We start from the raw sequence: 72,089 nt of genomic DNA on the forward strand, positions 1-72,089 counted from the left end.
AGCGGCTGATCATATTCCCGAAGGAGACGAACGGGATGGTTTCCTTGCTATGGTTCAGGATGGCAAGGATGCTATGTGTGAGGCCGTTCAGTCGGGTTTGGACTTTCCGGATTGTGTCAGCCGGTCCATGGCGGCGAGCACCGTAATGCGCAGGTTTGCGTGGTTGCGGAAGTCTGGGTTCGCTCCTGATGTGCAGTCCCGGCACCTCAACATGCCTTTTGACGGTGAACACCTTTTTGGCAGCAAGGCTGACGAGAGCCTTGAGAGGTTGCAGACCTCCAAAGCTGCAGCGAAATCGTTGGGCGCTGCAGTTCGCCAACCTCCGCCTTTTCATCCTAGGGGACAGCAATGGAGGGGAGGTTCCTTTCGCTATTACTCGTCCTTCAGTAAAGCGAGAGGAGCTAGCAGTCAAAGAGGCCATCGTAAGAGTGCCAGAGGTGGAAACAAAGGTACTCGAGGTGCCAAGGCCGCTCGGGCAGATGCCTCTTTGCCCTCAGGCAACGCTGCAGCCGCTACCACTCAGTCATGAGGCCAGGTCCCATGATTCGCCGGTTGGGGGAAGGCTGGTGCAGCATCTTGTAGAGTGGCAAGCCATTACTTCGGATGTGTGGGTTCTGGAGATCATATCCCACGGCTACTGTCTTCCTTTTCGGCAGAGGCCTCACGACAATCCACCAGGGAACCTCTCTTTGAAGAGTCCGGATCCGCTCCTTGCGCAGGAAATTCAAGCCCTGCTGGAGAAAGGCGCCATAGAACTGGTGCCTGTAGCGGAGAGGAACAAGGGATGTGTAACGCTCACCTGATTCCCACAGATGCGCTGACCCGTTCAGGACTGCTACCAATTCTTCTACAGTAAAGCGCAGGGCCCGAAAGATGGACTGGACTGGCCCTCCCCCGAATCTCGTCTGTCTGGCTCGTAGGATAATTTTTCTGTAGGTGGGAAAGAGGGAGTTAATATCTGCTGGAAAGAGTATCTGCTCCTCCCTATCTCCCCCTTCTAAATCCCCTTGTCGCTAGTTCGGTTTTTGTGGGTTCTCACCTTATTTTCTGTAAGGATGAGCCCTCCATCCTGCTTCTGCTGCAGGGGCGCGTTGATTCCAGTTACTTCACTGGGGTATTTAGTGGGCGCGATTCCTCTGGCTGTTCGATCCCACTTCGGGATTGCCGTAAGTATGTAGTCTTTAGATTATATTAAATGTCTTTTCCCCTTCGGGGCCGGGGTCTAGAAAAGGCAGAAAGGCCCTTCTGACCCGAATGGAGGATTGAGTTCAACCAAAATCTGGTAAGTCCTTAGGTGAGTATTCCCTCCTGTATCAAGTCCGATGCTCACCTTCTCCCCTTTTGCAGGAGCCGATTAGCTGCCGGCGTCGAAACCGCTGTTGTTCGTGGTAAGGCCTCGTAAAGGTAAGTGGTATAGGTGTGGCACCGGTGAAGCGGAGTGCTTCTAATCGTGTCTTTCCCCTTTTTGCAGGTGCCGAGGTGCTGCAAGCCTTGTAGCCGTTTCTGCACGTGGTGCGGCCACGATAAGGTAAGAGAAAGCGGCGCTGCGGCGAGCGTTGTGGTGCGCTGCTAACCTTGTGCTTTTCTTTTGCAGGATTGTCGGAAGAAGGTTTCCCGAGTACAGGATTCCGGTGAGTAAAGCTTTGGATGCTTGTCTTTTCTCTCCTTTTGTCTTTCAGGTGTTCCAGGAGCTGCGGGCGTGTCAGGAGCCAGGATGCAGGAGCCGACTCGGTTAGCGTCCTGCTGCTGATGCAGAATAACGCGAAGCACGTGCATTCCTTCGGGCGTGGTTTAAATAGCAGAGGAGTGCTTCAGGTGAGTATCCTTCCTCCGGCCCCACCCAGGTAAGAAAGAGTTCCTGAAGAGGAAAAATAGTTCCTCCAAGCCTAAATGGCTGGAGACCTCAGCCAGACTGGATTGCTCTGGATGAGTAAGCAGCATGGTCTGCCTCAGGTAAGTCCACCCAAGCATTATGACATGTTTTGACCAAATGAGCCTGGCGCCTATGGCGCCAGGACTGAAGCCTTTTATGAGCCTGGCGCAAAGGTGCCAGGACGTGGTCCAAAGGGCCCCAGTAGCGGTCTGCTGGATCCGGTGATATGGGTGATAGGTCTGCTTCCGGGGACGCTGGGCCTGGCCTGGCTCCCCGGGAGCAGCCATCATGACAGCACTCCCCCTCAAGGCCCCTCCCAAGATTGTCTTCCCAGGGGGTTTTTGTTTATTTGGAAAGGTCTGATGAAATTTCTTATTCAGCCGAGGAGCATGGACGTGGTCAAAGGGTTCCCATGATCTCTCCTGAGGACCATAACCTTTCCAGTCAATTAGGTAGAACAGCTTTGACCTAATGACCTTAGAGTCCAAAATGTTCTTTACTTCGAATTCAGGTTCTCCATCCATTTGAATGGGTCCCGGAGGTTTAGTTAGTCTGGTTCCAGGTTGCATAGGTTTTAAAAGTGATACATGAAACACTGGATGTATTCGCATATGAGTTGGTAATTCTAGTTTAACAGCCAGCGGAATAATTATAGCAGTAATAGGATATGGCCCCAAATACTTCGGATTAAAAGTGCGAGGTCCTTTGAGTGATAAGTGTTTGGTGGACAACCAGACTTGGTCCCCAACCTGGTATTGAGGTGTCTCGCTCCTGTGTTAATCTGCACCTCTCTTGTATCTTTCCTTGGCTTGCTGTAAGTGTGCCGTTGCTTCCTTGAATGCTTGGTTAATAGTGTTCCGAGATCCTGAGGAGCATCGAGGTTGGAGCTTCGAGGGTGGGTTCCATATACTGTATAGAAGGGACTCTGCCCCGTTCCTGAGTGAACTGAATTGTTGTATGCATATTCAGCTATCCAAAGAATGTCTTTCCAGTTGCTTTCTGACTGTTGTAGCATGCATCGCAAATATTGTTTGAGAGTCTGGTTCGTTCTCTCAGTTTGACCATCGGTTTGGGGGTGGTGGCTGGTTGAGAGTCTTACATCAATTTGGGCCAACTGACAGCTACTACGCCAGAAGTGGGAAATAAATTGACTCCCTCTGTCGGAGATGAGCACCGACGGGAATCCGTGTAACCGGACAATATTTTCAAGGAATTCTCTGGCTAGTATTGAAGCTGAAGGTAAACCTTTTAACGGAATGAAATGTGCCATTTTGGAAAATAGATCTACAATAACGAGGATGGTGTTGTACCCGGAGCAGGGGGGTAAGTCAGTGATAAAATCCATAGAAAGGGTGTGCCAGGGAGATGGTGGAATGCCTAACGGTTGAAGAAGACCAGCCGGTCTTTTCTTTTGACCCTTGTTTTGTGTGCACAAACCACAGGACATCACAAATTCTTTTATATCTTTTCTCCACGAAGGCCACCAGAATTGTCTTTTCACTTTTTCTTCTGTTTTGGCTATGCCAGGATGTCCTTCTTTCAATGAGTCGTGATAGCAGGTAATAACTTGCTTTTGGAGTTCAGAGTGTGGAAGAAACAGTCGACCTCGGAAATAAGGTAGGCCATTGGTTAAGGTAAAATCAGTTCCTTTTTGTATCCAGTTCTGCAAATCAGTTGAATTTAAGAGTTGTTTAACTCTGTCCTGAATGTCTTCAAGTGATTGCGAAGAAGTCATGCCTAAGATTCTTTGCTCAGGAATTATTGGTACCGGTTCAGTGTTACCGATAACGTCCCCGATTCCAATTTGAGAAAGGGCATCTGCTTTACCATTCTTACCGCCAGGGCGGTAAGTGATTACAAAGTCGAATTCGGCAAAGAACAGGGCCCAACGGAGCTGTCGAGATGATTGTGCCTGTGATAGAGAACCTGTAGCAGCGGACAGGTTATCGGGAAATGATAAAGAACAAAATGGTACAAAGGGGCAGACCTCACACATCACAGCAGGCGGAATGATTGCTACAGTAACGACACGGACTACAACTCCCAGAATGCCTCAACAGATGCATTCTTTAAATAAAAGCCAACAACGGGGAAAAGAAAACAGGGAAAGAAGGCGAGAATCCACATTTCCTTATATGAATAGACTCTCCCAGTTAAGGGTGAAAACTAACGCTGATTCTGCGTGTATGAAGCAGGAAGGAGGGGAATTAGCATGGGCTGTACTGCGCCCAGAGGCAGCACCTGTGATTAATTGCTGGGGAGGAGGAGGAGGGGCACACGGGTTTAAAGCTGCACTAAACGCCTCAACGTGTGTCTCATTTTTCAGGAATGGCAGGCGTGGATTCCGAGTGGGAAGAGACCAGCTCACAACACCGGTGGGCTTATTAGAGGAAGAAGGGAACTCCGCAGGACGAACCCTTATCGAGACGGCAGGCAAACCTGTGCGCGGAGCAGAGCACAGGCACCACGAGAGGGACTGTTCACAAGGTGATAAAAATACTGGAGTTTTGAGTTTTTCCTTTCACTTCAAGGACGGCAAGAATACCGGAGGAACTTTACATGCTGGATCGCAATCAAAGGCTAGATCTCTCTCTACCGCGGGTGCTCAGACGAGCGTGTGAAGGAAACCGCTCAGCACGGCACTAACAAAGGTGCTAACAGAGGACTTTAACCCGTGAGGTCGCGGTATAAATAAAGGGGGGGGGGGGAGTGGAAATAGTTGAATGGCCGTGACAAACTGCCGGTTTAAACATACCGATCCACTGTATTCCTTCATGGTATGATACAGTTTTCTTGGAGGTAAACCTGAACCTATGATTACGGTCACATTCTGAAAAAGGAATTCTGAGAAGCCTGGTTGGCACTTTAATTTCGAATTGAGACTTTTTGCATAACCTCCCTTTTTGCAACTTAAAGTGCTATAAAAAAAAAAATCATTTGTCAAAATCCTCTGGTGTCTCCGGCTCACTACTTAACAGTGGTGGCAGCGGTGGGATGCTGTAGAGACACGTCTACTTTGACATAATGGAAGCAGTCATCAAAACATTGGCTGAAGGCCAACAATTACAACAGCTGGTACAGGTTCAAGGACATCAAGCCCAAGCAGATCGACAAGACCTGCAACAGGCTCTACAGGTACAAACAGCAGCCCAAGAGCAGGGCAGGGAAGCTCTGCGAATTCTGGGAGAATCAGTAGAGGCGCACAGGACACATCCAGCCATTCCACCCACAGTGCTTCAAAAATACCAAGCAGGAGATGATCCCAGTTTCTTCTTTGTGAATATTGAACACATAGCCCGAGCGGCACAATGGCCCCAGGACAGATGGTCTTTCTTTTTGGCGCCCCTGCTCATGGGAGTAATGCAAGGGGCATATCAGGCGGCCAATCCTAACGGGGACACCCCATATGTGGACATCAAGAAGTCAATACTGGAGAGGCTAGGTATGGATGAGGAATCCTATAGGCTCCAGTTTAGGGAAACCAGACTAAAACCTGGCGAGAGCCCAAGACAGTTGTTTTACAGAATACAAGATCTAACGGAGAAATGGTTGCAACCCAATACCGCCACGATCGGGCAAATAAAGGAGAAGATAATGCTCAAGCAATTTATTGAAGCACTGACGGGTCCTATCCAACGGTGGGTTAGGCAACATCACCGTTTAAAATTGTCCGAAGCCATAGACGTGGCCACAGCCTACCAAAAAGCTGGAATTCCTCGCAGTGTGGCAGCACAAAGCATTACTATGATCTTCCCGCCATACGCAGTAACCACCGGGGAAGTGCACCTGAGTCACGAGTCAGACAGGAACCTAAGGCAACCAACGGAACCAACATAACAAAAGGACAGGCACCCCAATGCTTTGAATGCGGGGAATGGGGTCACATCGCCCGGTTCTGTGCAAAGAGAAACAAAACCGAACCCGTGGAAATAGGCACCTTACAACCACAGGGGAATAGAAGACTTCCCTATGTGATAGAAGTTACTGTGGATGGTCATCCTCAACAAGCCATGAAGGATAGTGGAAGCCGGCAGACGGCCATACAACCCCATGTGAGTGAACAAGATCCAGGACAGGTGAGAACTATTGACATTAAATGTGTACATGGGGACGTTAAAGGGTATCCCACAAAAGGCGTTGTGTTAGGGTTACAGGGAGAAGAAATACCCGTTAAAGTGGCTATTATACCCACTCTACCCGCACCCGTACTAATAGGGACAGACGTTCCCGAATTTGATAAATGGTTAAAGGAAGCTCCCTTTTCACAAACCGAGATAAGAGGGAGGAATCCAAGGGGAAAACTCACCAAGAAACAGAAAAACAAAAATAAACAGGCTGGGCATCCGGGAAGAGATATTGCCCTTATAGATTGGAGGGTTGGCGACCATCTGCCATCCTTCAGGACCGAAGTCGGTCTTGATGAGACTCTAAAGCGAGCTCGCGAACAAGCATTAACCATAAAAGACTCACCAGTTATCACTCCCTACTTCAAAGAAAAACAAGGGCTTTATTACAGAATGACCCGAAGAACAGACAAGAGAAGGAGCAACTGTTGGTTCCTCAGTCATATCGGAAAACCTTGATCCAACTGGCACACGATCATACTACAGGGGGTCACTTAGCTGAAAATCTGACAGGAAAAAGGATGTTACAGAATTTCTACTGGCCTGGGATTTATGCTGAAATAGCTAAATATTGCCAAGAATGTGTCATATGTCAGAAAACGAGCAATCATATCCCGGCTCGGGTACCCCTGCAAAGAATGCCTTTGATCAAGGAGCCCTTTCAAAGGATAGGTATAGACATAGTCGGTCCGTTAGAACCCTTCAGTAGATAATTTCGCTTCCTCCTGGTCATAGTGGACTACGCCACCAGATATCCCAAGGCTTTTCCTCTAAGAGGTATCTCTGCCAGACAAGTGTGTGATGTACTATTACCATTCTTTGCTAGAGTGAGAATACCCCTTGAGATAGTGACAGACCAAGGGAGTCATTTCATGTCGGTAGCAATGAAAGAGGTGTGCAAAACCTTGGGTATACACCACTTGAGAACCTCAGTGTATCACCCCCAGACAGAGGGGCTAGTGGAGAGGTACAACAAGACTATCAAACAGATGATAAAGAGAGCCACCAGCCCTACCGGTTTGGGATGGGATTGGGTATTGCCATGGGTTTTAATGATACTCAGAGATACCCCTCAATCCTCTACAGGTTACTCCCCTTTCAAGCTGTTATTCGGAAGACAACCCAAATCGGTGTTACAGATCCTAAAAGATAAATGGGAGCAACAAGAAGAAACGTCCCTCACCGAATATGTTCAGGACCTAAGAGAACAGCTGGGAAAACTGAGGGATTTTGCTCAGGAAAACTTGGGCAGAGCACAAGAAAAACAAGAGAAGTACTATGATCAGGGGAGCAGACCTAGATCCCTGAAGATAGGGGACAAGGTCCTGGTGTTACTACCGACCCACACGAACAAAATGCTGGCTCAATGGCACGGGCCGTATCAGATAACAAAAATATTAGGACCCGTGAACTATGAGGTGGAACAACCAGAACGTAAAAACAAGTATCAGAATTATCACATCAATTTACTCAAGTTGTGGAAGTAAGGAACCCAAAGTGTACTGTTCAGCCTTATCAGACACGTCTGTCCCAGAACAATTAATCCCAAACCATCCTTGTGGTATACGAGAAGTGCAGTTGGGGGAGCAACTAAGTGAGTCCCAAAAAGCTGAGTTATTCTCTACTCTAAACCCGATATCCGAGACCTTTTCTAGCATACCAGGGCGGACCCATTTGGCTATGCATTCAATACCTACAGAAGAGGCGAAAACGGTACGCCTCAGACCATACCGGATTCCAGAAGCAAAAAGGGGAGAGATTGCCAAGGAGATAGAGAACATGTTAGAATTGGGAACCATTGTGCCTTCAAAAAGCGTCTGGTGTTCCCCTATAGTATTAGTCCCTAAACCGGATGGTACCACCCGGTTCTGCATGGACTTTAGGCAACTAAATGCTATTTCCCGGTATGAGGCGTATCCGATGCCCCGAATTGATGAGCTCATAGAAAAACTAGGTTCAGCCACATACCTAAGCACACTGGATTTCACAAAGGGATATTGGCAGATTCCCCTCAACCCAGTCGACCAAGAGAAAACCGCATTTGCCACACCACAGGGTTTATTCCAATTTACGGTTTTGTCTTTTGGGCTACATGGGGCACCAGCAACCTTCCAAACCCTAATGGACAAAATACTGAGGCCTCATGATCAGTATGCAGCTGCATACTTAGACGATATTGTAATATTCAGCAAAACATGGAAAGAACATTTGGCACACTTAACCCAAGTAATAATGGCATTGAAAGAAGCCGGGTTACACATTAACCCGAAAAAATCGAAATTGGCAGCCAACACCACAAAATATCTGGAGTATGAAGTAGGGGGCGGAATGGTAACCCCACTGTTAGATAAAATCCAAGCCTTGCAAAAGCTAAAAATGCCTGAAACCTGAAAAGAAATTAGAGCCTTCCTAGGATTTGTAGGGTACTACCGGAGATTCCTGCCTAATTTTTCTACCATAGCAGCCCCACTTACGGACTTACTAAAAACAAATAGACCCCTATATCCCATGAAGCAAAACAGGCATTCCAGACATTAATACGAATGATTTCCTCCAAACCAGTTATCCATTGTCCGGATTTCGGCCAAGAGTTTTACTTACAAACTGATGCCTCGGGATGTGGTCTAGGAGCGGTACTCTCACAGGGTACCAAACAAAACCTGTGTCCCATTGCATTCATCAGTAGGAAGCTCCTTCCACACCAGCTTCCGTATTCAACCCTTGAAAAAGAATCCCTGGCCATTAAATGGGCAGTAGAGTCCCTCAGATACTACCTATTGGGGAGGAGTTTTACCATCTTCACAGATCACGCACCACTGATTGGCAACACAAAAAGACTCCAATCACGGAGTACTACGGTGGTTCTTAACTCTACAACCATATCACTTCATAACAGTTCACAAACCTGGAAGGTATCAATGTGTGGCAGACTATTTATCCAGAGCAATGGACATGCCCGAACGGCATGGGTCTTCGGGGGGAGTATGTGATAGAGAACCTGTAGCAGCGGACAGGTTATCGGGAAATGATAAAGAACAAAACGGTACAAAGGGGCAGACCTCACACATCACAGCAGGCGGAATGATTGCTACAGTAACGACACAGACTACAACTCCCAGAATGCCTCAACAGGTGCATTATTTAAATAAAAGCCAACAACGGGGAAAAGAAAACAGGGAAAGAAGGTGAGAATCCACATTTCCTTATATGAATAGACTCTCCCAGTTAAGGGTGAAAACTAACGCTGATTCCGCGTGTATGAAGCAGGAAAGAGGGGAATTAGCATGGGCTGTACTGCGCCCAGAGGCAGCACCTGTGATTAATTGCTGGGGAGGAGGAGGAGGGGCACACGGGTTTAAAGCTGCACTAAACGCCTCAACGTGTGTCTCATTTTTCAGGAGTGGAAGGCGACGGCAGGCGTGGATTCCGAGTGCAAAGAGACCAGCTCACAACACCGGTGGGCTTATTGGAGGAAGAAGGGAACTCTGCAGGACGAACCCTTATCGAGACGGCAGGCAACACTGTGAGCGGAGCACAGGCACCACGAGAGGGACTGTTCACAAGGTGATAAAAATACTGGCGTTTTGAGTTTTTCCTTTCACTTCAAGGACGGCAAGAATACTGGAGGAACTTTACATGCCGGATCGCAATCAAAGGCTAGATCTCTCTCTACCGCGGGTGCTCAGACGAGCGTGTGAAGGAAACCGCTCAGCACGGCACGAACAAAGGTGCTAACAGAGGACTTTAACCCGTGAGGTCACGGTATAAACAAAGGGGGGGGGGGGGAAGTGGAAATAGTTGAATGGCCGTGACGAACTGCCGGTTTAAACATACCGATCCACTGTATTGCTTCATGATATGATACAGTTTTCTTGGAGGTAAACCTGAACCTATGATTACGGTCACATTCTGAAAAAGGAATTCTGAGAAGCCTGGTTGGCACTTTAATTTCGAATTGAGACTTTTTGCATAACCTCCCTTTTTGCAACTTAAAGTGCTATAAAAAAAAAATATATCATTTGTCAAAATCCTCTGGTGTCTCCGGCTCACTACTTAACAGTGCCCTGGCGGTTTTCAGATACTGTAAAAATTCCTATGATCAGTAATCACTGTGATGGTGTGTCTTGCTCCAAGGAGATAATGACGCCAGGCCTTAAAAGCGGATTTAATTGCCAGCAGTTCCTTGTCAGTGGGCGTTGTTTATCTCGGGAGCCGAGAATTTCCGGGACCAGAACGCAACGGGATGTAATTGGTTGGTTTCTGGGTCTCTTTGAGAGAGAACGGCTCCCATAGCTAAGCTGGACGCGTCAGTTTCGACGATGTAAGGGAGGTCCGGACGTGGGTGTTTCAATATAGGTGCAGAAGTAAACTTCTCTTTTAGTTCTTGGAAGGCTTGCTCAGCTTCTTTGGACCATTCAAAACGTTTATTCTTTCTTAAGAGTGCCGTGATGGGTTGCACCACTCGTGAAAACTCCGGAATGAATCGGCGATAAAAATTGGCGAAACCTAAAATGCTCTGAACACCTTTTACAGAACTGGGTGATGGCCATTTGAGGATAGCGTCCACTTTTCGTGAGTCCATTTGGACTCCTTTAGGTGGCAGGATAAAACCCAGAAATTCGACTTCGGTGGCATGGAAAACACATTTTTCAAGTTTTGCAAATAATTTGTGTTGACATAATTTTTTTAAGTACTGCTCTGACATGATTTCGATGATCAGCTTCCGAAGAGGAGTATACGAGAATGTCATCTATGTACACAACAACACAAACGTCAGAGCTCCCTGAGGACATCATTCATAAAATATTGGAAGGCAGCCGGTGCATTGCACAGTCCGAAAGGCATCACTTGGTACTCAAACAACCCATATTTGGTGCGGAACGCCGTCTTCCATTTGTCGCCTTCCTTGACCCGCACCAAATGGTAAGCCCCTCGGAGATCTAACTTGGTGTATATGCAGGCGTCCTTCACCTGGTCAAGAAGCTCTGGGATCAGAGGTAGTGGATATCTGTTTTTGACTGTTATCTGATTCAAAGCACGGTAATCTATGCAGGTTCTGAGGTCACCTTCTTTTTTTGGTACAAAGAATAATGCCGAGGATGCAGGGGACTTTGACGGGCGAATAAAACCATTGGCCAGGTACTGGTCCAGATACTGACGTAAATGAAGATTCTCGGGCTCTGTGATGGCATAAATCCTGCTGCAGGGAGGAGTTGCTCCGGGTATTAAATCTATCTGACAATCATATGACCTGTGGGGCTGTAGGGTATTGGCTTGCTCCTTTTGAAAAACGTCCTGAAATTCTCGGTATTCCGGCGGTAATTGCAAGCAGTCAGCCGTTACTGTAGCTAGGCCAGTGCCCGAAGCTCGTAGGTAGCAGGTTTGTGCACACTCTGGAAAAGTTATCGTCTTTGCTCGCCAATCAATTTGAGGATTGTGTGTTTCCAGCCAAGGAATTCCCAGAATAACTTGAAATTGTGGGGCCTTGATCACGTCAAACACTATTGCCTCCCGATACCCATCTTGACCTAACAATGTCACTTCGGTGGTTGAGTGGGTTACCGGCCCAGAGGCGATCTTGGTTCCATCCACTGTGGTGATGACATCCTTGATGGTTTTTGTGCAAGAGGCAGATTCATCCTGGAAGCCAACTCGTGATCCACGTAGTTTCCTATAGCCCCACTGTCGATGTACGCCTGAATTGCATGTAATCGTTCTGGCTGCTTTGAATTTACGAGAACCATTGGCATAATGAAGTGCGAGGTCAAAGAATTGGTTTTCAAGCTCGGCAAGCGGACCTCTACGCTTGTCGGGCGAGGTCGTTTCCCGGCTCAGACTCTACAGGATTTTTATCAGAGGCGCCTACTGTCTTCTTGGGAGGTTTCACCAGACTTTCTCGAAGAAAATGCCCCGACGACCCACAGTAGAGACACAGTTGCATTTGCCGTCTTCTGTCACGCTCCTTTTGGGTCAAGGGGCCTTTTACCATCCCAATTTGCATAGGTTCAGTGGCGTCGAGGCCTTTGGAGTTACTCTGGATTTTCGCGAAAACCCGAGTTTCAAACCTGGATCGATCTGCTTTCCTATTTTGAAGCCTGTGATCCAATTGGACCACCAAGTCGATATATTCCGAACAGTCCTGGGGTGGATTTACAACCTGGGCAAGGACGTCTTTAAGTTCACCACGAAGACCTCGATGGAATAGCGTGATTCTTTTGTCCTCGGACCATCTTGTTTCTACAACTAGCCTATTGAAGGTTGCAATGTAGGCCAAAAGGTCCAGATTACCTTGTCGTAGGGATAGGAGTTCATTGTCCAGGGCCTGCCCCTGGGAGTGTCTTGCAAACAGTCTTTCCATACTAGTCTGGAAGGCTTGAAAATTCCGAAGGATTGGATCATCTTGGGTAACCAATGGAATTGACCAGTCAGCTGCCCTGCCACTGAGGTATGAAAGTACAAAAGCTACCTTGGTCTGGTCATTCGGGAAGACCCCAGGCCTGCAGAGAAAGTGCAATGGACATTGATTCATAAATACTGCAAATCGTTTGGGATCTCCTGCAAAACGTTCAGGTGGTGCCAATGGCACATTTCCGGGTAGGTTGATTTGAACTGGATTAGTTGCAGGCACAGGGGTGAAATTCCCCCCTGAATTGGGTAAAGGTGTCTGCCCCGCTTGACTCTGTAACAGCTGTCTGGCAAGATCATCAGTTCGTTCCTTGGACACTATCAATTCCCTCCTGAGGGCGTTTCTCTCCTGACGGGCAGCATGAACTTCGGCCCGTAGCTCCCCTAATAGCTGAGCCAGGTGGTCTGTCTCAGAAGGTTCCATAGCGCCTCGGTAGGAGGTTATTGGTAGGCTTTGCGTTCTGTAACGCTCACCTGATTCCCACAGAGGCGCTGACCCGTTCAGGACTGCTACCAATTCTTCTACAGTAAAGCGCAGGCCCCGGAAGATGGAGTGGACTGGCCCTCCCCTGAATCTCGTCTGTCTGGCTCGTAGGATAATTTTTCTGTAGGTGGGAAAGAGGGAGTTAATATCTGCTGGAAAGAGTATCTGCTCCCCCTTATCTCCCCCTTCTAAATCCCCTTGTCGCTAGTTCGGTTTTTGTGGGCTCTCACCTTATTTTCTGTAAGGATGAGCCCTCCATCCTGCTTCTGGTGCAGGGGTGCGTTGATTCCAGTTACTTCACTGGGGTATTTAGTGGGCGCGATTCCTCTGGCTGTTCGATCCCACTTCGGGATTGCCGTAAGTATGTAGTCTTTATATTATATTAAATGTCTTTTCCCCTTCGGGGCCGGGGTCTAGAAAAGGCAGAAAGGCCCTTCTGACCCGAATGGAGGATTGAGTTCAACCAAAATCTGGTAAGTCCTTAGGTGAGTATTCCCTCCTGTATCAAGTCCGATGCTCACCTTCTCCCCTTTTGCAGGAGCCGATTAGCTGCCGGCGTCGAAACCGCTGTTGTTCGTGGTAAGGCCTCGTAAAGGTAAGTGGAATAGGTATGGCACCGGGTGAAGCGGAGCACTTCTAATCGTGTCTTTCCCCTTTTTGCAGGTGCCGAGGTGCTGCAAGCCTTGTAGCCGTTTCTGCACGTGGTGCGGCCACGATAAGGTAAGAGAAAGCGGCGCTGCAGCGAGCGTTGTGGTGCGCTGCTAACCTTGTGCTTTTCTTTTGCAGGATTATCGGAAGAAGGTTTCCCGAGTGCAGGATTCCGGTGAGTAAAGCTTTGGATGCTTGTCTTTTCTCTCCTTTTGTCTTTCAGGTGTTCCAGGAGCTGCAGGCGTGTCAGGAGCCAGGATGCAGGAGCCGACTCGGTGAGCGTCCTGCTGCTGATGCAGAATAACGCGAAGCACGTGAATTCCTTCGGGCGTGGTTTAAAAAGCAGAGGAGTGCTTCAGGTGGGTATCCTTCCTCCAGCCCCACCCAGGTAAGAAAAAAAGTTCCTGAAGAGGAAAAATAGTTCCTCCCAGCCTAAATGGCTGGAGACCTCAGCCAGACTGGATTGCTCTGGGTGGGTAAGCAGCATGGTCTGCCTCAGGTAAGTCCACCCAAGCATTATGACATGTTTTGACCAAATGAGCCTGGCGCCTATGGCGCCATGACTGAAGCCTTTTATGAGCCTGGCGCCAAAGGCGCCAGGACGTGGTCCAAAGGGCCCCAGTAGCGGTCTGCTGGATCCGGTGATATGGGTGATAGGTCTGCTTCCGGGGACGCTGGGCCTGGCCTGGCTCCCCGGGAGAAGCCATCATGTCAGGATGGTATTCCCCTTATTTTTTGATTTCAAAGAAAGACGGGGAATTGAGACCCATCATGGACTTGCGCGGTTTGAACAAACTCCTCAGGAAGGACAAGTTCAAGATGGTGACTCTTTCTCAAGTCCTCCAGGCTCTTCAACTTCAGGACTGGTTGGTGTCTCTCGACCTCAAGGATGCTTACTTCCATGTGCCGATTCATCCCAAGCACAAGAAGTACCTGAGGTTCGCGGTTGGCGACTCGCACTTTCAGTTTCGGGTCCTGCCGTTCGGATTGACCTCCGCCCCGAGGGTTTTCACCAAGCTCATGGTGGTGGTGGCAGCGCATCTCAGGAAAGAGGGGATTCACGTCTACCCCTACCTGGACGATTGGTTGATCAGGGGGAGCTCTCCCAAGCAAGTCCTGGATCATCTGTCCGTCACCTGCCACTCCCTTCACAAGCTGGGCTTCTCCCTCAATTTAAAGAAGTCCCATTTGACACCAACGCAGCGGCTCCAGTACATCGGAGCAGTGCTCGACAAGTCCCTGGGGCAGTGTTTTCCTCCTCGGGTGAGGGCTCTTCACATTCAGCAGATGGTGCACAAGTTTCAGTTTGTCCAGAATCTCCCAGTGTCCTAGTTCTTGAGACTGCTCGGCCTCATGGCATCCTGCATTCTTCTGGTGCCAGAGGCTTATCTGCGGATGAGATCTTTGCAGTGGGCACTCAAGCTCCAGTGGTCTCAGTCCTCCGGCAGGCTGTTGGACCCTGTTCCGGTGCCGCCCTCGGTAGCCCGGGACCTTCTGTGGTGGGCCGTCGAGGGCAATCTGATGAAGTGGGCCCCATTTTGGCTGCCCTGGCCGAAGGTGACGATCGCGGCGGACGCATCCCTCACGGGATGGGGAGCTCATGCCAACGAGTTGACAGTCAGCGGTGGTTGGTCTCCGTCGGAGTCCAGACTCCATATCAATCTGTTGGAGCTGAGGGCCGTCAGGCTAGCCCTGAAGGCTTTTCTGCCGACTGTGCGCGGAAAGAGTGTCCTCATTATAACGGGCAACACGGTGGCCATGCACTACCTCAACAAAAAGGGGGGGGGCAGGGTCACTTCCGCTGTGCAGGGAGGCGATGCAGCTCGAGTTCTGGGTCATCCAGCAGGAAGTTTCGATCTCGGCGGTTCATCTGGCCGGAGACAACGAGACGGTGGACGCTCTGAGCAGGCAGAACACGATCTCTCAAGAGTGGGAGCTGGCTCAGGAGATTCTCCTGGAGATCTTCGCCCTTTGGGTGACCCCTAAAGTGGATCTCTTCGCCTCCAGTGTCAACTGGAAGTGCGAAAGGTTTTGCTCGCGGGAATTTCCTCCAAAAGGAGCCTTAGGAGACGCGTTCGTGGTGGAGTGGTCATTCCCACTGCTGTACGCGTTTCCTCCAGTCATCCCGTAAGTGCTGCTGAGGTTACGGAGGTTCGGTTCCCGGATGATCCTCATTGCTCCGGCGTGGGCCCGGAGGACGTGGTACCCGGACCTTCTAGACTTGTCCATCTGCCCTCCACGTCGTCTTCCCTACTGAGACGATCTGCTCTCATGGGAGGGGGGTCAGGTTCTCCATCCAGAGGTTAGATCCCTCAATCTTCACGCTTGGCTTCTGAAAGGTTGAGGTATAAGGATTGGGACCTCCCTGAAGACGTGATGGAGGTGTTGCTCTCGGACAGGCGGCCGGCAACAAAGTCTCTGTAACGTTGCCGTTGGAGAAAGTTCTGCGACTGGTGCAGAGTTCAGAATGTGGATCATTTTGAATGTGACCTTCCCATGGTTTTGTCTTTTTTGCTTTCTTTGGCCCACAGGGGCTTGCAAGTGGGGACCATTACAGGTTACTTGGCGGCGCTGTCCATATTTAAGCGCTCGTCTGAAGAGTGTTCCTATTTTAAGATTCCTTTAATTTCACAGTTTTTGAAAGGGCCCACTAATGTGTTCCCTACGTCACCTTTTTTGGTGCCAGGTTGGGATTTGAACCTTGTTCTTCAGTTTCTTATGGGTGCTCCGTTTGAGCCTTTACATTCTTGCCCTTTGAGGCTGTTAACTCTGAAAACGGTGTTTTTGGTTGCGGTTACTTCCGCTCGCAGCGTGAGTGAGTTACAGGCACTTTCAGTTAAGCCACCCTTCACTGTGCTTCATAAGGACAGGGTTGTCCTTAGAGTTCGTCCTTCTTTTCTTCCGAAGGTGGTTTTGGAATTTCATTTGAGCCAGAAGGTTGTTCTTCCGGCGTTCTATCCTCCTCCACATCCTGGTAAGGAAGAGGAGAGGCTCCATAGGCTTGATCCTTGGAGAGAGTTGAGCTTTTATATTTCGCGCATGTCCCGGTCAGAGTGGACGATCAACTTTTCATTGGTTACGCTGGAAAGCGTTTGTGACAAGCTGTGACGAAACAGACTTTGTCTTGTTGGATTATTTTAGCTATCTCTGAGTGTTACCGCTTGGCGGGTAAGGACCCTCCGGCTGGCTTGCGGGCCCATTCTACCAGAGGAGTGGCTGAGTCTACTGCCCTGCAGAGGGGAGTTCCTATTCGTCACATCTGTGATGCAGCCACCTGGGCTTCAGTACATACTTTTGTACGTCACTATTCCCTTGATTCCATCAGGGGGCAAGATCTGGCCTTTGGCAAGGCAGTTCTCTATTCTGCAATTTGATTGGGCATGCTAAATTTGTATTCTGAATTCTTTCCCACCTCCTTGCTTGGTACTGCTTTGGGAGTCTGTCATAGATATGGAATATGTCGGAGGACCCAATCCCCTCGAAGAACAAGTTACTTTCTTACCTGGTAACGTTCTTTCGATGGGATGGTCCGACGACGTATTCCATATCGCTCCCTCCCTGCCTTCCCCACTGCAGAATTTCTTTTGCGATTGCAGCTTGCGGTCCGCAAGGCCTTGTGTGTCTGACTGGCAGAAAACTGGTGGCACACGTTCTGGGGAAAAAACTATAACTGAGGCTATGGGCGTCGTGCGTCCTACTTATCACATCGGGTGACGTCGGCCGTCGGAGGAGGTCCTCGGGGACGGCTCATCGACGCAGGACGCATACGCCAAAGATTTTCCGAAGCAGCACAACTGTGGACATTACCTGTCATAGATATGGAATACGTCGTCGGACCATCCCATCGAAAGAACGTTACCAGGTAAGAAAGTAACTTGTTCTTCCCAGTACTGATAGCCTTAAGGACGTGTCAGTTTCCACATAACATGTGAGCAAAGGCCGGTACAGTGAAGCTTAAAGCTTCACTGCACTGCAAAAAGTAAAGGTCAGATTGAAAAATAAAAGCAAAAATGTTGGGGGTTCCATAAAGATGGAAGGAATGGTGCAGTAAAGAGTATTCAATCACAGGGCACAGGTCCGGTCGCGCCTTCTGTTGAAGCCGGCCAGGATCGGTCTCGTACCGTGGCTCGCACGCCTTCCAGCTCAGGTCCACATTGCGACTCGCATCGGGAGCCTTTGAGGTCCCGTACGGACAAGGATTCAAAAAGTCACAAGAGACGTGTCTCTAGGTCTCGGTTCTCGTCCCCAGCGAGACCGCAGCTACCTGCTGAGGTGCCAGTGTCGACTCGGTCAGCGCCATGTCCGTCCGACTCAGATGTCGACGCTTTAAGCCTGTACCAGCCCACGGCGCTATCGGCACCTGTGTCGAAGCAGAAGCCTTCGGCTCTCACAATCTCACAATGTCACGGTTGTCGACTCTCTCGACATCGAAGCCTTGGGGGATTTTTTCTCGGAATTTGCCTTTTGAGTACTCCGATCTCGTGGATCCTCCAAGGAAGGCTACTGGGAAGTCTGTGCGCCCAGTTTTGGCCTCCAGGCCCTGTTCTGTCCCCAGGCCTGGGTTTCAACTCCCTCTGGATGACATTTATGAAGAGGAAGAAAGGTCCGAGGTTGAGGACCCTGGGGACCTTGATGAGGCTCCATTTTTTTCTGGAGACAGTCCGTTGCGGTAGACCCTCCTTGATGCCAGTGGGTTGAACACTGAGCCTGGGGCTCATGCAGAGTCTTTTTACAGAAGGCTCATGGCGAGGGTCTTGGATTATCTGGGCTGGTCCAGTACTCCTGAAGACTTTGTGCAGGATGATCTGACGGACATTTTAGATCGAGGTCCGTCCTCGCACCCTGTTTTGCCATTTCATCTTATCTTGCAGAAAAGGGTGGCAGCTGCTTAGCAGTCCCCGGAATCTCTTCCGGCTGTTAATATGTCTTTGACCAAGAAATACTGCCCTTCCGTTAGCGACCCCAGCTATTTATCTACTCGCCCCACTCCCGAGAGTTTGGTGGTTCAGGCGGCTACGGCCACCTCGAGGTAGGTGGCGTACCCTACCATCCCTCTGGATAGGGACAACAAGCGCATAGACGGTTGGGCCCGGAAGGTATTTTCTGCTGGGAGCACGGCCTTGAAATCGGCCAACTCCACGTGTGCCTTGGCAAGGTTTTCACACACTCTGCAGAATTATGTTTCTTTGGCAGCTGAGCACATTCCTGAGTGGGAAGACAGGGATGGGTTCCTTGCTCTCGTGCAGGACGGCAAGGATGCCATGTGCAAATCCCTTCAGTCAGGTTTGGATACGGCCGACAGTGTTAGCCATTCCATGGCTGCGAGCACTGTTATACACAGGTTTGCGTGGTTGCTGAAGTCGGGGTTTGCTCCGGATGTGCAGGCCCGTCTTCTGAACATGCCCTTTGATGGCGCACATTTGTTTGGCAGCAAGGCTAACTAGAGCCTTGAGAGGTTGCAGACCTCAAAAGCTGCGGTGAAAACTTTAAGCGCCACAGTGCGTCAACCTCTGCCTTTTTGTCCTAGGGGACAGCAGTGGATGGGAGGTTCTTTTCGTTAATACTCCTCCTTTGGTAAATCGAGAGGGGCCACCAGTTAAAGGGGCCAGCGAAAAAGTACTGTGGTGGTTGGGGAAATCGGGGTGCCAAAGCCACTCAGGCAGCTGCCTCTTTGCCTTTAGGCACTGCCGCATCCGCTTTCAAACAGTTATGATCCATTTCGCATGGTTTGCTGGTTGGGGGCAGACTGTCTCAGCATCTCGAAGAATGGCGGGCCATTACTTCAGATGCTTGGGTTCTGGATACCATAGCCCACGGCTACTGCCTTCCCTTCCTTCAGCGGCCTCACGACAGTCCACTGGGGAAACTCTCTTTGAAGCTTCCGGATCCGCTCCTTGCGCAGGGAATCTTGTCCCTGCTGGGGAAAGGTGCTATAGAACTATTGCCTGTAGCGGAGAGGAACAAGGGATGGTTGTAAGGCAGAATCCTGTGCAGTTCCCTTAGGGAGCACTACAGAAGATTAGGACTACAGGTGAGAGCAATAAATCCCCTTTGGTGTCAGTCTGTACCACAAAGATTTAGTTGGTATCTTTGGCTGAGCAGTCAGACTTATCTCAAGAGGGAGATGAGCAGTATTCAGGGTTTACACAATAGGCCTACAGCACTATGACCAAGGAAACACTGACCAAAGCTTTGTATTAAAAAGTAGAGCTATATTTATTTTATACACTTCTAGTAAAATACATTTATCACAGTCATCAAGCAAGTTAAAATGTCAAAGAAAAATATACACACTCCCTAGTTAAATTGTAGTCCAAGTGAACCGGAGTGAAAACTGAGCAAAACGGCACAGTGAGAATCACACACAAGGGATACAATTTCTCACAAGGGAGGGAAAGCACACGTTATATAGAAATAGCTTCTTACACACTCTAGCAACACTTCCCATAAGTTTGTGAACCAGTTTAAGCAAGACAGTGCATCAGTATAGGAAATACTTAAATGAAAACTGAGCAAAATGGCATTTCACAAGGTTTAGAAAGGGGAAGAAAAGGGTAGTTCTAAGAAGTAGGTGCATCAATACAGTTCTAGTTGAGAAGCAATCTAAAGAAGGCAGTTCTAACTGTAGCCAGAGTCAGTGGTACAGGGCAAGGGCCCAGGAGCAAAATGTTCTTGTAGCTGCACTCAAGTCTTTGGTTAATGATTTTGAAAAGGTGGATGCAGAAGTTGAAAGACAATGTTAAGAGAGAGGGGCTGCCAACCCAACAGGTAGGTAAAGGATTTAAAACACCTTTAAGGCTACCGCGAAGAAAGGGCGGCCTGGCAGAACAATGTACCTTTAAAATGAAGAAGTGGCTCCTGCGTGGCGGTTATTCCTGGTAGTTCCTGCAGTTCGGGGGACCCAGGAGAGGAAGAGAGGCTCTCGTCATGGAGGAAGGTTCGAGTTACTGCACTACCCAGGTTTGAAACCAGCCACGGTGCTGCCCGACAAATAAAAGGTACGCTCCTTTAAATCGTGGTCCGGGTGAACTGGTGCCTGGCTATCCGGCCTCTGAGTACAGGGTACGGGAGATTCGACCAAGGCAGGTCCGGGAAGGCGATTGGCAAACTGGTTGGCCCCACCAGCTCAAGGGAAGAAGGCTCTTGCAGATGAAGATCTTCTCTCGTCGTGTGGAGAAAAGTGGTGAGATGCTGCAGCAGGGCTTCACCGGTGGTTCAGTCGTTGCAGATGTCTTTGGCTTCTCTCCTCTTTGGCTTCTTAGTTCCAGTGGCAACGTCTTGCTCTTCCAGTCCTCGGGACCCTGCTTTTATGCAAAAAGATCCCCATTCATACAATCACACAGTGGAGTAGTCTTCTTGGCGGGAGACCCTCCAGCCTATCAAGATAGTGTGACATGCATTGCTGAGGCAACCCTGTCCAGGGGTCCTACTCCCCCACCCCCCCCCCCGCTACACAATGGACCCACCCCAGACTCAGTGGCGCCGAAAGGAGGGCTTCTCGGCAGAAGGCCGCCAAAAGGACGAACAAAGGATCCCCAACCTGGGTTAGGAGTTTAGAGAAAGACACGAGAAAGAAGTTCTATTAAAGTTCTGGCAAATAAAACCTACCGGAGTAAAGTTAATATTAAAATACACCTGCGGTATGTTAGAGGCTGTCAGAAAATGTGGTAGCCTCGAACAATGGGGATATTTCCATAGGAAAATATTTGCGGTCGAATATTTATGGTAGTAACCACTGCCACCAACAAGAAACTTTTGAGAAAGGGACTGTACGGTACCCTCTCGAAAATGAATATAAGGGAAAAACTATTAACCCTTCCCAGTACCTCCATAGTAAAATGGGTTGTACTGGTTTAGTTCACAAAAATTGACTAGTACAGTCAATGGGGACTTTACATACCCTAGGAGACAGTAGTCAGTCCCAGGGTATGGAGTCTGTTTGGGGTCGCTACGCCACCCCTGTGTCACTGCACGGAGGGTGCTGTGTAACACATGTGAATAAAGATGGTTCCTATGGAGGGAAGAGAAACTCCATAGGTATTAAACACAAAAATAGCCTAGAACACACATAGCAAGAATGCCTAAGAGTGGGAAAAAGAGTCTCACTCTTAGCAGGAGAAAAAAACAAACCCTTCAAATCCAGCAAAGCTGCTGGGGGACTCTATAGGTAAGGGAAATTAGCCATAAGATGAGAATTCTCCCTAACAGTGGTATTCCCCTTATTTTTTGATCCCAAGAAAAGACTGGGGATTGAGATTCATCATGGACTAGCGTTGGTTGAACAAACTTCTCAGGAAGGACAAGTTCAAGATGGTCACTGTTTCTCAAGTCCACCAGGCCCTTCAACTTCAGGATTGGTTGGTGTCTCTGGACCTCAAGGAAGCTTACTTTCATGTTCTGGTCCATCCCACATACAGAAAGTACCTGAGGTTTGCGGCTGGCGACTCGCACTTTCAGTTTCGGATCCTGCAGTTCGGGTTGACCTCCGCCAGAGGGTCTTCACCAAGCTAATTGTGGTAGTTGCAGCATACCTCAGGCGAGGGGGGATTCACGTCTACCCCTCCTTACCTTGACTGGCTGATCCAGACGCGCTCTCCCGAGCAAGCGATGGATCATCTCGGTCTCACCTGCCGCACCCTCCACAGGCTGGGCTTTTCCCTGAATTTCAAGAAGTCGCATATGACACCTTCCCAACAGCTCCAATACATCGGGGGTGTGTTAGACACGTCTTTGGGGAAGTGTTCGCCTCCCAAGATAAGGGCTCATCACATTGTACAGATGGTGGACAAGTTTCAACATGCCCAGAGTCTCCCGGCTTTCTAATTCTTAAGGTTGCTCGGCCTCATGGCATCCTGCATTTTTCTGGTGCCAGAGGCCAGGCTGCGGATGAGATCCCTGCAGTGGGTCCTCAAGATGAAGTGGTCACAGTTCTCCGGCAAGATGTCTGATTGCGTTCAGATTCCACTCTTGGTCTCCCAGGATTTTCAGTGGTGGGCCAACGAAAGGAACCTGATGAGGGGGGGGGACCGTTTTGGCAACCATGGCTGGAGTTGACTTTAGTGACGGATGCTTCCCTCACAGGATGGGTCAATCATGCCAAAGATTTGACAGTCAGCGGTCGTTCGTCTCCGTCAGAGTCCAAACTCCACATCAGTCTGTTAGAGCAGAGGGTCATCAGGCTAGCCCTGAAGGCTTTTCTGCCTTCTGTACGGGGGAAGAGTGTCCTGATCATGACGGACAACACAGTGGCCATGCATTACTTCAACAAAAAAGGGGAGGTAGGGTCACTCCCGTTGTGCAGAGAGGCAATGCAGCTCTGGTTCTGGGCCATCCAGCAGAATATTTCGATCTCGCAGTTCATCTGGCCGGAGACGTAAATGCGGCGGCAGACGCTCTGAGCAGGCAGAGCACGATCTCTCACGAGTGAGAGTTGGCTCAGGAAGTCCTTCAGGAGATCTTCGCCCTTTGGGGAACCCCGCAAGTGGATCTCTTTGCCACCAGTGTCAACCGGAAGTGCGAGAGATTCTGCTCAAGGGAATTTCCTCCAAGAGGAGCCTTAGGGGACGCGTTTGTGGTGGATTGGTCATTCCCACTGTTGTACGTGTTTCGTCCAGTCCCCGTCATTCCTCAAGTGTTGCAGAGGTTACGGAGGTTCGATTCCCACATGATCCTCATTGCTCGAGATTGGGCCAGGAGAGCATGGTACCCGGACCTTCTAGAAATGTCCATCTGCCCTCCACGCTGTCTTCCCTACTGCGAGTATCTGCTCTTGCGCGAAGGGGGGGATCAGGGGTCAGGTTCTCCATCCAGAGGTCAAGACTCTCAACCTTCACGCTTGGTATCTGACAGGTTGAGGTATAAGGATTGGGACCTCCTGGATGACGTGATGGAGGTGTTGCTTTCGGCCAGGCAGCCTGCAACAAAATCCCTGCACCGTCGTCGTAAGTTCTGCAACTGGTTCAGAGATCACAATGTTGATCCTTTTCAGTGCTCTGTTCCTATGGTTTTGTCTTTTTCTTTGGCCCACAGGGGCCTTAAAGTCGGTACCATAAAAGGTTACCGGGCGGTGCTGTCTATCTTTAAGCGCTCGTCAGAAGAATGTACTTACTTTAAGATTCTGTTGATATCTCCGTTTCTTAAAGGACTGACTAACGTATTCCTGCCATCCCCTTTCCAGGTGCCGATTTGGGATTTGAATTTGGTTTTTAAATTTCTCATGGGTGCTCCGTTTGAACCTTTGCACACTTGCCCTTTGAGATTACTGCCCTTCAAGACTGTGTTCATGGTTGCGGTTACTTCTGCTCGCAGAGTGAGTGAATTGCAGGCACTTTCATCTTAGCCACCCTTTACTGTGTTTCGTAAGGACAGCGTTGTACTGTGAGTACGTCCTTTTCTACCTAAGGTAGTTTCTGAATATCATTTGAGTCAAAAGGTGGTTCTTCCATCTTTCTACCCGCCTCCTCATCCTGGTAAGGAAGAGGGGCGACTCCATCGGTTGGATCCTAGGAGAGCTCTGAGCTTTTACATTTCTAGGATGTCCAGGGTCAGAGTGGACGATCAACTCTTTGTGGTATATGCTGGACACCGATTGGGCCAGGCTGTTAGCAAGTAGACCTTGTCCAGGTGGATTATCCTCGCTATTACAGATTGCTACCGATTGGCAGGAAAGGAACCTCCTGAAGGGTTGCAAGCTCATTCCACTAGAGCCGTGGCTACTTCCACCGCCCTACACGGGCGTGTTTGTATTAGGAACATTTGTGATGCAGCCGCATGGGCTTCAGTCCACACCTTTGTTAAACATTACCCCCTGGATACAATCCATGGTTAGGATATGGCCTTTGGTAAGGAGGTTCTTTATTCCGCAATCTGATTGGATACTTTAAATTCCTTTTCCCTCCTCCATTTACTGGTACTGCTTTGGGAGTCTGTCAAAGATGTGGAATACGCTGGAGGACACAATCCATTCGAAGAACAAGTTACTTACCAACTGGTAACGTTCTTTCGACTGGATGTTCCTCCAACGTATTCCACATCGCCCTCCCAGCCTGCCCCTCTGGAGAATTTCCTATGCGATTGCAGCTTACGTTTCCGCAAGGCTATGTGTAGTCAAGAAGGCATGAGTCTGGTGTTGCACGTTCTGAGGGGAAAAACTTAAGCTGAGGCTACGGGTGCTGTTCATCCTACTTATAACATCCGGTGACATCGCCCTCGACGGAGGCCTTCGAGGGACATCAACCCGACGTCATCGACACAGACACCCTCTGCTGAAAAAGTTTCCGAAGTGCACAGCTGTGGACATTATATGTCAAAAATGTCGAATACGTTGGAGGAACATCCAGTTCAAAGAACGTTACCAGTTGGTAAGTAACTTGTTCTTCCGAGGCTTGTGGAATCTTCTTGGATCACATGCTATGCATACGCCGACATCTAGTGGAAGCTGCCGAGTATTACAGTTGTTGTTTTCGAAACTCGAAAAGGGACGTCAACAGGGTGTGCCAGTAATACTATCCCTAATGTGACGTCCACTGTACCCATGGTCCTACACGCGTCGAGGTACCTCGGAATGTTTTTTTCCACCATCGTGATGGACGCTTATCGCAGAGTTCATTTCGGCTAACGCTATTTGCTTATGAAAAATGAAGACTAGTTACTCTTTACGTCCTTTTTCAAAATCGAATTCTACTACTTCATCAATGTGGTGAAAAGGATGACCGTCGATCGACACTCCAAACTCGATGGGTCCTCTCGGCTTTGAAAGGCCGCACCGGGTTTAGGCCCTAACAGGAGGGAGAGTGGGGGGGTGGTCATTGTAGAATGCATTTTACCCTTCATTCCCTTTCTCGCCTGGCTGCCATTCCCCTTAGACATGTTGAAAACTTCATTGAAATGTTGCCACTCGAGCAAAAAAGAAATTCCCGTGGATAGACGAGCACCGGTTGTGCAACATGTCTAGCGCACAATCACGACGAGGGGCAACCTACAAACTCTTCAAACTAAAAACACTTCGGGACCTAAGAACTAAATGCTGGGCCATTGATGCCATGCAGGCCAAGGCCGCCATGAATGCGGAGGGAGTCTCCAGCGATGGTAGCGTCACAGTCTTTACAGTCAGCAAAGGCGACAGCGAACCGTTAGGTTCCCAAGTGCAGGCCCCCGACCCCAAAGGACGGGCCGGCGGTTCTGTTACGGGGATGACCCCAGCACTAAGCACACAACCCGTGGCAAGGAGTCAACATCGTCGACCAAACGCCAACACATAGAGTCGAGGGGGAGGTCCACAGAATACCGGTCCTCTGAGCACTCAAGGCCCCGATCACCTCATGACATGCCCCATAAGTCTAAAGACACCCATAAGTCTAAAGACAAACCAGACGCTGTGCCCAAATCATTGACCGAACGCAGAATGTCGGATGACCAGGCTGCGGTCCGCTCCATTCCCGAAAGTCGACATCCCATGTCGAAAACGGCTGTAAGCTCTAAAATGACCAGTTTGTCCCATCTCATGAAAAAGCATGTCCCTGAGAGCCTGCTAAAGTCCAAACAGTCTAAATAAAGCACTCCTTGGGGGCATGGCTAACTGCCGACTGATGTGCAGGTGAATCCCTGGAGCTCCCATGCAGCCGCAGAAACCCGGGCAAAATCCTGCGTGTAAACTCCCATGGACGGTGCATAGACGGCTGGGAAGAAATACTGAGGTGCAGGGGCAGTGGATGGTGTCCTCGGAAAGGCTGTGGAGGGAGGCGCTTCTCCCTGGCGTTCGCCGAAAAATCCTGACGGTTCGGCTGGAAGGGGCACTCAAGATGGCCCCTGTGGCGCCGTGAGGGGGAAGGAGGACTGTAATACGTACGCTGCAACCCCAGGCGAAGCGGGGGCGGTGTCGGGCGTGGAGATAACCCTGACAGAAGAGCTGGATTGAGCGGTGCATAGACGGCTGGGAAGGAAGACTGAGGTGCAGGGGCAGTGGATGGTGTCCTTGGAAAGGCTGTGTAGGGAGGCGTTTTTCCCTGGCGCTCGCTGAAAATCCTGACGGCTCGGCGGGAGGGGACACTCAAGATGGTCCCTGTGGTGCTGTGAGGGGGGAGGAGGAGGACTGCAAGATATACGCTGCGGCCCCATGGCGGAGCGGGGGCGGCAGCAGGAGTGGAGATAGCCCTGGCAGGAGAGCTGGATTGAGCACTGCCTTGCGGGCGGCAAGATGTACTGGCTCGAGTGGACATCGGAGCTGCGACCCGCTGAAGGGACCTGGGCTCAGCCTTGTACAGAGCGGCGCGGAGGCTACCGGGAGAAGACATAGCAGAGGGAGCGGAGCGGCTCGTGGGCGCAGCGGTGGGGGGTGGGGGGGAACACCTGCCGGGAGCAGCCAAGTGTGAGCCAGCGGTGGGACCCGCAGGAGTGAACAATGAGAGCTGAATTGTGAGCAGGACAGTTGGGGCTGAGGAGCCTGAGCCTTGGTCGAGGCCCTGCGGACGTGGCTGCTGGAGTGGTGATAGGTGGGGCTGCGTCCTGCTCAGGAGCAGCATTGCGGAGCCCCCGTAGGGGGCGGCCCATCCAGAGACGTATAGTGCTTGGCTCAGACTTTTTCTTCGTCAGTGGGGGGCAATGTGGAGAGGTGGCTCCCACTGGAGCAGTTGAGGTGCGCCTCTGAGAACTGTGGAGGAGTCAGGGGGAGAAACCTCTAAGGCGGAAGGGGGCGTGCAGATCTTGATTCCCCCTTGTTGGAGGGCTCTTGGGGTCTGCCTGTCTTCTCCTGGGCTGTGTGGCGGCTGGGGATCACGGCAGTGACCCGGGGCAGTTCACCGACTGCACAGAAGAAGGGAGCGACCCCCTGGGGGCTGAGGTGCTGGTGGTGTGATGCACTGAGACGCCTGTTCCGAGAAGGGAGAGACCTGCAGAGAGACACAGGAGAGTTAAGAGATTGTGGACTCGGGAGGGCTGGCTGAGGACAAATTATAGAACTCACTCCTGGGGGCGGAATAATAAAAGTTGCTCTAAAATGGGCAAGCGTCAGCAGCGGATGGAAAAATATACAGAGGCTAAGAACAATGCACGGAGACAGGACGGTTCAGATCGACAGGAGAGGCCCCCAGGGGAGGACAGAAATGCGGTGACCCTAGATGCGCTAATGGAGGCGATACAAGTTTCAAGGTATACCCTCCAGGAGAGCATCAAAGAGGTGGGGGTGGATGTCTCTTTGGTTAGGGCGGACATCCGTAAGGTGTCTGAGTGGGTTACAGAAGTGGAGCAAAGGGTCAGTACGGTGGAGGTTGATATCCAGAAGTTGAAGAATCAGGTGGCGGGCCTGGTGGGGTCTCCCCGAATACTGGAGGTTAGAGCAGAAGATGCCGAGGGGCGCTCCAGGCGTTGTAATATCCGTCTGGTTGGTGTAACGGAGAGAGAGGAAGGGCCTAGTGCAGAGATTTTTGTGGAGAACGTGATGCTGAAAGCCCTAGGGATTAAAGGCCTGTCTAATCTCTTCACTGTGGAAAGAGCGCATAGGGTCTCAGGGAGGCCCCCACCACCGGGTGCGCCGCCGAGAGTTCTGGTGGCTAAAATTATGAACTTTCGGGATGCGATTCTGCAGGATGCTTGTAGACGGGGTCACTACGAGATCGGTGGCGCGAAGTTGAGGATCTTCCCGGACTTCACGCTTGAGGTGCAGTGCCAGAGGAGATCCTTTGATGCAGTACGAAGCCGGCTAAGGGAACTCGATTTAAAATATATGATGTTTTTCCCGGCTAAACTGAAAGTGTTGTCGGGGGGGGGGGGGGGGAAATCGTGGTTCTTCACGTGTCCGAAAGAGGTATGGGATTGGCTGGATGTGGGGCAACATCAAGTAGGGCTGCGGATGGGGATTCCTAAAACAGGGCCAGGTCAGGAGGCAGAAGAGTGTGGGTAGTGCCCAGCGAGACATCAGTGGTGGAGATCCCAACAGGAATTGGCTTTTTGGCAGTGAGGAGGCTTCGGAGAAGAAGGGGAGGAACACGCTGGTGGGGCTGCATGGGGCAGATGGTGAAGCCCTTAATTTAAGGGACGCTACTGACTACCAACCCCAAGGGAGATGGGGAAGAGGGGCTGAGTAGGCCAGTGGGTCTGTAGTTAGGGAAGGGGAGAGAAGTTTGAGGGGGGGGGTTATACAGGACATAGGGAGGAGGTTGGACGGGAGGGGAGGCGGGAGGGTGAAGGAAGGGAGGGAGGGAGGGTTTGGGATGATTGCACCAAATTGGGGTCCGGTGCGGCAGGGGGGGAAGCTGGATAGGATTAGGGGGAGTGAGGTTTAGCACAGCAGGGAAGAGAGCTGTGGGAAGGCGGAGAGAGAGGTGGATACGGAGGTTGGGGGGCTGAACAGGAGAAGGACCAATGTGGGAGAAAGCTTCAGTGTATCGGATGGGTAAGCTAGGGAGTTTAAAAATTGGGACATGGAATGTCAGAGGACTGGGGCACTATCAGAAGAGGAAAAGGGTGGGGGAGTTTTTGAAAAGGCAAGGAATTCAAGTAGCCCTGTTGCAGGAGACACATGCAAATACAGAGTTGTTGGGGAGATTGGAGAAGTTGTGGGAGGACAGATAACTGGTACAACGTACACAACCCAGGCGAGGGGTGTTCTGATTTGGGTGGTAAGGGGGGCGTCATTGAAGTTGGAGCGGGTGAAGAAGGATGGGGAGGGAAGGACGGTTCTTGCGCACTGCTTGTGGGAAAACAGGTCAGTATGCTTGGTTAACTCGTATGCGCCAAATGTGGACGATAAAGAGTACTTCCCTTCGGTGTTCCGTATGATGGGGGCTTATGGAGGGGAAATGATAGTGTGGGGGGGAGACTTTAATTGCCACTTGGATGAGCGGTTGGATGGGTGTGGAATTAGGGGGGGGACCTAAGAAGCACATGGCGGGGCCGCTACGGAAGGTAATGGGGGAGTTGGACTTGGTGGAAGTGTGGCGGGAGAATCATGGGGAGTAGAGAGGGTCCTCCTACCACTCGAGTGTGCACTGCTCGTACTCGCGCCTAGATTATATGGTAACGGGGAGAGAGTACTGTCACTATTTTGGAGAGACGATGTACCTCAGGCACACCCTATCGGATCCCTCCCCTTTGGTGATGACGCTGTGTGGGCCAAGTGTGGATCCCCAGCAGCGGTTATGGCGGATGCAGAGGGAGGCGCTGCGGGATGGGGCATTTGTAGCGGAGCTTAGAGAGGAGATCAGCTTGTACTTTGTGCTGAATGAGGGCACAGTGGAAACTAGGGGAGTACTGTGGGAGGCTTTCAAGGTGACTGTGAGAGGGAAATGCTTGGTCATGACAGTAGGGATGCGGAAACGGCTCCTAGAGACGTTGCAGCGGGCAGAGGCCCGGGTTGGGGAATTGGATAGAGAGGTGGCGGGGGGCGTAGAGATGGGGGAGGCTCTGGCGCGGGCACTGGAGCTCCATCAGAAGAACCTGTTGGAACTTACGCACTTTGGTAATAGCAGGCGGGATGTTAAACTCCATGGGGAGGGGGATAAGGTGGGTAAACTCCTGGCTTGGCTAATCAGCAGGGAAAGTCCGACTGAAGTCATAACCCAGCTTCGATCTAGTACGGGGGAGCTAGTCGGGACCCAGAAAGAGATTAATGAAGCTTTTGTAACATATTATAAGGGGTTAAATGCGACTGAGGGGGGGTATGTAGATGTGGAGGTGGAAGAGCTCATGGAGGTGCTGCGGTTGCCGAGACTGGGGGAGGACTGTCGGGAGGAGCTAGAGGCCCCGATAGGAGAAGAGGACATCCGCTGGGCGATCCGCACTATGAGGAGGGGTACAGCGCCGGGTAGCGATGGTCTCCCGGTGGAGTTCTATGCAGAGTTTGCTGACCTCCTGGTTCCGCAACTTCAGAAGGTATACAAGGAGGCATTCCAGGAGGGGTGCCTCCCAGAAACGCTGAGGGAGGCGGTTATAACGGTGATCCTAAAAGAGGGAAAAGATTCGAGGGACTGTGCAGCATATCGGCCCATCTCGTTGTTGAACATAGATGGGAAAATCCTGGGGAAGATTTTGGCCACTAGGCTGGCGAAGGTGGCGCCGAGCTTGATGCACCCTGATCAATGTGGGTTCGTAGGGGGCAGGAGAACGTCTGGCAACATCTCCCGGTTGCATCATGTGATGGACCAGGTGAAGCTCCAAAGGCAGGACATGGCGATAGCGTCATTTGATGCTATGAAGGCTTTTGATTCCCTAGAATGGAAATGCTTGTTTCGGGTGCTGCGGGAATTTGGGTATGGGGAGCACATTTGAAGGTGGTTGTCTTTGCTGTACACTAAACCGCTAGCGATGGTGAGAACAAATAACTGGGAGTTGGAGATGTGGGAGTTGAGCAGGGGGACAGGGCAGGGGTGTGCGGCCTCTCCAATTTTGTTTGCATTGGCCTTGGAACTTCTGGTAGCGTTCTTGCAGCAGGAAATGGCGGAGGCTGGAATAGAGGTGGGAGGACAGACACACATAGTGTCCCTTTATGCAGACAACTTGTTGCTCTGTTTTGAGGGACCCTAAAACATATCTTCCAGACCTTTTGGAAGTACTACAGAACTTTAGGTACATGTCGGGGTTCTGTATAAACACGGAGCAGTCAGTCTTGTTCCCATTGGGGGGGCTACAGGAGTGCCCGTTGGAGGAACTGCTAGATTTGGGGATATGATGGGAGACATTTTGTTACTTAGGGCTACAGGTTTTTCATGAAGTGGTGGACACGTTTGTGCATAACACAGGGAGGGCATAGTCCAAAATAGGTGACTCCATCCAGTTTTGGACGTCTTTACCCCTTTCATTGATGGGGAGGGTGGCACTTTGTAAAATGGTGGTCCTTCCACGTTTGCTTGGATGTTAAGATTAGGGAATTGCTGTGGGGTGTAGGTAGGAGAAGGGTAAGGGTGTCCTTGCAAACGCTGCAAAGAACTAGAGAGAGGGGAGGGCTGGGTCTCCCGAATTATGAAAACTACTTTGTGATGGCTCAGCTACAGTCAGTGTTGGTATGGGATCAACCGGGGGCAGAGCTTCTTCAGGTATTGGTAGGGCCCCTGCAGCCGGATCATAGGGCGGTGGAGCTCCTATGGCATCCGTTGGGAGCTATGATGACATTGGTGATTTTCGAGGCGGTAAGGGATGAATGGAGGAAGTATGTGGGCAGCAAAGGGGTGAGGGGCCGCTACGAGGGTGCTCTCCCTTGGGGGGCCGACCTGAAGCTCCGTCAGGCGATTGGGAGGGTGGGGATACGGAGGTTAAGGGAGAAGGGATGTGAGAAGGTGGTGGACCTTTTTGAGGGTGGGAAGCTTCGTACCTGCAAGGAGTGGTGTGATAAGTTCGATTTGCCGCACAGTGTCTTTTTGGCATACGGAGCAGTGGTTCGCAGGATGGCAGAGTTATGGGATGGAATTCCTGAAGAGCCGGAGCCATGTCTATTTCTTCGAGTGCTACTTGACCAGATGGGGGGTAGGGCGCGTATTTCGCGTATATACAAGGCTCTGGGGGAGGGGTCGGTAGAGGGAGAGCTGAAGATTAAGGAGAAGTGGGAAGTGGATATGGGGCGGTCTATATCAGATGAAGAATGGGGGCAGGTTTTGGGACTTGGTCCGGAAGTCTTCGAGGAATGCCTGCTTCCATCTGGTCCAATTTAATATTTTGCATAGGGTATATGTCACCCCTTTGGCACTTAGGGCGATGACGGGGGATCGGTCGGGGAATGTCCTAGATGTGGTTTGGAGCGGGCGGGGTTTTGACATATGGTGTGGAAATGTGCAGTGATAAAAGAATACTGGGACGAGGTGCTTAATGGATTGAATGAGGTATTGGGAACCACCTTGGAGCGATTCCCGGAGACCTGCCTGTGGGGGAAGCTCCCGGGGGGAAAACGAAATAAGGTACGGAATAGAATGGGCCGCTTTCTGCTCATGTTGGCTAAGCGCTGAATGGCAATAGCTTGGAAATCGCCCCAGGGCCCGATGATCAATATATGGCGGAAGGATGTACGGAGGTGGGGGTTAGCGGAGCTAATGGTGTTGCAGAATGGGGAGACGGGAGAGGACCGGGTTGTGGTGACGCTCAACTGGTCCCAACTGTTACATGATCTAGCGAAAGACAATGATTTACACCCACCATGAAATGGCTGATGCAGGAGGGGGAATGTGAGAGGGATAGGGTGGAGGAGGGAGCCTATTCACGGAGGGTGAATAGGCCCAGCCCTCAATGAACAATGGACACTGAAGTCTTCTGTGCTGTGACCAATGGAGACAAAAGGAAGTAGATGAGATAATGGGAAGCGGGGAGATGGGGGTGGGATTGGGAACTGGTTGGATTGTTTGATTACAGATGTTCACGTATGTGGAGGGATTGGTATTGGGGGGGTTAGGGAGGACAGGGGGGAAGTTTTGGAACTGTTATAATGAAATGCCAATAAAGTGTGTTGGAAAAAGAAAGCACTCCTCCAAGAGCCCCAATCGTAAGGATAAAGCTTGCAAGGACATGTCTGTCACTACTCAAAGGGAAAAACACTGTCCCCCAGGAGGAAGGTTCCTTATCTGAAGCCCTAAGGAACAAAGGCCAGCCCCATTCTACACCCCAGGGCCAGACAAGACCCCTAGAACAGGACTCTACTCCTCAGTTCCCTGGTGTCATTCAAAGCTCTGCCACTTGAACTGCTGAGGACATAGACAGGGTCATGACTAGGATGACCTTTATGGCCAATTTCTTTGAAAAGAACACACAGGCATTCCAGAACTTCCAAAATACACCAACAGCTGAGGCTTCCACCTCCCAGCCTCCAGCTAATAAGGCTCGACCTGATGCTTTTCCTATTTCGGGCCGAGTTCTGCAAGTCCAAGGTGATCTGTATTTTGTTCAAACAGACACAGAGGATAATGAAATCTTTCAAGAGACTGATCATTATTATGAGGATGATGATGATGATGAGGTGGAGTATAACCTAGCCTCACCGATTCAGCAGGACTCACCTGTGACTGATTCGCTGGTTGACAATCAGCCTCTCCATAATGATATGTTGATTAAGGCAGCTGAACACTTTGGCATCCAAACCCAAGAGACCTAGCTTGATAAAGACTTTGTACGTAGAAGACATATTGGGGGACAAAAAGGCAGCCACCCAATTCATTCCTATTCTTCAATCTGTCCTAAGAAGGATTTAACCTTCCCTAGAGACACCAAACCAAACAAGGGCAGTTAACCCGCGGGTTGAAAAGCTTTTCTGCCGAGTGCCCCTCTGTACATCAAGTGCCAGTTTAAGCCAGATTCACTTGTGGTTACCACAACCCGTAAGAGAGCAGGAACACCGTTAGCCTCTTCGGAGGCACCCCCAGATAAGGAAAGCAAAAAACTCTGCACTATGGGAAAAAGTTAGCCACTTTGGCAGCTTTCCAAACAAGGATCGCCAATGATTTAACGCTGTTTGCAAGTTAGAACTGCCACAAATGGGACGAGATAACTACTCTGATAGCGTCCACTCCCGAGCCACTGAAGTCACAACTGGCCCAGGTAGCAGCAGAGGGCAAGGCAACATCCAGCTGCATTCTGAAAAATAACCTAGACGCTGCAGACGATGCGGGCAGGATTATTGCTGAATGGACCATCATCTAGCGCCACGCATGGCTACGCCAGTCTGGCTTTAAACTTGTGACACAAGCTACTCTCCTTAATATGCAGTTGGAGCCTAATGTCCTATTTGGGAAAGCTGTAGAAGATGCGCTAAAGTCCTCCAAGGAGCAATATGACGCCCTAAAATCCCTAGGCCAGCTGACAAACCACAAGGCCAGAGAGGCAGAAGCAATTTTCGTTGGTTTTGTGGCCAAAACTCTGAGAGGCTCTGGTTATGGACAGGGTCAGGGTTCTTCCTGGGGTAACAACCCGGGCCAAGACTCGCAGGGATTCAAGAGGGGCTAGCCTAGTTCTCGTGGCCGGGCGATGTCCTCCACTTCTAGAGGTGGAGGAACACCTCCTAAACAATGACAGCCCGCGACAGGTCTCCTCCCATGCCTCGACAGCAGGAGGGCGCATTTCACCTTTGACCCACGCATGGGAGGGAATCGCCACAGACAAGTGAGTGTTATCTACCGTGGCGGAAGGTTATTGTGTGGAGCTCATCCAAAAACCATCCCCTGCGTCAAAGTAAATCACAGAAGGAAGAAAAGCTAATCCTTCTCAAGGAGGTCACTGCGCTGCTACTCAAGGACGTCATAGAGATCGTATCAGCGAATGAGGTAAACAGGGGTATTTATTCAACGTACATCCTTGTGCCAAAGAAAGACCCGTCTATGCACCCATTGTTAGACTTACGCCCTGCAAACACTTATGTAAATCCAAAAAAATTCCCCATGACAACGCTACAAGACGTAATCCCCCTGCTAAAGCCGGGAGACTACATTCCAACACTGGATATGAAAGATGCCTATTTTCATATTTCGGTGTTTCCAGCGCACAGAAGACTCTTGCGTTTCAAGATTGCAAACCAGCACTACCAATTCAAGGTGATGCCCTTCGGTATACCATCTGTTCCAAGGGTATTCACCAAGGTACTGGCAGTGGTGGCGGCGCACCTGTGCAGGGAGGCAATCCCAGTGTACCCCTATTTGGACGGCTGGCTGATCATGGGGGGGTGTGGCCCTTATCTTCCCTGAGTGGATTCCTGCCACTGTTACTCCCACGCAGACCTCCTCTTTTGAATGTCTTGTCTGCCGACTCTCTCTCTCTCCTAGCCACTCCCTTACCGTGGCTATTATCTATCGGCCACCTGGTCAAATCCTTCCTCTCCGAGTGGGCGGACCTCTCCTCCTCACTCCTGTCCTCAACCACTAAACTCCTCTTTCTTGGTGACTTCAACATCCACCTGGATACCTCCTGTCCCCCCTCTGGACTCTTTCGAGACCTCTGCAACTCGCTCTCACTATCTATTCTCCCGTCTGGGCCGACTCATTCTGCAGGGCACACTCTTGATGCTCTGATCTCCTCTGACCTTCCCCTCTCTGTCCCTCTCTCCACTCCTCTCTCCACTCCTCTCTCCTGGAGTGATCACTTTCTCCTCTCCTCCCACCTCACCCTCCCTCGCCCACAGGCAAAGCCACACCCATCACTGCCACCTTCCTTCTCGGTCATCCGACCCATGAAGCGCGTGTCAGGTGAGGCTTTCGCTGCCACCTTCTCGCCCCCTCCTCCCCCTTCGGCTGACTCCCACCCTGACACAGTCCTCTCCACTCTGCTATATCTGATACTCTTGATATCCTTGCCCCTGTCATGAGTATCCGCCTGAAGCCCAAAGCCAAATGTAACTCCTGGTATGACTCGGATCTTGTCACCCTCAAACGCAAGTGCAGGGCGGCAGAGAGGAAATGGCGTGCTTCATGTTCATCCTCTGACAAACTGGCCTGTCGCCTGCTCCAAAGGCAATACCGGCTCTCCGTTCTCACCTAGAATAGACCCCTTATCCAAGCCCGCATCTCTGCGGCATCTAAAAATTCGGCCGAACTCTTTAAGATCTGCAAGGAGCTGGCCAACCCTGCTGCAGACTCTACCTCTCCTGTCCCCTCCCAGGCCCTCTGCGCGGCACTGGCCTCTCACTTCATTTCAAAAACTCGGGACATCCTGTCCTCACTCTCCTCCTATCACCGCCCCCCTCTATTCTCTGCCCTTCCTCTGGCCCTTCTGCAGCCACCCCTCCTCTCTCCTTTTCTGCCTTTCCCCCTTTTTTCTGCTGACGAGGTTTCAAGACAAGTCCGATCTATGAAAGTCTCGTCAAAACAGGTCCGCCCCTGTTCCTCCAAGACTATCAAGGACCACATAGACTCCCTGGCTCCTGCCCTTGCTGACTTCTGCAATCACTCCTTTGCCTCTGGAGTCTTCCCATCCCCTCTCAAGCACTCCCTTTTGCACCCCCTTCTTAAGAAACCCTCTTCTGACCCTTCCTGCCCGGCTAACTATCGCCCAATCTCTATCACCCCCTTCCCGGGCAAGCTCCTGGAGAAACTGGCCATCTCCCAGCTCAATCTCCATGCTGAATCTGTCGGTAGTCTTCATGACCATCAGTCTGGCTTCAGAGCTGCCAGAAGCACGGAAACTGCTCTCCTGAACATCCGTGAGGACCTGCTCTCGAACCTTGACTCTAACATTCCATGTGTTCTCATTTTGCTTGATCTCTCTTCTGCCTTTGATACTGTCAACCATACCATCCTGCTCAACCGTCCCCGTGATAACCTGGGTATCAATGGTCAGGCTCTGGCGTGGCTGACCTCTTTCCTCTCCAATCGACCCTCCCAGGTCCAACTGGGGTCTTTCCTCTCCGACATCTTTTTCTCTACCTGTGGTGTCCCCCAGGGATCTAACCTCTCTCCCTGGCTGTTCAACCAGTATCTGGCACTTTTCGCCCACCACATCGCTGCTCTCTGCCCCAACTTTCAGTGCTATGCGGATGATACCCAGCTCATTCTCTCGCTGTCTTTCTGCTATCCAGGAATGGTGTGCCGCCAACGACCTCTGCCTTAATACTAGTAAGACTGAGATTCTACTCATCGGCACACCCACTCCCTCCTTCCCTGCAGCTCTCTGGCCGGCCTCTCTTGGCCCTCTTCCTGCTCCCACCTGCAAGGCAAAAAACCTTGGGGTCATCTTCGACTCCACACTCTCCTTCTCCCCTCACATATCAGACGTCTCATAAGAAGTCACACTACCAGCTACACCTCCTCAGAGGTATCCTTCCTTTCCTCTCCTTCCCCCAGAAGCTCACTGTTTCTAGAGCCCTGGTTCTCTCGAAGCTGGACCACTGTAACAGCCTCTATCTAAATCTGCCCGCCTCTACTCTCCGCCCTTTGCAACTCATCCAGAACAGGACTGCGAGACTTGTCCTTGGCCTCAAGCCCAGGCACCGTATCTCTCCAGGACTGAAATCACTGCACTGGCTCCCAGTGACTGCGAGGATCAAGTTCAAAACCCTCTGCATTGTCCACAAGGCCGTCTGGGGCCTTGAGCCAAAATACCTTCAACTCTCTCTTCCTAAATATCTTCCTTCTCGAGCTCTTCGCTCATCCGCCTCCAACTCCCTCATGGTCAGCCGCTTCTCCAAACAACGAGTTGGGGGCAGATCTCTCTCTGCTGCAGGGGCCTCCCTCTGGAACAGCCTTCCTGCCGCCCTGAATCTTGAGGAGAACCATCTCCGGTTCCGGAAGCACCTCAAAACCTTCCTCTTTGCCTCCGCTTTCTCTCCCCCTCTCCCCTGCTAATACTACTGAAACTGCACTGAATCTGCAACTGGGCCACTCGCCGTTCTCGGTCCTTGGCCCAGCCACTCTTCCCCTGCACTGCCTCCATGGCAACCCCTGCACTACGGGACTGTGTCTGTATCCCTACAGCCCCCCTTCCCAGCACTTGTCTGCACTTACTTTGCACTTGCCACCAGCTGGCCCTTGTTATTTATCCTGTTTGCTGTATGCTATTAACCCTGTACTGCACTTTCCCCTCTCCCTTTCCCCCTTGCACTTTTCCCTTTCCCTCTACCCTTTGCACTTGCGCGATCTGAATGACACCTGGCCTAGTAGGATCGTTGTCCGTCTCCCCTTGTTCCCCCCCTGCCTCGTCGCGCCTTGAAACACTTGTGTATAGGCGCGTTACAAATGCCATATCATATCATATATATCATATCACAGGGGAGTCACCCCATCTTTGCAAACAAAACACTTAAAGAACCATTGGCGAAACAGTGGTCTCAGGCAAGCGGTCAGGGGGACGATATAGTGGTAGCTTTGCCAACACTAGTACAAAACCTACGCTGGTGTACAAAGAAAAACCTGTTAAAAGGAAAACCCTTCTCCAACCTGGCAGCACAAGCAAGCGTTACAATAGACACGACTCTCTCCGGTTTGGGAGCACATTACCTCACCACACAGCACATGGCCTGTGCACTCACATCACGGCACAGAACCACATCAACCTACTAGAACTCCTAGCAGTTTTCAAAGCGCTTCAAGCATTCGGAGCACAGCTGATGAACCAGTCAGTTCAAATCCTAACGGATAGCACCACTGCAATGATCTACATCAACAAGCAGGGGGGGACACACTCTCCAAATCTGTCCAGGCTGGCACTGAAAATATGGAGGTGGGCACTCAAATGGGGGATTTTCCTAACCTCCCAACATGTTGCAGGGGGTCTGCTCAAAACTCTAGCAACTATCTGAGCAGAGATCACCCTAACAGAGGAACACGAGTGCCAACTAGACCCCAGCGTTGAAGACCACATCTTCTCACAATGGGGTTACCCCACGCTAAACTTGTTCGCTACAGGAGAAAACAAGCAATGCCCAGACTTCGCGTCCAGGTTTCCCCAACCAGTCTCGAAGGGGAACGCCCTATGGAGGGATATTTGCTTACACTTCCCCCCAACTCCTTTAATGAGCAGGGTAGTGAACAAGATTCACAGAGAACAGATCACGCTCATCCTGGTTGCTCCTATGTGGGCAAGACAGTCATGGTATCCACATTGCGCAAACTGGCGATGTGCGATCCCATCAAACTCTTGTGCCATGCCAACTTATTGACCCAACACGGGGGAATAACAATGCATCCTCAACCACACTCAATGAACTTAGCAGCATGGCTCCTGAGATCATAGAGTTTGGACATCTCAATCTACCACAACGGTGGGTATATGGATATCCTCAAGGAGGCACGTAAACCAACCACCAGACACTGTTATTTTGACAAGTGGGGGAGATTTGTAATCTGGTGCCAGTCTAAGCAAATAAACCCCATAGATGTACCTCCTCTCGCGTTCTAAATTATATTCTCCACTTGTTAGACTCCGGGTTAGTATTTAACTCCATAAAAGTCCAGCTGGCGGCTTTATCAGCGTACATCACCTCTAAAAGTAAGGTATCGTGGTGGGAAATTCCAGTCATTAAAGCATTCATGGAGGGAGTAAAGAGATTCCACCCTCAAATTTTCTAACCCACCGCCAGTCTGGGATCTCAGTGTAGTACTCTCAAAGCTCATGGGAACCCCATTCGAGCCTATGCATAAGTCAAGTCTTAAACACCTGACATACAAGACTGCCTTCTTAGAGGCTATTACTTCCATAAGAAGAGTTAGTGAATTGCAAGCATTGTCAGTGCAGGACCCTTTCTTATCATTCACAAAGACAAATTGGTTTTACGTACACATCCTATGTTCGCTCCTAAATTCATTTCCAAATTCCATGTGAACCAATCCATTCTTCCAGAATCAGACTAGCTCAGCTGAGGTAAAACTCCACACACTAGAAGTAAGGAGGGCGTCCTTTACTATGTAAACAAGACCAGACCGCTTAGGAAAACAGACCAACTGTTTGTCTCCGTAGCACCAGGCAGAGATGGAGACGGCATTTCCAAGCATGCCATCTCCAGATGGATAGTCGGATGCATACAACTGTGCTATTCATTATCAAACAAGACACTGCCTTTCACACCACAAGCTCACTCCACAAGGAGCACAGGAGCTACTCTGGCATTTATCACAAATGTCCCCTTTAGACATAATTTGCAAAGCAGCTACATGGAGCTCAGAACACACTATCACACAGCACTACTGCATTGACACCCATTGCAAAGTAGATACACAGGTGGGACACGCGGTTCTAAAACATCTATTTTCCGCTGATCCTTCTGACAACCCACCACCGTCTCCTCCCTCTCCTTGCTAATCTATGGATATCATGTGATCTAAGCAGATTCCACAAGCCTCAGACGGGATACATTACTCACTGTAATCGTATTTCTGATGCTTGTATCTGCTTAGATTCACATGCGCCCACCCTTCCTCCCCCGAGAGAAGGTGCATAGATGCTATATGAGCTTCTCTGATATTGATCTGCTTTTATACATCTGTACTCGTGCTACACTTTTACCTCATGTCAGAAACAAAACCGTCTGAGGGACGTCGACGTGTGAAGGATCATGAGTACAGTGGACGTCACACTAGGGATAGTATTAGTGGCACACCCTGTCGATGCCCCTTTTCGAGTTTGTTGTTGGCCTATGCATAACATGTGAATCTAAGCAGAGACAAGTATCAGAAATACGATTCCGGTGAGTTATGTATAATATATATATATACACAGACACACACCTTGGCTGCCAGGGACACTTATAGGTAGTAACAAATGTATATGAGATTTATATATGAATTCATACTTTGATTATACAAGCTGTGAATGCATCAGGAAGTAGACACAGACAACAGAGTATAACTTGGGTTACAAACTTTTATTAAAATAAAATGAAGGTTGGAAAAAGGCCTAACCTGCCCTATGCTAAGGTGGAATTTCCCAACCTATCTGAAATTAATGATATTCTGTGTCAGGAAGTCCAAAGTAAACATCTGTGTCCAAAACCTATACTTGCCCGAACATCTTCTTGTATATAATGTGCAGGGATGTCCGCATCAATAAGAGAAGTGTTACAATAAAAGTTCTGAACTTCTTCCAGCCCTTCGTTGCAAAAAGGAGTTTTCCCTTCCCCCAAGATTCAGGATAGTTCACTTTACCAAAAAGAGGTGTTCCTTTCCCCAAGTTTTCAAGTCTGAGTGTTCCAAAACAACACAATTCCTTAAGATACTTCGGAGCTTTTCTGGCTAAATGCCTTTCATCAATTTCACCAATATCACAGAGTTCAACTTATAAACTTTAAAACACACACGTTTTCCCTGATCTTCAATTGCAAGTTTGTAAGTGAGTTATGTGGCTTTTTCTTTAGGTGGGTGTACTCGGTCTAGGCACAGTTGTTGGACTACACTGTTCACCCATAACAGGTCACGCAACTGAAACCTTTCTGCTGCTTCTTCAGTTACCACTGTCACCGTTTCAGTTTTCACAGTGGTATTGGACGTATCCTCTTGCAGCTTTCTCAATACATGTTTTGTCACCATTCACTTGCTATACTTTCAAATATTCTCATGGCCCTTGCCAATTCTTGTTCTCTTCAATTTACTCAGTTCACAATTCCTTTTTATCAAGAAATTTCATCAGCTGCTTTCAATCCAATTAGTATTCATTCACACTGGCTTTCTTTCAGTTTGGCATACAATAAAGGTTTCATTTCTATCCATTCAGTCGCATTGGATAAACCAACATCAAATTCCCAGTTTACTCTCCTGCTAGGAATGTGGTCTCTGTTCACGGGTGTGTTCAGAAGTTCAAATGTTTCTGTTTCCCTGGTCCTTTCTTGGCCTTGTCATTTTCATCTTGTTTGCAGTTCAGTAACCACAAAACCCTTTCATTCAGTTTTCTCAGCAACTTCTAGTTAGCGTTTCATCAACAGCCTTTCTTTCAAGCGGGACCGGCATTCATGTTGCAAAAATGGTCCCTTGCGAGAGATCCAACCTACGGCAACCATGCAATCCACACCAGGGCATCCCAGAGTCATTCAAGCTTCGCTGTCTCACCTGGTATGCTGGCTGCAGGTACTAGTCTCCACGTATGCAGACGCTCTGTGGCTGTTGCTGCTCCCTGCCCGGCACGCCTCTCATTCAGGATCTCGGCTGGCTTGGTTCTATGGAGGAGTCTCCCTCACTCCAGGAGGTGTACAGACCAGCTCTGCAGCCAGAGACCTTTTGAATGCTCCCACCACAGTCTGCTTCTGCTACCCCAACCCTGCAGCTCCTAGGCGTTTTGGGTCACACATCTCCTTCGGTTCACCTCTGGCTTCTCAAGCAAGCGTTCCACAGGTGATTTCGTGAGCCTCACCTGAGCGGGCCATATATACAGCCCTTTGGGCCCAGGTGCAGCCAATGTTTCGAATGGATTGTGTCTTCCAATGTATTCCTCATCTTTGACATGTAATGTCCAGCTTCGTAAAAATAATTCGGCAGACAGCGCTGTGCGTCAATGGCGTCTAGTCAATATCCCTCGAAGGCCTTCATCGTGGGTGATGTCAGCAGAGGGTATTTGTAGCACGCATGGCACCAGTTGGCTTCAGTTCAGTTTTTCCGCAAATGCGTTTGCTTCGTGAGAGATTTGGCATGCCTCATACTTGTGACAGTTTATTACTCGAGCAATTGTTTTCGACGAAACTCGACAATTATGTCTTCTTCGTCTACACCGTTGATACCTATGTCCGGTTTTAAGAAATGCAGAGATTGCGGATCGAAGATGTCCCTAACCGACATGCATAGAATCTACCTGTGGTGCCTCGGGGAGGACCACAATACGGATGCTTGTTCCAAGTGCCAGGCCATGACGGGAAAAGCATTGAGGGAACGAAAGGGGAAGCTTAATGTTGCAAATATTTCCAAGTCCCCTAAGCCCCGACCTGTTGGGCCTTCGACCGATGAGTCGAGAGGCATCTCTCCTCAGAGGAAGGCGGCCAAGTGTTCTAGGTCAAGGAGTGGTTCCCGCCACCTTTCTTCATAGAGGAAGCACAGCAGGTCGCCTTAGTCAACGTCTTCGTCTGGCGGTTCCCCTGCAAGGGTTGCATGCTGTCAACAATAGCAGAATGAGAAGCTTTTCGTGTGGAAATGCTTAAAATATTTAACAAACAAAGCCGTGCTCCAACCAAGCCTTCTAAGGAAGCCGGAAAGGAGAGGTCTCAGCCTAAAACTTGCACATCCTCAAGCCCGGATAAAAGGCGTATTCTGCATGGAGATCCCTCGAGTCCTCAATCTGAAAAATCGAAGGATCACTCGAGACATGGGGAGAGGTCGAGACCTTTGACGGCTATGACGCCCATCAGGCCCTCAACACCCTACTAAACCGTTAATGCCAGTGTCGACATTGACGCCTAAGCCTCGATGCCAGCTGCGCCACTTTTGCCAGCTAAGCCTTCAGAGCCTAGTATGCCTTCTAAAAAAGGTACTGGCTAAGAAAACAGTGACAACGTCAGCAACGTCCAAGTCCCTGGTTTCAAAACCAGAAAAAATATACTCCTCTTCCAAAGAGACTTTCAAGTCTCTCACTTCTATTTTTGAGGAGAAAGAGCGTTCAGATGGTGACAATGCCCCTTTTGGGCTGGAATACGGTACACCTAATATACCAGAATGCTTAATTTCAGAGAAAAGCAGAATGCCCAATATGTATGAAAATGTGCACAATGCAAGTGGAATTGACACCTCTCCAGAACTGGAGTTCGGAAATCCTGAACCAGGGGAGCATGCCGACTCCTCTTGTAGACAGCTCATGTCTAAAGTGGTTGAGTATTTGGGTTGGGTGAAGGCCTCCAGCACCATATGACCAGGACAATCTGAAAGACATTCTGGACAAGGGTCCACCTACTGATCCAGTTTTGCCTTTTAATGTGGCACTTCAAAAAAGGGTGGCCAGAAAATGGGAGACTCTGCAAACTAATCCGGCAGTCGACGAGCATCTCACCAAAAAATACCGTCCCTCCAGTAGCAACCCCGGTTACCTGTCGAAGCACCCCACTCCGGAGAGTCTGGTGGTCCAGGCAGCTCTGGCTACTTCAAAACAAGCAGCGTACCCTACCATTCCTCTTGATAGGGACGACAAGCGCGTAGATGGATGGGCGAGAAAGGCAGGGAGCATGGCACTAAAATCAGCAAACTCCACTTGTGCCCTCGCAAAGTTTTTGTATACTGTATGCGAGTGTATTTCTATGGCGGCAGAGCATATTCCCGAAGGGGATGAAAGGGAAGGCTTTTTAGCTATTATTAAGGACGGCAAAGAAGCCATGTGTGAATCCCTTCAATCTGAATTGGATTCTGCAGATCGCATCAACAAGTCTATGGCTACCAGCACTGTGATGCGCATATTTTTGTGGTTGAGAAAATCAGGGTTTTGCACTGGGATGCGCAAGCTAGACTTCTCAACATGCCTTTTGACAGGTCTCATCTTTTTGGCAACAAGGCTGACAAGAGTCTTGAGAAATTGCACACATCGAAGGCGGCAGCCAAATCTTTAAGCGCTGCTGTTAGGCAACCTGAGCCTTTTCGTCCTAGTGCACAACCTTGGAGAGGTAGATCTATTCGCTACTACTCCTCATTTGGAAGGGCGAGAGGAATGGACAGTCAAAGATGCCAAAGAAAATATCTTCGTGGTGGATGAGGTACAGGTGCCAAGCCAGCTCAAGCAGCAGCCTCCTTAACATTGGCCTCTGCAACAGCTGCTACAAAACCACTCTGTTGTCTTGAGTCACAGTTCACCAGTGGGTGGTTGCGGGGGGGCAGACTGTCTCAGCATCTAGAAGATTGGCAAGTCATTACTTTGGATGCTTGGACTCTGGAAACCGTAGCCCAGGGTTACTGCCTTCCTTTTATAAGAAGACCTCGGGACAATCCACTGGAGAACCACCCTTTGAAAAGTTTGGATCCGCTCCTTGTGCAGGACATTTTAACCCTGCTAGGGAAAGGTGCTATAGAACCATTACCTGTAGCGGAGAGGAACAAGGGTTGGTATTCCTCATATTTGTTGATCCCCAAAAACAACAGAGGACTGAGACCCATCTTGGACTTGAGATACTTGAACAAGTTCCTCAGAAAGGATAAGTTCAAGATGGTCACACTTTCTCGGATCCTTCAGGCCCTTCAACTACAGGATTGGTTGGTGTCATTGGACCTTGAGGATGCTTATTTGCAAGTGCCAATCCATCAGAAGCACATAAAATACCCAAGGTTCGCACTATCAATTTCGAGTTCTGCCACTCGCCCTGACCTCCACCCCAAGGGTTTTCACCAAACTGATGCCGGTTGTGGCAGCGAGTCTCAGGAGAGGGGGGGATTCACGTCTAACCCTTCTTGGAAAATTGGCTGATCAGGGCACGTTCTCCCAAACAAGTCTTGGATCATCTCAACGTTACCTGCCACTCTCTTCACAGACTGGGCTTCTCCCTCAATGACAAGAAGTCCCATATGACACCTTCCCAAAAGCTCCAAATCATCAGAGCTGTGCTAGATGCATCCTTGGGAAAGCGCTCACCACCCGAGGTGACGGCTCAAGACATTCTTCAGATGGTTACTGTTAGGGTTCCGGGTCCCTGTATCTGTTCGCAACCTCAATGATCTACTCAGACAGGCACCCATTTCATTGCATCCACGTAATATTGCTGCTCCTTTCTTTTGGGGTTGGTGGTTGCCCTGGAGATGGCCATCCACCGTTCTACGCTTTACGAAACATTCTACCATGATACCACGTCACATGGGGCACTCATGTGACTGCATCAGCTGTTTGGCGTAGGAGAAAACGCCTCCAGTGTATGTATAAGAGGCGTTCTCACCGGGTGCCAGCTGCTTCTGATTGACTTCATGCTTTCTGGTAGCACCTTTCTTCATTACTATCTTTTAATCTACCTCATGACGAACTCTTGTCTGTTTCCCCTGAGTCCCTTGCTTGCCGTTACATTGTCTGACTACCACGCTCGTTGCTGGACTCTTGCCTGTATTACCAGACTGAATTCTGCTTACTGTTTGGATCCTGGTTGCTCCACTCGTGTCTGAACCGGGTCTTCCTTTTGGATGGAACAAACCAGCCGCATTCTTCATCGCTTCTGTGCAGCATTGAGGTGACGGACTCCTCTCCTCAATAACGGGTAGCAGTGCTTTCTTTTTGCAACCTGTTGGACTGTGTTTTGTCTACTAACCTGATCCAGGTTATTTTGCATATTATCTTGCATTCTCCACTGGGACTTGCCCTTTTTCAAGTGAATACCTTCTTGATATTGTGCACATTTCTGGATGCTCTGCTGATCGTGTTTAGTGCACCATCCCGGAACTAAAGCGACCCTCGTGCCGCCTGGGTTAGCTACCTTACTAACCTTCCCCTTTTTATTATTTTGCACTTTTCGTTTGTTCTTGCCAACTGGATTACAATTCCCTGTTGCCTTCTTTAGTCAACTCTAGTGGCCTTGTCCTGTATTACCTTGGTAACAAATACTCTGTTTACCTTCAACTACACTTACTCATGATCGGGCTCTCACATTGACGATATCCTTGTGTCTTCAATTAGGTACCTGATTCCTGGCTCGGCTGCCTCCTTGATTGAATGATATTTTATTTCTATTGCGCTTGTACACAAGAGTTTCAGGGCGCGTCAAGGCAAGGAAGGGGAACAGGGGAGAACAAAACAGCGATCTTACTAGGCCCAGTGACATTGAGAATGCGCAAGTGCATGGGAGAGGGGGAGGGGAAAAGTGCATGGAAGGGGGAGAGGTGGAAAGTGCGAACTAGAGGAGAAACACATAATAAATGAATAATAAAGACAACAAACAGTGGTAGTGCAGCCAGCAATTTGCAAGTGCTAGGTTTAAGGCAGCAGACAGGGTAGGTCTGATAAGTGCAGGAAGAAAAAGGAGGGCCTGTATGGTTAAAGATACAGACCCCAGTGCAATGGGTGGCTGGGAGACAGTGTGGGAGGGTGGCAGGGTGATCAGGTACCTGGGCCCGGAGGACAGAGGGTGGCCAGGTGCACAGTGCCAAGAGAGAACAGATCAGTAGGGGAGAGGGGGAGCGAAGGCAGAAGAAAAGAGGAAGATCTTGAGGTGCTTCCGGAACCTGAGATGGTTCTCCTCAAGTTTTAGAGTGGCAGGGAGGCTGTTCCAGAGGGAGGCCCCAGCTGAATACAGAGATCTACCGACTGACCCTGAGGGAGTTAGAGGTAGAGGAACAAAGAGCTCTAGAGGGGAGGTATTTTCGGAGTGATAGCTGAATGTATTTCGGACCCAGGCCCCAGAAAGCCTTGTGGACAGTGCAGAGGGTTTTGAATTTAATCCTTGCATCCACTGGGAGCCGATGGTGAGATTACAGAGCTGGAGAGATACGATCCCAGGGCTTGAGGCCACAGACAAGTCTTGTAGTCCTGTTCTGGATTAGTTGCAGAGGGCGGAGAGTAGAGACAGGTACATTTAGAAAGAGGCTGTTACAATAGTCCAACCTAGAGAGAACCAGAGTTTATGATACCATGAGCTTCTGGGGGAAGGAGAGGAAAGGCAGAGTACCTCTGAGGAGATACAATAGGAAGTGTGACTTTTTAGAGACCTCAGAGATGTGGGCGCAGAAGGAAAGGGTGGAGTCAAAGATGACCCAGGGGTTCTTAGCCTCGCAGGTGGGGGTAGGAGGAGGGCCAAGGGTATCCGGCCAGAGAGTGAGGGGAAAGGATGGTGAAGGTGTGCCGATGAAGAGGGTGTCAGTCTTGCTGGCATTCAGACAAAGATCATTGGTGGCACACCAATCTTGAATGGCAGTTAGGCAATCCGAGATGAGAGAGGGAGAGGAGGTGGCCGAGGGCACCCTGAAAATGAGTTGTCAGCGTAGCACTGGAAATTCGAGCTGAAAATGGCAATGCAGTGGGCGAGAGTTGCCAACGCGAAAAGCAAGGGCGAGAGGTTAGACCCCTGGGGAACACCACAGGTAGAGAGGAAGATGGATGATAGGAAGGACCCAAGTTGGACCTGGGAGGGTCGATCAGAGAGGAAGAGGTCAGCCAGGCCAGAGCCTGTTCAGTGATACCCAGGTTTTCACGGAGACGGTTGAGCAGGATGGTATGGTTGACCGTGTCAAAGGCAGAAGAGAGATCGAGGAGGATGAGGACAGAGGGAATGTTAGTCAAGGTTGGAGAGCAAATCTTCACGGATGTTCAGGATAACAGTTTCCGTGCTTCTGGCAGCTCTGAAGCCAGACTGGTGGTCATGGAGACAGCCAACAGAATTGGAATGAAGGTTAAGCTGAGAGAAAGGGAGTAATAGAAATTGGGAGATAGTTAGCTGGACAAGAAGTATCAGCTGTGGGTTTCTTGAGAAGTTTTGAGGAGAATTCTCATTTATGGCTAATTTCCCCTCACCTAGTGAGGCCCTCAGCAGCTTTGCTGAATTTCTGGGGTTTATTTTTTCCACCTGGTAAGAGTGTGAGCCTTTTTCCCACTCTTTACATGTGGAGCCACACCACTCCATGAGCCCCACTTTTGTGTGTTACACAGCACCTTCAGTGCAGTGACACAGGGTTGTCTTTGAGACTTCCCACTGACTACATTTTTCTGGGGCTGACTACTGTCCCCCAGAAACAGGTAAAGTTGCCATTAACTTTATACAGTCACTTTAAACCACAGACCCAGTACACCCCATCTTACATGGAGTATTGGAGAGGGTTAATTCCTACCCCTTTTTGTCTGTGCCTCTCTGAGCTTTGTTTTGCTCTCTTAATATTAAGACTTGGCTGGTGGCAGTGGTATCTACCCTAACTTTTCTACCACGATTATACTATATAAACGTGGTACTGTTTTAGGCTATTATATTAGCCTCGAACATAGACCTGCTTGACCAAATACTTTTTATTTTGGCTCCGGTCGGGTTTAGTCGCCATTTCTTTTTGTTAAAGTACTACTTGTGTTTTACTTTTCGCGGCAAACCAGGTTTGCCTTCTTTGTTCACCGTCTTTTGGCAGGCTTCTACGAAGAAGCCTTCCTTTGGCACCTGGGTGTCTAGGTGGGCTGAATGTGAGGGAGGGGTGTAGTCACCCCCTGCACAGGGTCTCCTTGGAGACCCTAGTCGCAATTCTTATTGATTGGCTGAGGTGGTTGTCCGGGCCGGACAACCTCCCTGCTGAGTGATTGACAGCCGCCAGGCTGTGTGAATGGGAGATTTTCGCATAAAAGGCAGGACTCTTGGGCCACTGGAACTGCAAGGAACCGAAGAGAAGCGGAGAAGAAGACAGCTGCTGAAAACCTCGAGTCCCGGTGAAGCCCTCCTGCAGTCATGAGCTATCTTCCCTTCAACGGCAAGAGACAATCCAGTCCGGAGTCTTCTTCCCTTGAGCCTGGTGTGATGAACCAGCTCTTCTTCCACAGCCAGAGGATCTTCTTCGTGGTCGAAATCACTGCACACTGCTGTAGTGATCCGGATAGCCATCTGAAGAGCCTCTCCGTTTTTTTTTTTTCATAACATTTTATTGGGTTTTACAGATAATCACAACATCCACAACAACAATATGGCAATCAGTGTTCTCATTGGCGTGATACTGCCATTCGAGCTGACTGGCAGGGGGAAGTAGGTCTTAGTGTTCAGCTCGCTGTTGTCCTTGGCCTTGACCAATCGCGGTGTTCGAGCAGATCACTGCACTCTGGGTCGAACTGGTTTGAGTCTGCAGTTTAATAGAGTGGGCTGCCTTGGAGCCATCTGGTTAGTGGAGGCCTTCTGGTGAGCGCAGGGAACTTGGCAGCGGGGAGTCCATAATGGGTCCCAGATGTTTGGGCTCTGTTTAGGGATCCTGATCGGATTGCAGTGACTTTTTCAGCCACTGCTATGTCCAAACATTTAGACCACCATAGTGCGACTGAGTGTCCGTCTTTGTTTTTCCACAGCCGGCCCATAGCGATTTTCGCAGCTAGAAGTAGGTGCGTGCATACACGGGGGATCTGCCCTGAGATTGGGAATATGCCACCTCCAGTTTTGCCCAGAAGGATGACCCCCGGGTCCCAGGGGATGAAGAGACCGGAGATTTCCTTGATGTGTTTTGTTTTCTCTCTCCAGTATGTCTCTGCCTTTGGGCAGTTCCAGACAATATGAAATAGTGAGCCGGCCACGGGGCAGCCGCGCCAGCAGGTTCTGGGGATGGTAGGATTGGCTTTGTTGAGTTGGGCTGGGGTGACGTAGTACCTGTAGCAGAGTTTGTAGCCGCCTTCCCTGTTTGTTATGCATTGAGAACTTTTATGCAGCCTAGCCCATATTTTTTCCCATTTCTCAACCTCTATTTCTCGACCCAGGTCCTTCTCCCATTCCAGCTTGTACCTTTCTTTTTTGGCGGGATTTGCGCTGTCTAGGAGACGATAGAGAGCGGAGGTTCTACCTCTTTTCGTTGGGGTTGTTAGTGAGAGTTCCAGCGCCGATAACTCCCTGGAGCATTTTACCCGGACCACTCTGTGTGACAGCCAATGCCGTATTTGGGCATAGTGGAATCTCTGCCTCTCATCCACCCCGAATTTTGCCTTGCATCTCTTGGATGAAATGGGTGTTCCCTCTTCTAGAAAGTCACCAGTTTTCAGTAATCCTCCCTCCCTCCAGGACTGGAAGCGGGGTCATGCCTGGTGAGAAGTCAGAGTTGTTCCATATGGGGGTTAGGGGCCCAAGGCTCCACGGATGCCCCATTTCCGGGCTGCTGCTTTCAAGCAGCGTACTATTGTGGCCGTAGCCGAAAGCGAGCCGCTGTTTGCATGTGGATTTATGTGTGGTAGATGTGGGAGTTCTGACGGTGTGACCGGGCACCAGGCATCGTCGAGCTGTAACCATTTCGGGGTATCTTTCTCTTGTGCCCAGGAAAATGCATGCGACAGCTGTGCCGCTAGAGTGTATCTGGCCAAGTCGGGCACTCCCAGACCGCCTTGTGCTTTCCCCCGCATCATTATTCGTTTACCCATTCGGGGTCCCCCACCCCCAGACAAATTCCTGCATTTTCTTTTGCATCGCTGATAGAGCGGGATCCGGGATATGGATTGGCAGTGCGGAACAGTGGTACAGCCATCTGGGGATTAGATTCATTTTTATGGTGGTAATCCGCCCGAACCAGGAGATTTTGTGGGATTTCTACCTCTTTAGGTCGTTTTGGAGATCTTTAATTAATTGTGGGAAGTTGCTTGAGTTCAAGCGGGATGGATCATTGGTGATGTTTACCGCGAGGTATTCGATTGGACCTTTCGCCCAGGGAATAGGCATTAGGGGGCTGAGGGTGGCTCTTTCCTGCTTAGAGAGATTGATTGCTAGGGCTGAGGATTTGTCCAAATTTACTCTAAACCCTGAAAGGTCCCCGAACTCTTTGATCTCATCCCATAGGGCCTCCAGTGACGAAGTTAGATTGGACGCTGTTATTATAACGTCCGCATAAAGCACAATTTTATATTCGTGGCCACCCACGGATATCTCTTTGATCCTGGTGTTTTGTCTAATTCTTGCTGCAAAGGGTTTCATGGAAAGGGCGAAAATCAGGGCGAAAGTGGGCATCCCTGCCTGATGCCCCTGGAAATATGTATTGCTCCAGACCTGGTGCCGTTCAACCGCAGCTGTGTGGAGGCAGTTTGATAGTTGGCCATTACCCAAGTTATGAAATTTGGGCCGATGCCAAAGTGCTTGAGAACACCCCGAATGTACCCCCAATTCACCAAATCGAATGCTTTATGGGCGTCTAAGGATATGACCGCCATTCCGACATCCAGTTGTGGGTGCTCTCAATGATATTTATCATTCTTCTGATGTTGTCGTGGGCCCCTCTCCCCGGAATGAATCCCGTTTGATCGCGGTCAATCAGGTTTGGCAGAATCGCCCCTAGCCTGCCAGACAGAACTTTGGCAAAAATCTTGTCACCATTATTCAGGAGTGCTATGGGGTGAAAAGAGGTGGCCATTTCGGGGTCTTTCCTGGGCTTATGCAGCAGGACTGTGAGCGACTCCGCCATTGAGCCGGTGACAGATCCCGAGGACAGGAAGGAGTTGAATAGGGCTGCCATCTGGGGTGCTAAGATTCTGGCATATTTTTGTATTGAAGTTGGCGGATAGGCTGTCTCGGCCCAGAGCGGTAGATTTGAGAGATTTAATGGCTTCGGAGATTTCTTCGGTAGTGATGGGCGACTCTAGGGCCTACAGCTGGGATTTGCTTTGGGGGGTATAGATCGCAAATATTCTGGCTGGTTATCTAATACTGTGTGTTTCCCCAACATTATGGCCTTGTGGTGCCTCACCAGTTAGTTAATTTTATCCATCTCAGAGTAACATATTTTCCCATCTTCTCCCAATAGTTTGAGGATATTGTTTCGGCTGCGGATCTTTTTCAACTTTTGCGCTAGCATTTTGTTTGCCTTATTCCCCTTGCTGTATTAGAATTGTCTTGTGAAGGCCAAGGATTTGGCAGTTCGATTGCCGCAGTGCATTTCAAGCGCTATTTTGGCCTTCCTCAGGGCTCTCTCTGTTTTCCTGGAGCTGTGTGACTTCAGTTCAGCCTCTAGTTGGTTTACCTTCTTCTCCAGTTTGGCTGCCGCAATATTCGAGACTCTTCTCTGTTCCGATCTGGCACTAATTAGGGACCCTCCGATGACTGATTTCATGGCATCCCCAATGATGTTGTGTTCTCCTTGAAATAGTTAGATATCGTTTCCTCCACTTCCGATCTGATAGATTAGTCTAGTAGTAAGGAGTCATTTAGTTTCCAATGTCTCTGGACAGGGTGCTTTTGGCCCGATATTACTAGGTTTGCGGACACTGGAGCATGATCCGATATCATGGATGTGTGAATTTCAGCTTTGTTTAGGCAAGGGAACAGTATCCCGGAGATTAGAATGAGGTCCATCCTTGAGAAGCCTTTATGTATGCAGGAGTAATGGGTATAGTCTCTCAAGGTTCCATTGAATAGTCTCCAGGTATCGACCGATTCTGTCTCCCTGAGTGGTTTAGCTAAGGTTAGAGCTTGCATGAAGTCTGCTTTTGTGGGGGTCAGAGTTTTGTCCACTTGGGGGTTTGGCGTGGAGTTGAAATCCCCGCCCATGAACAAGTGCCCTTCTTGGAAGGCCAGGATGGTTGGGATTAGGCCCAAGATAAAGTTGGCTTGGGCTGTGTTGTGGCCGTAGATTGACGCAATAGTGACGGGGAGTTCCTCGAATAGGCCCTTAAGCGGGAGGAAGCGACCCTCCGGATCTCTTCTTATTGTAATTATGGATAGCGGGACCTTATCGCTTAATAGTATTGCAACTATTTTTTTTTCTTTCCCGATGTGGCAAAATAAGCTCTTTTGTACCTGCTGAATCACACTCTGTGTTAGTCTTCGTCCAGCAAGTGAGTTTCCTGGAGAACAATGTCTCTGGATAATTTGCACCAGTCTATGTTCGACTGATCTTCGCTTCCTTGGCGAGTTCAGGCCTTGGACATTCCATGAGAGAATTATTACCTCGCTTGTATCAGCCATAACCTCTCTCTACTGTGTTCGCTGTGTTCCGTCCTATGTCCCCCGCTGGGAGCTGTGCTGTTGGAAGCGGTGTGAGATCGCTGCGCTGGTGAGGTTTAGAGGTTGTTGTTTTGACATGTAGTGGTGATTGGTAGGCTGGCACATGGGCGTACCAGCACTCCGGGCTTCGGGATAGTCCTCCCTTGACCCTTCACCCCCTCTCCCCCGGTTTGAACTCGTAGGAGAAACGTCATTCTGCTGCCACTGGGAAAACTGGTGGCACCAATGTGCTGAAAGTTGGCCAACTGGGCCGCCAAACTGAAGTAACTTGGAGCTCGCATGTTGCTCCCACACTGTTAGGGTAGTCGTAGGCTTTATCCGATAAGGAACCTCCATGTTGGGAGGGTCTTGACTCGTTCCAAACTGGTGTGGTTCTCTCCGCCTTTATTTCATTGGTTCGGGAAGTATAGTTTTCATGGCTCAGGGATCCTTGAATCTCTGGTGGGGTTGATGAGTAGTCATCCTGGGTTGGAGTCCTTCTTGGTTGGGCCCAGGGGGCTGCGCCTCCCTCCTGCTTTCGCCCATGTTCCCTCCCCGGACTTTGTGGGGGGAGCGCAGTTTGATTCTTCGGGTTCCGATTCGCCCTCTGCTCTCTGACACCCATGAATTTGTCTGCCTCCTTCATTGAGTGGATTTGTTTCTGGGCCCCTTCCCATGTGAACCTGACCGAGGTCAGGAATCCCCCGTGGTATGGGACCTTCTTTTCGCGTAGCCACTCCGTGAATGAGCGCATCGCTTTTCGTTTTTGGAGAGTGGAGTTTGCTAGGTCTTGGTAGAGTGAGATTGTGGATCCCTGGAAGGTGATTTGGCACATTTGCCTCGCCCTGCGCATGATTTCTTCCTTAATTTGGAAAAAGTGGATTCTCACCAGAACGTCTGGGGGGAATGTAGATGCCTGTCTAGGAGTTGTTCTATGCACCCGATCCAATTCCAGGGGTGACTCATCCGGGAGGGTGATTATGAACCTAAGCAGCTCTGAGACGTAACCTTTGAGGTCTGCATCTGGGATGGAGGATGGAATCCCTCGTAGGCGGATATTGTTCCTTCGGGACCGATTCTCTGAGTCGTCCTGCTTTGTTTCTAGGAGTTCGCATCTCGCCTCTAGGGCAGTAATTCTGTTCCTGTCCCTCTCCTCTTCAAATCTCTGGTCACAGATCTCGGATTCGAGGTCGGCTGTACGGCGTCCCACCTCCACCATTCTTTTGTCCAGAGTGTTGATTTTTTTCATGACCTTTTCCGTGCTTTTTTGGATTTCTTTGGTTAGTGTCGATAGTAGGTTTTGGAGATCAGCCTTTGTGACCATTTGTGATGGGCTGTGAGCTGATGCAGCTGTGGTGCTGTTGGTGGGATCCTCTGGCGGGTCCCCCTTTTTGGATTTTTCCATAGCTGGGCTGGACATTAGGGCGGCGATGTCCATTTGCTTGGATGCCTTCCCACTTTTAGACATTTTGCCTCTGTTGGGAGATCCCAGCTTCGCTCTCTGTGAAGTGTTCTTGGTTCCCATCCGCAAATGAGGGACTTAGGGGACGGCCTTTGTTTCCCCCCCAGCCGGGGTCCAGATACTGCCTCTTCTTTTCAGATGGGGAGGTGGGGGTTGTGAGTGTGCAACCCCCTGGTGGGCCGTATATTGGTTGCAGTGCTGATTTCAGTGGGGTCCGGTGGCACATTGATGGGTGCAGAGTAGAAGTCGTGAGGCCTCTTGCAGACGGGTGAGGGTTGAGGACGCCGATAGGATTGGGTGACTGGCTTGATTGGGGCCCCTTCAGGGTGGAGCCAAGAGCTGAAGTGGTGGAGGTACCGGGAGCCAGGCTGGACTCAGATGGGCCCCCACCCTGTACCCAACTCCTCACATGCTTCAATCCAGAATGCTGTGTCTTCGATGGCTGGGCTGTTGTTCTTCCCCAAGGGGAGCCACTTGTGTAGGCCGGCCGGTCTGTTGATGCTGGAAGTGCCGGAGACCTGGATGGCTGATGCGGGCGAGCCCTGTGGATGGAGCACGGGGCTCCAACTCAGTGCAGCGCCGGCCCTCCGGGGCGTTGGGCGGGCTGCAGTAGCTGGTGGATCGGCCCGGGAAGATCCGGGTAGACCCCGATGGGATGTCTCTGCCTCTGCTTTCGCTTCAGGACTTGCCCCGGGATTCAGGCTCAGCCGCCCGGCTGCGGGTGCTGGGGAGGCTCCAGTGCAGTGGGACCTGCCCAGCGGAAAACCTGGGCCAGAGTCTACCCCAGGCCGGCAGGTCTAGTGTTGCTGGAGGGGGCCGGAGACCTGGGTGGCCCACCGGCGGGGAATTGCTCCTCTGGGTTGGTGGGTGGCTAAATGCTGTCTGTAGCGGGACCGGCCGGCAGGGTGCTATGTCCTTATGGTGGCACTCCGCCCCTGGCGTCATACTCCGGGTCCCCCGCTGGAGCGGCCGGGCCTTATGGGTGGAGCATAGGGCTCTGCTTCAACGTAGCGCCAGTCCTCCGGGCATTGTGCGGGCTACAGTAGCTGGTGGGTCGGCTCTGGGGGGATCCAGGCAGGCCCCCGCGAGTGGTCTCTACCTCCGCTTCGGTCCCCACGCAGGAGTCAGCGCTGTTGGAGGGTAGTATGTGGGCGCAGGTTGGGTGGAAGGGGGTGGGAGTCTCCAGGGTAGCGGGTCTTGTCCGGCGGGGTGTCGCTGTGTGCTGGGACTCCTCCCGCAGTAGCCACAGAGATCAGCCGGCAGGAGTGCCGGAGCGGGGCGTTGTGGTTCCGGATGCTGGCTCACTTGTCGGGGTGCTGGGGTGGCCTGCGGCAGTGCGGGCGAGCGGGTTACAGTCGTTTGGCGGCATTAACATGCCCGCCCCTCCACTTCATGGATGTTCTTGTGGTTGCGGCGGCCATCTTTTCGCCGAGTGGGTCCCGAAGTGGGAAGGGTCCGCATCATGTTGGATCAACCTCGGAGCTGGGACCCACTCGAGCAATCGCCTCAGCAGGGTTTCCCCCATCAAAATGCTTCAATTGCGGGCTCGAACGGGGTCTGAAAACGGCACTTTAGTTGTGCAACGCATTGGGCCAGGCAGGAGCTCCTAGGAAGACATGCCGCTTGCCACAGCACCGAGCCCCGCCTCTCCTGTTTTTAAAGGCGTGCACCTTTTTATTCACGGTTTCGCCGCTGCTGGCTTCATCCCTGGGTAGTGCAGATCCCTCCAGACGTCGTCCTTCTTGTCTCCACGACTGAAGCTACAGGAACCGTGAGTCTGCAGGAACTACCAGGAACAACTGCCGTGGCACCAGCTTTCTTCAAGGAATAAGGTACTGTGTCCATCTTCGAGGAATTGGGGTGAACCCTTCTTCTTCACCAAAGGCTTGTCCTTTTCTTCCTTCCCTCTTATAACTTTTTCCTCTTTTCATGACAATATCCAAGTACTCCTGGCAATCTCGAATCGTGAACTGTACTAACCGTGTGTTCCTCGGCAACAGGACCCGTTTCACTTGACACTGGCGCAGGCCTATTGACTTTTATCTACTGGTTAGAAGGTGCCCTCTGATTCCATCTGCCTTGACAAAAGTATTGCCTATGATTTGTATCCCCAATTTTCGTGTGTGAATTCATGTGCTAAGTGTGTTTGACTACAGTTACGTTCCTTCCCGTGGGTACGCTTCTCTTTAGTAAGACCGAACTGTCATTACTGTCAAAAAGTGATTGCATATGTCCACCTGGTAACGTCTTTGTTTCACAACACCGGTCCGTCAAATCCCAATGTACTTACCTTGAATTTATCAACACAATGGGAATTGGTTGTGTGTAGTGTATTTGAAGTGTGGTTTTATTTTAATAGAAGTGAAGTGCAGATGGTCTAAAAATAAATGCACTTAGATTTTTTTGCCAGAACCTTAAGTCAGTGTTGGCTTGAGTCACAGTAATTGTAGCCCTTTGTGTAATCTCTACTACTGCTCATTTGCTCTTGAGATAAGTCTGGCTGCTCAGCCATTGCTACCACTCTTTCTGTGTAGTACAGGCTTGTACTGAAGGTGAAATTGTATTACCACTTGTAGTCTTAATAATGTTTAGTGGTCCCTAAGGGCACTGCCCAGGATTCTGCCTAACAAAGAGGATGCACAAGCTACATAGAGCAGGTTAATAATCTACATTGCAAGAATATTGTTTACCTTATCATTGACCGACATTAACCACTGTTACTCTTACGTCCCATCCCCTTTCCTCCATACTGCATGGGCGTCCCTTCCAAGAGAAAGGAGACAGAACCTTTGTCACCAGAAAAAACCTTCTTCCCCTTTAAATTTAGAGGCGCGCGTTGGTGCAGCCCAGGGAGCATGCGCTGCCCTGACTCCGCCCTCCGGTGCCACACCTCAGTCTTCTTTTCTGCGTGATTGAGAACGGGCCAAATTCATCAGCGCTCCTGGGTTTGGCTTCGGCCATGTAATTCCATGCGTGGTTTCTTCTCTTTTGTCTTTATATCATTCAGGTACTCGGTCCTCAGGCGTCACGCTCATACCCGGCGCATGTCGACTTCCACAGGGTTCAGCGGGTGTCCATCCTGCAATGGGCTCTTCCCAACTTCAGACCCCCACACCCTCTGCCTACATTGCCTTGGCCCAGACCACGGTTGGCAAGCTTGTACAGCGTGTGGCTCTGTCATGCCCCGCATTCCTATTTCAAGACACTTGCAGATATCTACTTCCAGTTGGAAACTGCCCTGGAGACTGTTTTCAGCCCACGGAATCCGCCGCACTACAAGGTCCAGAATTCCTTCGGCTCGCAGTCACGGGAAACGCCCACAACGTGACTTGCGTTCTGAAACAGATCCCAGTACTTAGTGTGGCGTGTCCTTGTAACGGGTGCTCCTAAAACTGACTATTCAGTTCGAGTACTCGATCTACGATTACCTACGGTTATCTTCCTGTTATCTGATTCCTGACCCGGCTTTGTATCAAGGATTATTCTGACGTCTTTTCCCTCGATTTCTGGCTCCTGGCTCCCTCGGTTGTTTCCCCCTGGTTAACGAACTCCTGGCTTGTATTTTGGATTTGTTCTTTGCCTACTTCCTACACAGAAAGTATACGAACTCTTTACCACAGGAAAATACACGGCGCTGCTCACAAGAAGACAACGCTCTACACACTGAAGTGACCAAACGGACGCTCTCCTGTTTCTGCTGGTCACTCCCTGGATTTGGGACGCTTTGCTGTTTATATTTGGGGTTTATTTTGGACACTATTAGACGCGCCCTCGTGCCGTTCGGGTTAGGTGGATCTTTGCACAAACTTTCTTCTACTGGGACTTCCATTTTCTACCATCAAGCCAACCTCCTACTACACACTTTCAGGTTACGGGACTTCCTACCTATCTAAGCAGGTAAGAGGGGTCAAGAAGGGAACAAGTATTGTATTTTGTACCTTTGGCTGCTATCTTAAACTATCCTTTTCTTTGTTCCTCTAGCTCTGTTGTCGCTGCTCCTGCCTTTCCACTTAAGCCCCTGGCCTGTTAGTTACTACCTTCTACAGGCTGCGCTCTTGGGGGGAAAGTCTTGTGCAAAATCACGTTTCAAGATATCCCAGAACCATCTTGGTTATAATCCAGGTTATCCCAGAGTGAAGAGGTTCCCTAAGCGGAGGCTGATCTTGTATCCTTTAAAAATCTGTATCCTTTTCCTATTGCGTAAAAGTTGTGACAGATTTAGGAGCCTATTACTTTTGCCTATCGGTTATGGAAACGGGAGCGGATCCAATGGCGGCTTTGATACAAGCCTTTGCGACCTTACGCACCGATATGGCATCTGCTAATGCGACTCTCCATCAACGTATGGATGTGCTACAGAGTTTTGTGCAGCCCTTACCCCCCGATGAGGAGTTCGGTGATGCCGCTGCTGCAGCAGCCCCTCCTGTACCCCAGGCACAATCGTCTGCACCCATTGTGCTTCCTGGACCTTTCCCTTTGGCCCCTCCAGAACGCTTCTATGGAGATCCTAAGACTTATCGGACCTTTGTCAATCAATGCCGTTTACATTTTCTTTGTCGACCATTGGCATTTCCTGACGCTGTTACCAAAGCAGCGTTTCTCCTTTCCCATCTGGGAGGAACAGCGGCGGCTTGGGCTAACCCTTTACTCGAAGCCAATGATCCAGCCCTATATAACTTTGATGCCCTTATTCAGTCTATGAATAGCGTATTTGATATGCGTTACAAGGCACAAACCTCAGACCTGGAATTCCTTGCTATCAGTCAAGGCAAATCAGATCTTCTGTCTTACCTCACTCGCTTTAACCAATTGGCAGCAGAAACCACCTGGCCCGAACAGAAGAAGGCAGCTGTCTTCTATAAGGGTCTTTCGGATGAGTTGAAAGACTCCTTATCAGTGGTACCAGCTTTACCAACGGGCTTCCCGGAACTGTTGGACTTGGTCCTACAAGTTGACGCTCGGCTACGGCAAAGACGTGGCGAACGGCGTGTTCCTGACCTTCGCTTCTCAGTCAAAGCAGAAACAACTCCTGCTACTCCCTCAGGAGAAACCGAGCCAATGCAAATAGGGGCCATCAGAGGTCCCTTAACCAAAACAGAACGAGAACGACGTATGGTTAACAACCTGTGTTTCTATTGCGGTCAATCCGGCCATTTCATTCGTGCATGTCCCAAGAGACCTGTTAAGGTAGCGGGAAACGCCAGGACTCGTCCTTAAATCGAGCCCTAAGGATGAGTCGCAATATGGATGGCTCGGACCAGTACCCTTCCTCCTCACACGTCTATCTTGCCATGCGTTTCGTCCTCCCGGGTGTTGAGGCCTTCACCAGTCCAGTTATGATCGATTCGGGGGCTAGTGGAAACTATATGGACATACAATTAGCTCAACACTATGGTATACCTGTGGTTCCGAAAACTACACCTGAGGAAGTACACGCAGTGGATGGTTCTCATCTGGTGTCCGGATGGATAACGGAACAGACTGTCCCACTTCGCATGTCTACCTCGGGAGAACACATTGAGCAAATAGTTTTCGACCTTATTTCAGCCCCGCAATTCGGGATCATTCTTGGTCTTTCTTGGCTCCGGACTCATAACCCAATTATTGATTGGGTTAAACAAACAGTTCATTTTGCTTCTGCGTTCTGTACCCAACATTGTTCTCGAAGCCCCGGTGCGACACCTTCGTCTCCCTGTTTGGCTTTGGTATCTAACATCTCCTCTGTTAATGCCACGCTGGGAGACTCTAATCCCGAACTACCAGCAGTATACCAAGACTTTTCCGATGTGTTTGACAAAGGGTTATCAGAAAAACTCCCTCCGCATCGTTGTTATGATTGTCCCATTGATTTGGTACCTGGGGCAGTAGTACCTCATGGTCGTGTTTACTCTCTGACCCGAAACGAAGAAGAACACTTGAAAGAGTATGTGGAGAAGGCATTGCTTCTGGGACATATTCGACCTTCCCGGTCCCCTGCTGCCTCACCTATCTTCTTCGTACCGAAAAAAGAAGGGGATCTACGCCCTTGCGTGGATTACAGAGCCTTAAACAAGGTAACAGTCAAGAACCAGTACCCATTGCCCCTCATAACGGAGTTGCTTGATAAGATGACATCATCCACTATTTTTACCAAATTGGATCTTAGAGGGGCATATAATTTGGTGAGGATACGAAGCGGGGATGAGTGGAAAACCGCTTTCAAAACAAAGTTTGGACTATATGAGTATTGCGTCATGCCCTTTGGACTTTGCAATGCTCCAGCTACATTCCAACATTTTGTTAATGATATTTTCGGAGATGTACTAGATTGCTATGTCGTGATCTACTTAGATGACATCTTGATCTTCTCGGATTCCCTCACCCAACATATCCAACACGTTCGCTCTGTACTGCAGCGATTACGTACACACTCTCTCTATGCCAAATTGGAAAAATGTGTATTCCATGCATCATCAGTTGAGTTTTTGGGGTTTCAGATATCTGCGAATGGGGTGCTCATGTGTACTTCCAAGGTTAAAGCAGTAAGGGACTGGCCAGTCCCAGATTCTGTAAAGGCACTTCAATCTTTTTTGGGTTTCTCGAACTTTTACAGACGCTTTATTGCCTCATTTTCTGAGATAGTAGCGCCCTTGACCCGTCTCACTAGCCCGAAGATTCCATTCCTTTGGGATTGCAAAGCCCAGTCGGCCTTTGAGGCATTAAAGGAGGCCTTTACTACTGCTCCCGTTCTGCAACACCCGAACCCTTCCCTTCCGTTTATAGTGGAGGCTGACGCATCCGCTATCGCGGTGGGGGCTATTTTGTCGCAGATCTGCCCCACTACACAACAACTACATCCGGTGGCTTATTACTCCCGTAAATTGTCTCAGGCTGAACGTAATTACACTGTTATGGAAAGGGAACTCCTAGCAATTCGAGCAGCCTTTAAGGAGTGGAGACACCATCTTCTGGGTGCTCGACATCCAGTAACTGTGTACACTGACCATCGGAATTTACAGGCCCTTTCCAACGCAAAATGTACCAATGCTCGACAAATACGTTGGCATTTGTTTTTCACGTTATTTGACTTTATAGTCACTTATCGCCCTGGACCTCTCCACGGAAAGGCAGATGCATTATCCCGAGTCGGTGCCGATTTCGACACCCGGGACTCGGTTACCCCTATGCTACCTTCGGGTTCTGTCATTTGTGTTTGTTCGGTCTCCCCCTCACTTCTGGATCAAGTTCGACAGTGGGCCAATGAACATGCCGCTTATCTCGACACCTTGGGTGCCCAGGTTGTCACAGGTCTTCCTTATGTTCATGGTCTTTTATACTTACCTGACAACCACACCAGACGGAAGGCTTTGGAATGGGCCCATGATACCCCGTTAGCTGCACATCCAGGCCAGCTTAAAACCTATGACCTGCTACATAGATGGTGTTGGTGGCCAGGTATGAAAAAGGATACCGCGGCATACGTATCTACGTGTGCAATATGTATACAATGTAAAAGACAACCAGGGAAACCATTTGGTCTATTAATGAACATGCCGCTTCCTCCACGCCCATGGCATACGGTGTCACTCGATTTCGTGGTGGAACTGCCCTTGGTTAAGGGAATGTCAACGGTGCTGGTGGTGGTGGACGTATTCACTAAAATGGCACGGTTTGTACCGTGCTCAGGTATACCTACCGCCTCCTCATTGGCTACTCTTTTTTTCGATCATGTGGTACGATTCTTCGGACTACCCACAATCATGATTTCTGACCGGGGTACTCAATTTACTTCACGGTTCTGGAAAGCCCTTACCCATTCTTTGGGGATTGATGCACGGCTTTCATCATCTTATCATCCTCAAACGGACGGACAAACCGAACGCACAAATGGCACCATGGAACAATACCTTCGTTGCCTGTGTTTACAGCATCAGACAAATTGGTTATCCGTTCTGGGGACAGCGGAGTTTGCTTATAACAACTCTCGACATACTTCAACAGGATGTTCCCCATTTTACGCCTTGTATGGATTACATCCAAGAATACTTCCACCTGTCTTACCTTCCTTGGATCAAATCCCTGCAGCAAAATCCACGAGAGACACTCTGATTGCTATACGGAATTCCGTTATATTACATCTACAAGCTGCACAACTCCGGACAAAGACGCAAGCGGACAAACATCGGTCGCCTGCCCCCTCCTATGTCCCCGGTGATCGTGCCTGGTTGGCAACCAAACACCTCAACATTCGGGGTAAAAGGAAACTCATGCCCCGTTATGTGGGTCCCTACAAGATCCTTTCTTGTCTCAATCCGGTTGCTGTCCGTTTGGACATCCCATCCCATTGGCGGATTCACCCAGTCTTTCATGTATCTCTACTCTGTCCTTTTGTACCTGGCACTCGACTTCCTGTCGCCCCTGCTCCAGTTATGGTACAGGGTGATGATGAATATGAAGTACATGCTATATTGGACTCCCGTCTGCGTCGTGGAGTACGTTTCTACCTGATTGATTGGAAGGGTTACGGTCCTGAAGATAGGACTTGGGAACCGGCCTCGAATCTGCATGCACCCCGGCTCTTGCGGGCCTTTTGGTTGGAAAGACTGCGTGCCCGCAGGGGTGGTCGTCCTTTGCGGGGGGGTACTGTCATGCCCCGCATTCCTATTTCAAGACACTTGCAGATATCTACTTCCAGTTGGAAACTGCCCTGGAGACTGTTTTCAGCCCACGGAATCCGCCGCACTACAAGGTCCAGAATTCCTTCGGCTCGCAGTCACGGGAAACGCCCACAACGTGACTTGCGTTCTGAAACAGATCCCAGTACTTAGTGTGGCGTGTCCTTGTAACGGGTGCTCCTAAAACTGACTATTCAGTTCGAGTACTCGATCTACGATTACCTACGGTTATCTTCCTGTTATCTGATTCCTGACCCGGCTTTGTATCAAGGATTATTCTGACGTCTTTTCCCTCGATTTCTGGCTCCTGGCTCCCTCGGTTGTTTCCCCCTGGTTAACGAACTCCTGGCTTGTATTTTGGATTTGTTCTTTGCCTACTTCCTACACAGAAAGTATACGAACTCTTTACCACAGGAAAATACACGGCGCTGCTCACAAGAAGACAACGCTCTACACACTGAAGTGACCAAACGGACGCTCTCCTGTTTCTGCTGGTCACTCCCTGGATTTGGGACGCTTTGCTGTTTATATTTGGGGTTTATTTTGGACACTATTAGACGCGCCCTCGTGCCGTTCGGGTTAGGTGGATCTTTGCACAAACTTTCTTCTACTGGGACTTCCATTTTCTACCATCAAGCCAACCTCCTACTACACACTTTCAGGTTACGGGACTTCCTACCTATCTAAGCAGGTAAGAGGGGTCAAGAAGGGAACAAGTATTGTATTTTGTACCTTTGGCTGCTATCTTAAACTATCCTTTTCTTTGTTCCTCTAGCTCTGTTGTCGCTGCTCCTGCCTTTCCACTTAAGCCCCTGGCCTGTTAGTTACTACCTTCTACAGGCTGCGCTCTTGGGGGGAAAGTCTTGTGCAAAATCACGTTTCAAGATATCCCAGAACCATCTTGGTTATAATCCAGGTTATCCCAGAGTGAAGAGGTTCCCTAAGCGGAGGCTGATCTTGTATCCTTTAAAAATCTGTATCCTTTTCCTATTGCGTAAAAGTTGTGACAGGCTCGCTGTCCTCAAGCGCTGAAGAACAGACTAGCCAGGTGGAGGTAGCTCTTCCAGAAGTTGCCTCCAGAGGACCTTAAGAACTTTGTGAAACATTGAGCCAAGCCCAAGGTAGGGCCGATATTCTCCATCACACCCCGCAAAGGAGGCTCCTTCCTAGGGACTATCCCGCACGGGCAGGACCGGTCAGGTCCTTGTACCAGCATGTGCACCGAGGCTGCTACAGCTACCGGCCCTCGGGCCGAGGGATCCTTAGATCCTCCCGATGGTAGCGTTGAGGGACCGGAAGGTTCTTGTACCGGATTGTCATCCGAGGGGATCCGCCCTTGTACCAGCAATATGGCCGAGGAGCTATGCCTTAGGACCGACAATATGTCCGAGGGGGCGCCTAAACGCAGCTCTACCGCCCCCCCGGGTTGAGGGTGTCACACCTATCGGGCCTAGGCCTGACGATCAGGGTAGGCCTTGTGATCCACACGCAAGAGTCTTGGAGGAGGCTGGGCCTAGCGGGCAGAGCAACACGTCGCAGGCACGTGGCAGGCAGTTAAGATGGCCGCTGCGCCAGACCGAGGAACCCGTCCGGCGCCATTCCAGGAATTCGGCGAGGAATGAGTGTCAAGGTGGGACTGGCCTCAACCAGGTCCGTGGCCTACAGCCTTATCCCTCTTTTGCGCAGGGCAGCTTCCCACTGCGTCCATATGAGCAGGGTACGCAGCGGCTCCAGCAGCACCCAGCTACCCAGTCAGCACCCCCTGCCGCCTCTTTGGCCAGTGAAGAGGGGTTCTTCGAGAGGTTCCTCGGCCTCATGAAGTCACCTCGGATGGGGTTTATCCTTACGAACGCTATCAGGGAAGTCCTCCCCGCAATGCTAGTGGCACCACAAGCGCCTCAGCTGGCGCCCCAGACCCTGGCGCAGCCGCTGCCTCCGGCTACCCAGCCGATGCCTCAGGCGATTCCGTAACAGCCTCCGGCTGAGGTCCCTCCTGTACCCCAGCCTCCGGCGCCAACTACTCCTCCTCCTCCTCCTCCTCCACATGCTCCTCCTGATCCACAGGATACGGATGAGGAGGAGGATCTGGATATGTCATCCTCGGCCAGGGCCTGTGTTAAGAAGGATTTCTGGACTCTGTCCAGGAGGGGCAGAGGTTGAAAAGGCCAACCTAGTTTCTTGGAACAGGGTAACCTCTGGAGAAGCCAGACCAATCAGGGTAACTATGGCAGGCAGTCAAGACTAAGTCTCAGGAGGGGTGAGGGTGACTGAAGGACCTCAAAAGAGCACACAGAGCAAGGACACTCACAAATTACTCCAGATAGGTGTTATATTAAAAATATAGAGGCCTTTGTAACATAGACCATAGCAAAGAATCACAGTAACACTAAGTAAACCAATACATCACACTCAATACAATATATATACAAGACCAGGGAGGTCTAAAGGGGTGACTGCACAAAATATGTCAACAACCTAAATGGGAAGGAAACAAGCAGTGCAGTTAATCTTTAGGCCCAGTTCAACATCAGTAATTCACCTAAGAGGCAGTCCAAGCCCTAAGAAGAGGGGAGCCTTGTGCTCAATAGTACATGTATTGCAAACGCACGCAGTTGTTCCAATGGGCAAAACAGGGTCTCTTCAGGGGTCTCTAGTAGCTCGGGAAGTTGGATGAGGCGATGAAGAATAAGTTCCCACTATTCAAAAAGGACCTCCACTTGAAGGCAGAGGCAGTTGGAGAGTTTGGGATGGAGTTGCTATTGCGCAATAGCGGTGGACAGGAGAGGGGCCCCACGGGCCACTCGTGTGTAAAAATGGGCTCTTGCGCTAGGGGCCACCGGTTGGGGTATTGCTTACTCACCCGTCCCTGATGCAAGGAGACTCAAACTTCGGCAGGTTAGTCTAATTCGGTTGCAGGTTCGAATGCAGCAAAAAAGACATCTCAGCACCTTTTAATTTTTGAGATCCATCGATGATTCCCAAACGGGACAGTGGTGATTTCTCTGCTCCGGGTGGATAAATCGCCCCAGTTTCACTGCAGCAGGCTTCAGGGGCAAGAGGTCACAAATGCAGCAGACTTACAAAGGAGAAATACAAAAAGTTGTGGGATCGCTAACAAGTTGCGTGCGCTCTTTTCCACTCTCAAATTTCAAAAAATATATATAATGAAAATACGGAGGGGTCGGCAGCAAGTGATATCACTCCCTCAAACTTCCCACAAAGTTTGTACAAAGTAGACAAAGAAATCAGAGTTCGGGAGGATATCTCGCGCTCACACCAACAGCTTATTATAAGACCTATTATCATTAGTGCTAAAGTTCTTCTGAATAAGTACAAAAGTTCCTCAAGTTACATAGCAATTGTCAAATATATTTTTAATTTTGATTTTGACACGTGTTTCGACCTTTGGTCGTTATCAAGGCCTCTCTATGTCAATAAGTTATATCTTCTGTCTCTGTATAGTAGACCCTGAAAGTCTATGTTCCTAACATACCATATGTTCCAATGGTCTTAACACTCCAAAATTTTTTATCCAAAATTGGCTTTCTCCTATACATGGGCTGGATACATATTGAAGTCCTGGGATCCAGCCCATGTATAGGAGAAAGCCAATTTTGGATAAAAAATTTTGGAGTGTTAAGACCATTGGAACATATGGTATGTTAGGAACATAGACTTTCAGGGTCTACTATACAGAGACAGAAGATATAACTTATTGACATAGAGAGGCCTTGATAACGACCAAAGGTCGAAACACGTGTCAAAATCAAAATTAAAAATATATTTGACAATTGCTATGTAACTTGAGGAACTTTTGTACTTATTCAGAAGAACTTTAGCACTAATGATAATAGGTCTTATAATAAGCTGTTGGTGTGAGCGCGAGATATCCTCCCGAACTCTGATTTCTTTGACTTACAAAGGATGTTGCCGTAGCAGGGCAACATGGTAACCGCGTATGCTCCGGTCCGGGCGCACTCGTCTCACTTCAGACCTGGGAATGCCAAGTGTACGGAATTCGGTGTGAGGGTGCCGTGGACACAGAGCTAGCAGTATACCAGAGGGCCTCCTCGAAACGATGGCGGAGACAGAGCAAAGTTCCTGTGTAAACTGGTCAGCCCACTGGTTGGCCCAGGGACACTTCTGAGAAAGCTTACTTGCAGGTTTTGGTGAAGGTGCTGAGAATAGTGGTCCCACTATTCCAATGGGTCGAAGCGTCTTCGCAGACCTTGGACGACCAGATGCAGAGGGGTCTCATGGGACTACAGCAGGCTCAGGGTGCCAAACCTTCCAGCGGGTCACCAGCGGTTCCTCGACTCAGCTTCGTAGTTGGAGGATACTTGGATCCTATCCTTTGTTCAAGAACTCGGGAGATCGACCTGGTAGTGGTGTTTGCAACCTCCTCTTATCCAAAGTTCCCTTTGGAACCCAATGGGATATCTGCTCACAAAAACACACGCCATACGTGGACCAATCACAGACAACGGTGGTCTCAGGCATTCAAGACACTCCAGACTCTCTGGCACCCAGGATGTGTATTGGGACCAGACATCCCAGCCCACATCCTGGAGGCACATACAGAAGGCATGCAGAAGCCCACGAAAGCATTGGGATTTGTGGGAAAGTGCATGACCAAATAAGGACTGGCCTGGGTCGATTCGACCTGGGGAGGGTGAAGGGGCAAGCTGGCCAAAGGACAGGACAAAGAACCTCATGGCATGGCCATTTTGGAGCCAGGCCACCTATTTGTGCTAAACGCGCTTAACATGGCAGGAAAGGATTAAAAATAATGCGAAACAATAGCTGCCACCAGTCCTGTCCATGACGCATCTGCACAGTTCATAAAAAGTCCAGCGAGAGTTTCTAGGGCCTGTGGAAATGACTATAGACCCAAGTGTGCTGTATTGTAAGATACATTGCACACTTGTTACATGTTACACACAAGTTGCAACATGAGAAAAGGACTAAGGGAAACAAAGTCTCCCAGTACTGACTGTCTTAAGGGCATGTCAGTTTCCCCATAAGAAGTGAGAGAAAGCCCCGGAGGAGTGCAGCTGAAGGCTGTGCTTCTCTGGCAAAGTCTGTCAATGGTGTCTAAACATCAGCAAAAACGTTGGGGGTTGACACATGGAGGGAAAATTGCATAAATGTCTTGCAGGGCTGGCAGAGTATCTGGGCCTTCCCCAGCCCGAGGTCGAGCAGCCGGCAGAGGGGGTTCTGGCTGAAGTCCTCGTGATGCTCCTCTGCCAAAACGGGGATTCTACTGCAAACCGATGTAGTCTCCCTGGCCAAGAAGGGTTGGCTCAAGCCCCACTCGGGCCAGCCGGTCAATCGACGCCTGGACGCCAAGTACGGGCAGATGGAAGGGAATAAATTCTTGCTCTAGGCCCATACTCCGTCACACTCCTCATTGATCGCTGTGGCATCACTATACTCCAAGCTTCAGTTGTCCTCAGCCGCCTCTGCGGCGCTGCTCGGAAAGGAGGAGAAGATCTTGGAGACATACGGGAAGAAGCTCTATTCCAAAGCGACCTTGCATCTTCGTCAAGCCAAGGCCGATGCCATGCTGGCTGCTGCCAACCAAAGGTTATGGTGGGAAATTGCCGACTTCCTCCCGGAACTCCCTACTCAGAGCCAATCATGCTTTAAGGCGGGGATGGCTGAGGCCAAGCTGGTGGCGCATGACCTCATAGAATCCACTGTGGCCTATATTGACACCTCTGGCCGTGCCATCTGTATCGCCACAGACATGAGGAGGACAGCCTGGCTCTGGGCAACAAAATTCAACCCGGATGTCCCGGAACACATATTAGATCTACCGTTTTGGTGACCTCTTCCACTCCTCCATGGATGAAGAGCTGGACAAAAAGAAAAATAGCTCACAAACAGCTAAGTCTTTTTCCATCCTGACAAAGACCACACCCTAATCGTACACCCAATCTCAGCAGCGCTCTGACAGGGGTCGTACGTACAGAGGGTTCTGCGGCTTCCAGGAACGGAGATCTAGGCAGCCGGACCACTCATCGTCTCAGAACCGGCACAAGCACCAAAAAGGGGGGGGAATAATGGCTTTTTCCAATCCCCCTCCTAGCGACAGCCTCCGAGGGAAAGAAGGCATGACACAGCCCTTCCGGTCCATGTGTCTCCAGTGGGGGGCGGGCTTGCTCTTCATTCATTTTTCTGGTGCCAGAATTTCGCGGAACATGGATCCTTGCCGTAGTATCCGCAGGGTACCGCCTCCCTACCCCAGCCTCTCCTCCCTCCTCCTCTCCACTCCCACAGGTTGGGCCAGCAACTCTTTTGGCGGAGATCCGGTCGCTTGTAGAGAGCCAGGCAGTGGAGGAAGTCCCAGCCTCCCAGCGAGGCTTGGGCTTTTCCTCCAGGATTTTCCCCATTCAGAAGAAGAATCAGGGGGGGGCCTGAGAGTTGTGTTGGACTTTCCACCCTCTCCTTGCCCCAGAAAAAATTTAAGATGGTTACGCCAGCTTTTATAGCGGAGACATTGTGCAGGGAGACTGGATGTGCTCCCTGGATCTGAAGGACGCATACTTACACGTCCCGATTTGGCAGCCCCATCGTTCGTTCTTACGGTTCAGGATCATGGGCTACCATTTTCAATACACAGTCCTTCCTTTTGGCTGCAACTTGGCCCCCAGGGTCTTTACCAGGCTCATGAATACGGTGGTGGCCCTCCTCAGAGTGCAGGGACTCTACATCTACCCATACCTTGACGACTGGCTCATCAGGGCTACAACTCTGGAAGCGGGTCACCACTCTTCCCATGCCCTTATGAACACACTGCACGATCTGGGCTTCTTGCTCGATCTCAAGATGTCACAGCTGTAGCACACGCAGACTCTGACATTCTTGGGTCTCATCTGGGACACGTGCTCCGAGAAGGTATTTCTGTCGGAGGACACGATCTCGGCCATCAAGAGGGCCACCACCCACTTCCTCAGCAGAGAGGTGACCTCGGCATGGTGGTACCAGCATCTCCTGGGTCTCTTGGCGGCCGTCCAATTAGCCTTCCTGCACATGAGATTGAGGATGAGGAGGATTCAGCTGCACTTCGCGGCCTTATGGAACCAGGAGTGGGGCTCTCAAACCGAGGTGATCAACGTTCTGCCATCTCTCCACCCAGACCTAACATGGTGATCCAGGGACTGCAACCTACGAAGGTGCAAGCCCTTTCGGCCGCCCACTCCGTAGGCCACCATCACCACAGACTCCTCCCTCGAGGGCTGGGGAGCCACCCTGGACAATCTCTCGGTCCACGGCACCTTGTCTCGACAGGAGCAGGAATATCACATCAACTGGTTAGAGCTGAACGCCATCTGGCTAGCGCTCAGAGCATTCCTACCACTTCTCAGGGACAAAGTTTTCCTCATTCAGACAGACAACTCGACCAGCATGTACTACGTCAACAAGCAGGGAGGCACCAGATCCCTTCCTCTGTGCAGACTGGCAATCAGCATGTGGGAGTGGGCCCTGGAAAACATCTACCTCACGGCAGTCCCACTTCCGAGGGAATCCAACCTGGAGGCGGACAGGCTCAGCAGGTTGGGAGCGGACAATTAGAAATGGCAGATAAACAACATTGTTATTCAGGAGATCTTCAACAGGTGGGGCCATCCCCAGGTGGATCTCTTTGCCACTTGGCACAAGAACAAGTGTCCTCAGTTAGCCTTCTGGCAGGGACAGGGTCCTGGCTCCCTGGGCGACGCATTTTGGCTTCAGTGGGACGGCATGACTGCCTTCGCCTTCCCGCCCACTCCGCTGATTCACAGAGTGATTTGCAAGATCAAGGAGTCTCGCTAACTCAGCATCATTCTAATAGCCCCATTGTGGCCGGCCAATCCATGGTTTTCAGAGCTGATCAGCCTGTCGGAGGTGCCTCCAATTTACCTCCCCACAGGCCCAGTGTTAGGGAGAATTCTCTCTTTAGGCTGAATTTCCTAACTTAGTGAGTCCCCCAGCAGCTTTGCTGGATTCCTGGAGTATGTTTTTTTCTCCTGCCAAGAGTGAGACTCTTTTTCTCCCACTCTTGGACATGATTTATGGTGTTCCTTTGACTGTTAATGTATTTTATGGGCTATGGGGTCCTTTACTCTATAGGGTCTCATGTGTTTTACTATGTGTGTTACACAGCACCCTCCGTGCAGTAACACAGGGGTGTCATAGTAGCACCCCACCATAGATTCCATACCCTGGGACTGACTACTGTCTCCCAGGGCATGTAAAGTCACCATTGACTTTACTAGTCCCAAAATATTAACAGAAACCAGTACAAACAATCCTATTGTGGACGTACTGGTCGGGGCAATTCGATTGCCCCGGGGACTGTTAGTCGAGGGGGCACGTCTCCGTCCCCCCTGATCGAGTTTTGGCTGGTGGTAGTGGATACTATTTTTTATATTCGACCGCGAATATATCCCAATGGGATTTTCCCATTGTTCGAGGCTACCAACTTTAATTATTTAATTCTCATAGCCTCGAACATACCGCCGGTTTATTTATTTAATATTAATTCACCGGTTGGTATTTTTTGCCAGG

The sequence above is a fragment of the Ambystoma mexicanum genome, chromosome 10 (genome assembly GCF_040938575.1).
Source record: "Ambystoma mexicanum isolate Mex_15411 chromosome 10, UKY_AmexF1_1, whole genome shotgun sequence".
Lineage (NCBI taxonomy): Eukaryota > Metazoa > Chordata > Amphibia > Caudata > Ambystomatidae > Ambystoma > Ambystoma mexicanum.